General features: G+C 48.1%; 1 long non-coding RNA gene across 1 annotated transcript; it reads right to left on the minus strand.

Moving 5' to 3' along the window:
* Positions 1 to 34,445: 34,445 nt before the first annotated feature.
* Positions 34,446 to 57,927, minus strand: LOC307212046. The gene is made up of 3 exons (XR_013836765.1): positions 57,894 to 57,927; positions 56,940 to 57,175; positions 34,446 to 34,528 (listed from the first exon to the last, which is right to left on the minus strand). It is a non-coding gene; the product is annotated as an uncharacterized lncRNA (long non-coding RNA).
* Between the last annotated feature and the right edge of the window lie 14,162 nt (positions 57,928 to 72,089).

Consider the following 72,089-nt stretch of genomic DNA (forward strand, 5'->3'; position numbering starts at 1 on the left):
AGCCCTTGGTGGTATGATGGGATGGAAGCGGGGAGGGAGGGGAAGGAGAGCATCACCTGAACCAAACCTGGTGGCTTAGGTGAGTGTCACTCAGATAATGGGGAGGAGGAGCCCACCTGAGGGGCCTCACCTGTCTTGGATGAAAATGAGGCTTTGGAACTCCCTCAGACCCTCTTCCTTAAGAAGACAAGGATGAGGAGCCTGGAGTTCTGCAGATAATGTTGAGGACTAACAATGGTGACTCTGAGATTTTGTGTTTGTATGTGTGACACATTGGATAGTAGAGTCTGACCCCCAAAATCCCCCCTCCCCACACACGTTTTCACAACAGATTTTTCCAATGTTTGCATTTATAACTCACCTTAATGGCAACATAATAGGCCAGTTGAACCCAAAAAACGAGGCCTCCCACACCATTTTTGGCATCTCCCCCCCTAAGACGTTGACATCTCCAATTATCTCATTGGGTGAAATCTGCTTCTTCTTTCTCCACCTCCTCCCCGCTTTCTCTGCCCTGGTCAAGTCCTCCTTAGGAAACATCCCGTCCCTCTGTGTGCAACTGCCCAAGGAAGTGCGGCAGTTGGAGAGGAGATATGGGGAAAGAGGCACAAGGAGAAGCAGGGGGTGGGGTGGGCAAGAGGGGTGGGCCCACAATTTGAGAAATGCTCTTGTGCAAAGCCATGTTTGCAAAAACAACCGCAAAACCTGGGTGGCACCACTGACTGTCCTCAAAAAATGCATTTTCCAAAGTGCATTCAGCCTACAATAAAGATAAGGGAGGAGATACAGGTCCTTGGGGGAGAAGGCTGTCCATGGCTACCAATGGCCATGGATCACATGGGATTCCCAGGAACTGGCATTAAGAAGCATTGTGGCCTCTCCCTGCAGAGGCAGAGTATCTCCCTCATGGCCAGCAGCCCCTGGTCTGCATTTCAGGGCATCCGAGTCGGTGGTCATCCCTGCCTCCTGGGTGAGGGAGTTCCATAGTTTCACTGCAAGCTGCACGAAAAAAGCCCTTGGTTTTATCTCTCCTGGATCTCCCGACACTCAGCTTCCCGTCATGTCTCCATTGCACTCCTATTTAAATCCAACTTACTTCCCATCAGGAAACCCCTGGATCTCCTCCACATTTTCCCCACATGCAACCTGCCCCACTGATCTCGCTGCTTGGTAGTCTTAGCATTCTGGAGGGCAGAGTGTCAGCATCTGACAAAACACTCCCAGGGCAAAGGGTTTCTCTGGAGCCATTCACGTCAAGGGATGTTTTGCCCTGGAGTTCAAGGTGAGAGACGATGCTATCAGCAGCCGTTGGAGCTCCTGCCAGAGGGAACGGGAAAACCAAACAGCTGGCACATCACTCTTTTTAGATCTGTTCCCCTCCAGATGTTTTGGAATACCAGATGTGGACTTGGAGGGACTTGGAGAAACTTCATTTTTTTTAAATAAAGTTCCCCTTAGAAAATCTGCCACCCACCCACTCCCACAGGAAATGATGTTTCAGATCTAATCATTTCAATTCTAAAATGCATGCCCTGCTTCTTCCATTCCACAAAGGATTTGCTCAAAGCATCAAAGCAACATTGGTCCACACATTAAAATACAGAGCAATCTGAAAACAGCAGCTAAAAGGGGAGGGGTGGGCAATTTGGTCAATTTCAATTTTCCACAGTTTCATTTTCCCAAACTGCCTTAAAATACAGAAACATTCTCCTGAAAACTAATCAGCATTTTTTTGGCAATTTTTTCCAAATATGCAGGTATTTCCTTGGTCTACATTACTTGACTGGAGAACTGCATTGCAAAATTCAGATTACAGCAGATTTGGAAGTTTAACTTGGTATTGTCCAGAAAGTACAAATTTGGTAGGCTGTCCTACAATTTAAACTGACTACATTTCCCACCACCACTCCTGAGCAACCCCACAGAAAACTCCAGCAACAGTGTGATTTCATAGCAACAGTTTGATTTCATAGCAACTTGGGGGTGTTCCTGCATATTTCTTTTCATATTTGAAAGATCAGGGATGTCAACTGATAGCAAAGTCAGGGAAAGAAATATTTTCTTATGCAAGATTCCTGCAATTTGTTTGAACAATGAATTTGGATGCCTGGTGAAGGCCTATATTTATATGTGCCAATGGGATTTGTTGATCAATAAAATTACATCAAGCATCACCTTCTTCTTCCTTTCTTCGGGTGCTGGCCATTCCTTGCTATTATCTCCCCATCATCCTCTGGGCATAGCTGGACTTAATCTCCCATCATTCCTGTCTGCTAGGCCTTCTGGCTTGTGGGGCGGAAGGCAGCTGGGGGTCCCCATCAACATCTGGAAGGCACCACCCTGGCTACCACTTACCCTAGCCCGTTAACTCTGAGAAGGAGAGTCTCCCTCTCCACCTTACCTGGTGCTCCTGGGAGCAGGAGGGAGAAGGCAACCGAGAGACCAGGTGGAAGAGCTTCTGGGCTGCATGTCGGAGACTCCAGGGCAGAGCGGAGGTGGGGAGCTTCTCCATGTTTCTAGGTCACTGGGGGGTTGTGACACCTTCAGGGGTCTTTGGAAATCTTGCGGGGGGAGGGGAGGATGAGCACAGCCCACAGGCCTTCCCAACACAGGGTCTCCACCAGTTTCTGCAGAAGACAAGGAAGCAGAGAAATGTCCACAAAGGCAGAGAGTGAGAACAATAGTCTTGAAGTCCTTGTAGGGATGGGGACCAAAGTGAGAAGACGGGAGATCTGGGTGCAAGGCACAACTCACACCTGGGTCAAACACAGTCTTCACAAACCTGGTGCTCTCCAGATATTTGGGACTACAATTCCCATTGATGCCAGGCTGCAAGACCATGTGAGGCCAAAGGTGATAGGAGATTTTGCATTCATATGCTACTTGCCTGTATAAAGATCCAGAGTAGTTTACAAAAGAGCGTGAGAATATCTGTGGGGCAGTTTGAGGCAGCCACACCCAGGGGTTTGGCCATGGATAAATCCATGGGCATAGCTATGATTTTATCCAGAATCTTGAGATGTCTCTCCTTCCCCTTTTTGCTCTATTTTGGGGGCTGACCATGTTGGGATATGAAAGCAATGCAGGTGCAAACTGGTAGCTTGTTTACATCACATGATGTGACTAGCTGCGGGAAAGAATCTTCCCGGAAGTTCACAGGCTTCAACAGTCTTTGCTCTGTGTGTGATTTGAGACCTTCCGTTTGCGTATGTGAAGGAAGTCTTAGTCTCTTGCTTGCTGAACACTGAACTGTTCGGACATGTTTCTTGTAGTGCTGCAAAGTCAGAAATAAACAAGATGTAAAAGGCTTTCTGACTATCTTCTTTCCCTTGCTGGGATGCAAGGAGGGAAGGGGGTGTACATTTTCTACGCTGGGAAATGTCGCCTATCAAGATTTTCCCTGGTCTGTCCGGGATGCCAGCCAGAGGAAGATCACTGGTAAACAAGCCGGGAGCCTGAGAGAGTTGCCAGCCTCTCCGGAGGGGGGCTTGTTTTCCAATAGACCATTCCTCAATGTTCCCTCCCTACTTTACTTGAGGGGCAGCTTGTGTAGGGACTGTCAGGTGTTTGTGGACTGCATCTCCCATTACTCCTGGCTGGTGGCCCTTCTGGCTTGCGGGGGCAGGGGGAGCTGCAGGTCCCCCTCAACATTGGGAAGTCCCCACATTGGCTCCCAGGAACAGGAGGAAGGGGACAACAGAGAGATATTTTATATCTTATTTTGGGGAGGTATGAGAAGGATTGGTGCTTGCTATGAGATGTTGGTCTGAGCTGCGTCCTGCCCAGTGATATTTAGGAGGCAGTTGCAGGTGTTTTGCAATCTCTACAGAGATGGGCCCCAGGAGATGTCTTCAGCTTCCTTTCCCAAGAGCCTGAAGTTCAAACCCAGCAGGCAAGGTGGGGAAACTGTGGTCACAAGGCTAAGTCCCATTTCCCCACCTGGTCTTGCTTCTAGTTAACGGACAAGCGTTGCTCCATCGGATGCCCACAGGCAGCAAAGTTGGGTGAAGCAACTGCCAGATTCAGCCCAGTGAACTTGGGAATGAGCCCAGATCAGAAGGCGATATTGGGGTGTGTGGAATGGTGGGATTGGGGAGCAAAGAGATCCCTTTCCATGCAAACAGATTCAGAGATGGAGCTGGAGAAATGGGGCAAATAACACATGTGAGGATTCCTTGAAAATATTGTTACACTGCACCCAAATTGCTGAGCATGGAGAAAACCCAGGGGGTTCAATGTTGAGTTCTTTGAAGGTGAGCGGAGACTTTGGCGTCTTTAGGCGATATGGGTTTGTTTCTAACATATAGAGAGAGCCTGAGCATAAAATGGATGGGGTCACAGCATTAACACCCCCCAAATCATGCCCCTCAGTTCCTCACAGCTTTGGATCCCCTCCTCAGGAAACAGGAATCTGTGTCTCCAGCTTCCAGGCTGCTTCCAACTCCGCTCTCACTTCCAACACCACACCTGCTTGGGGGCCAGACTTGAAGGGTCTTTGGCCTCACCCAGCTGCGGGGCTCTTCTCAGGATTAGTCTTCTCATGGAAATATTTCTGCTTGGACTTGCTCACCTCCCTCTCCAAGTCAACAGGTTGTCCCCAACTTCACCAACTGAGTCCTGCATCCTCTCCTCTCCCTAGGCACCACCAAAAACTGATCTGGTGCCTGATATCCCATATTGCCCAGTACTTTCGAAAATATTTTGAGGATGCAATGGGTCTGCAGGGGAGAAGAGCTGGGATTCCCATCCACAAGTGGACATCTGTGGCCTTGGATGCCAACCCATCGGGTCCAGCACCAAACGATGCTTTTGCTCTTCCATGCCCTTGCTCATTCTCCAGATCCATCTTTCAAAGGGAAGGCAGGCTTAAGCTTCTCTTGTCCTGGACACTCTTTGAGCACTGTCTTGCTGTCCATTCATATGTGTATGTTTGTGTTGTGCTGCTTTTGTAGTATTTGTGTTGCTTCCTTAATGCTTCATTTTAATATTGCTAGCTCACACTGGTTTAAACTTCTGTGCATTGTAGTGAATATATGGGGGTAACTACAAAAAGTGGGCACCCAAAGGTGAAGGCAAGGCTTTTATATTAAAATTTGGAGATGGGGGAGAAGTATCAGTGCCAGTCGTGAGCTGTTGGTCTGGGCTGTGCCTGTAACACTTAGGAGGCAGTTACTGGTCTTTTGCAATCTCCACAGAGATGGGCCCCAGGAGATGTCTTCAGCCTCCTTTCCCAAGAGCCTGAAGTTCAAACCCAGCAGGCAAGGTGGGGAACCTGTGGTCACAGGGCTAAGTCCCATTTCCCCACCTGGTCTTGCTTCAAGTTAACGGACAAGCGTTGCTCCATCGGATGCCCACAGGCAGCCAAGTTGGGGGAAGCAACTGCCAGATGCAGCCCAGTGAACTTGGCAATGAGCCCAGATCAGAAGGCAATACCGGGGGGAGGGGTTGGGAACGGGGAGCAGCAATGTCAAAGACATCCCTTTCCATGCAAATAGATTCAGGGATGGAGCTGGAGAAAATGTGCAAATAACACATTTCAGGTTCCCCTGAAAATATTGTTACGCAGCAGCCGAATATTTGAGTGGTGAGAAAACCCAGGGGTTTCTGTGCTTGCCCAGAATTCGGTTTCCTTGGAATGACGGTCAGTGAAGGCTGTTCTGTCTTTAGGATATCTGGAAGTATTTACACATATAGACAGTATGAGCATAAAATGCAAACTTCTGGGGGTTGGGGGTGGAGGAAAGGCCCACCCATTAATCTGAAAGACCCCCTCACTGATTTGCTGCTCTTGAAACCTGGCTCATTTTTTTTGAGATGCTCATGAGGACACTCAACTAGCCAACCAGAGTTGTTGCCTTACAAAGAAACCCCTTGTCTGACCAGGTTGCAACCTTCTCTCTGAGATTCTAACCCTCCATAGGTACAGGACCCCATGAATGAGAAGGAATTCAGGACACGCTCCGATCCACAATATGAATAACCTTTCTGCCAATCCCCAGGAGTCAACACCCTTCAGGTTTCTGATGTGGAGCTGGATGCCACAACTCACTTGCAAGCAAGAGGAGAGATGCCATCAGGGTTGGGTTGTGGGCAGAGGTCCAGGGCTCCACTCAAGAGCACTTTTGGGTTGTACCTTTCAGATCTCTGATTCTATTCTGGGCTACGCATGCTGTGCCTCCTCTTTTCATGACTTGGATGTGCAAGGTGAAAGGCAGAGGTTGGATGGCTCAAAGCACACATCAGGAGGAGCTGAGGAGGTTTGACATTGAGGTCAAAAATCCATGTGGAATCCACCGTACCTCCAAGTCCTGCAGAGGCTTTCAAAACCAATGAAGATGACTGTGCGTAGATATGAGAGGGGGTGGACATCACTATCACACCCTTGTCAGACAAGTGTCTGTGGTTCAGGTGTCACCCACTTGCTTTTGGGCAATGCCCTAAACAGATATTTATACTCCACCATAAAAGGATTGCCTTGTAGAGGATATTGGGATTGATCCCTTGGTATTATGCTGAGCCCACCTACAACCCTGTTCATCCCCACTTATTGGGAGCTGGAGAAAGGTGGCAATTAGCACACACGAGGATTCCTCAAGAATATGAGGACCCTGAGACCCAGGCCCCAGAGGTCCACACCCTGCCGTTTGCTGATGTGGATCAGGGGTCCATTTCACTAGCAAGCAGGAGAGGTCCCAAAATCAGGGTAGAACTTTGCTCCTTTCCTTAGCATGTCTCTATGTTCATTGGAGAAAAGCTGGAGGGGATGGAGTTATGTGACCTCCGAGTCAAGGAGTTAAGAAATATTACACCCTTTAGAAGGCATCTGAAGGCAGTCCTGTATAGGGGTGTTTTTTTCAAAAAATGTTTGCTCTTTTATTGTGTTTTTCTATATGTTGGAAACCGCCCAGAGTGGCTGGAGAAACCCAGTCCAAAGGGTGGGTTATAAGTAAAAATCTCATGATGATGATGAAGGAACAGGACACCCCTCTTTTCACTGGAGAAATGTTGGCAGGAATGCATGCCTTGCCTAGAAGCCTGGGGGAAACCTCACATTGGGGGCCACACTGCCCCCCACCCATTGCTTTCCTCCCCCGTCTCTTCCTTCCATGCCACGCAGGACAGAGATCAACATGCTGGGCCGCCCACTCATGAGGCAAGGGGCAGTGCCCACCTCGGGTGGCAGGATCCACAGGGATTCAGATTCAGCCTCGAAGAAATGCATCTTGGTTACTCGGAGGCATCGCTGATATCCTCCCCCTTGATCCTAATGTAGGTTTCAACTCACCCCTTCTTCCCTGAGTAGGGGAATGTGGGGGCTGGAAAGCACCATTTTGTGGTTTGCCTCAGGGGCTCAAATGTCTTAGGCTGGTCCTGTCCCCAACGCTCTCCCTTCCCCCCTTCTCCTTCATCACCCCCTTCTTCTTCCTCCACGCCCCTCCAACCCTCCAAGTGTCCCCATCTTCCAGGGACAGTCCTGGACTTACAGAAGCTCACCCAGTTCATCTGGCTTGATCTCAGAATGTCCCACTTTTCCTAAGGGCCTCCCCATTTCCATCAGAGAAATGTTGGAGGGTGTGGAGTTGTGTGGAGTTGTAAGGCAGTCGTGTATAGGAATGTCTTTTAATGTTTAATGTGTTGTGATGTTTTTGTGTATATATTTGAGCCACACAGAGTGGCAGGGGCAACCCAGTCAGATGAGTGAATATTATTATTATTATTATTATTATTATTATTATTACTTCTATTGAATAGAATGTCCCTATTTTCATGGGAGAAATGTTGCAGTGTATGTCTCCTAGCTTTTCCAGCTCTGCTCAATTCCTTTTCTGAAACATCCTTCTCTGTGCAGCTGCCCAAGGAAGGAGGACAGTTGGAGGGGAGACACAGAGAAAGGGGCAGGAGGAGAGTCTGAGAGCCTGACCAAAAAAGTCCCCTCAACCCAGCAGACGTTTTCACACCATGAACCAACACAAAGGTTTCCAATGCTTGCATTTATTAAAAAGAAGAAGCTACAGCATTTTTGCAGGCAAACCAAATCCAAGCTCCAATCCCGAGCCCACTTACTAAGGAGTCAGGCCCCACTGGCCACAGTGGGCTTACTCGTGAGTAGACAGGCAGACAGGATGGCTCCCTCTTGACTCCTTCCCAGCATCGCCTTCAGCAGCATCAAGCAAAGCGGTTTCTTCCCCAGCAGAGATGGGGGTGCAGTCGAGGCAGCTGCACATCAGAGGAGAGCAGGGTGGTCTTCCTTTCACCAGAGGTCTTGCACCGGAGATTGGCAGAGTTACCCGCCCCCTGTGAGAGGAGGAAACACTGTTAAAAACTTTGCTGGTTCTGGTTCTGAAAACCCCAACCAGTGACTTCAACTGCACACAGAGGGTCTGTTTTGCAGAGGGTTGGACTAGATGACCCCTTAGGTCCCTCCCAACACTACATTTCTATTCTATGATAGTAGGAGAGACCTCTGAGCATTTCATGTATGCACTTGGGGGAATTTGAGTGGGGCGTGGCTGCCACACACACTTTTTTTCTAATGAGGTTCTTTTTCCTTCTTCTTTATGCAAACAGCAACCCCAAGAGAGGACACATTTGAGGAGATCGTTGTGTTGGTGTGAGTTGGTGTGCATTGAACTCTTTCCCTTCCAACTCTGCAATTCTGTGATTCAATAACCACCTTCACAGGGATGTTTCACACAGGTTGCCTTTGCTATTTGAGGAAGGTCAGTGACTGAGCCCCCACCCTCTCATACCACAAAGAGCTGTTCTTTCAGCCAATGGAGTCATTTCTTCCCAGGCTAAGGGGAGTTGTTGCTGAGGGGTCAGAGAGCTTTCATGGGGGCAGCAAGGGGTGAGGAAAGGGTTGTCAACTCCCAGTGTGCACACTAATATTGTTCCATCTCACAGTGTTGGAAGAGAAGTGGAGAGAAGTGGAGTGGGGGGGGGACAGAGACATGAGTCACATGCATTTGGGGTCATGAAACACCGCTGACAAATTTTTGAGGAAAACTAAGATTTGATTTAACTCACCTCTACGGCAACACACCCAGGAAAGACACCGGAATATTGGCCGTTCGGACGGACGGCACCTAGCAAATCGCAGTATCCCTCTCTGCTGTCGACATCTATGAATGCAGTTACCTTGGGCTCTGGTGAAATCTGAAGGGGGAAAAAGACAACTTTGAAGGCTGTGTTTCACAGGACTGACCTCCTACAACTTCCACAACTTATTCCACTGTGGCCCTGCTGGCTTGGACACCCGGAGGGCACCAGGTTGGGGAAATCTGGTGCAGGAAGAATGCAGGGCTGGAGCACAGAGTCAGTCCCTTCTGCTGCCTCCCTGCACCTTCAGGACAGGGTCTGAGCCAAGGTGGTAGGGAAGGCTGCATCAGAGTCACTGGTTTCCCTGGGCAGGCCACTGGCAAACTGGGGCAGAGAAGCCCCCTTGTCCAGGAAACTGGCCTGTTCTTTTACCCACCACAAAACTGAGTGTGCTGAAGCGCATTATTACAGATTTGAAAGGAAGAGCTTCCGTGGATCACATAAATGAGGTAATAAGAAGAGACTGGCTTGTGGATCTGGCCAAAGGGGGCACATCGAGTGAGGCATCCTCTTCTCCCAGGTTCTACATGAAGTCCCATTTGTGATATTCTCCATGAAGACAGAGGGGCAAGATCCCACCTCTTTGGGAGTCATAACAAGTGGCTGAGAATAAAGCTGAGAGCTGGGAAGCTGCTCAGAGAAGAAGCATCTGAGAAGAAGGCCATACCTGGAGCCAGCAGCATCAAGAAGAGGACAGCCACAGAGAGGAGGCAGAAGATCTTCATGACTGGAGGTTGGTGGGAATCCTGGAGGTACCAGAAGCCAAGTGGAAGAGCAGTTGTCTGGGGAAGGAGAGGTACCTCTACTTATAGGTGACTGGAGGACTGTTGAAATCTTGTGGGATGCCAACCTTCGTTTGCAAGTTGGATGTGGCAAGCCCTGAGGGGCATGTGCCAAGGAGCAGCCAATGACCACAGAATCATAGCTTCACAGAAGGGACACCAAGGATCATCAAGTCCATCTCCCTGCAATGCCGGCATCACAGCTATAGCATCTCTGACAGGTGCCCATCCAACCTCTGCTCAAAATCTCCCTGCAAAGTAGAATTCAGCACCTTCTGAAGGACTCCATTCCACCGTTGAACAACTCAGAAAGTGAATCTGTTGGTTTGTGTTTTGCTTTCTGCTCACAGTGGCATGGCATCTTTTGAGTTCCCTTGGGGGGGGGTGCTCTGCAGGTGGGACCAAGGCCTGGGGGCAGAGGGTGAACAAAACACTTCCCACTAGCCCAACTCTAGACACCATTGCTGCTGGGCAGGCATGGGGCACAGAGGGTTCACAGGACCGTGCTGTGCTACCTCCTCACCTGCCCACAAGCGGGTAGTCTGCCCGGCCATGGCTGCTCCTGGCAGGTGCATCGCCCCCCCCCAACACTGACTGTGTGGCCATTCAGCATGGGGTCAGGGTCCTGGCAGCAAGGCCAGGCTGGGCTCCAGTGGGCAGAGAGGCCCAGGATCAGGCAAGGTGGGGATCCTTGCATGGGGGCATCTGGCTCATGCCCCCTCAAAATCATGTGCCGAAAGGTCCACACCAAGGCCCCAGAGGTCCACACCCTGCAGTTTGCTGATCTGGATCAGGGGGCCATTTCACTAGCAAGCACGAGAGGCCCCACCATCAGGGTAGAACTTTGCTCTTTTCCTTAGCATGTCTCTTTGTTCATCGGAGAAAAGCTGGAGGGGATGCAGTTATGCGACCTCCGAGTTAAGGAGTTAAGAAATATCACACCCTTTAGAAGGCATCTGAAGGAAGTCCTGTGTCTCCAGCTTCCAGGCTGCTTCCAACTCAGCTCTCACACACCTCTTTGGCTCTGGACCACAAAATCTCAAAGACGGCCTCTCCCCGTATAAACTGACCTGGACCCTGAGATCATCATCAGAAGCACTTCTTCATGTGCCTTCTTCACAAAATGTCCACTGCGAGAAGAGGTCTTTTCCTGATTTGGCTCCCTGTTTGTGGAATGCTCTTCCCCAGAATGCTAATTCTGCTCGTTTAGCCACCAGGGAAATACATTCCTCTTCTCAAAAGCCTTCAGCTAATGAAAAAATCTATTGTCTTTTAAACTATGTTTGGGGTGTTATTGTTTACTTTGTTAATATGGTATGTATTTTGATGTTTTAGTATTTTGAACTGTGCTGCGGTCCTCTGATGAAGGGTTGTATAGAAATCTCATTGTTTAATAATAATAATAATAATAATAATAATAATAATAATAATACCACTGTTGCCCTGCCTATCAGCTGGGGGATGAGGATGGTGGAATGGCTCATGTATTTGTCTGTAGAATCCCTCTTAGTTGCAGCTCTTCCCACCTGCCTTATTCTTTTGAGATGCTGATGAGGACACTCCAGTGGCCAGGGAAGGTCCTAGTCTTACAAAGAAAGTTGTCTCACCAGCTCAGCAAACTCCTCTCTTAGATTCTAACCCTCTCTGGGTTCAGAACCCAAGAATTGGAACTGGTGCAGGGCACTCCCTGATCCCCAGCAAGATGGGCAACCTTTTTGCCTAAGCTTCCAGGTGTCAACACCTCACAGGCTGCGCATGTGGAGCAGGATGCCAACTCACTTGCAAGCAAGAGAAGAGGAGCATCATGGTTTTCTACATCTTGGAAGCTGCCCATAGTGGCTGGAGCAACCCAGTCCAATGGGTGGGTTATAAAGAATATACATCATAATGATGATGATGGAAAAGGACACCCCTCTTTTAACTGGAGAACTGTTGGGGGGTATGCATGCCTTGCCTAGAAGCCTGGGGGAAACCTCGCTGTGGGGTCCACGCTGCCTCCTGCCCATCGCCTTCCTTTGCCCCAGCTCTGCTTCCCACCCTCCCCATCTCTACCTTCCCTGCCACGCAGGACAGAGATCAACAGGTGGGTCAGCCCACTCATGAGGCAAGGGGCAGTGCCCACCGCAGTTGGCAGGATCCACAGGGGCATCAAATTCATCTTCTAAGAAATGCATCTTCAAGACTCGGAGGTGTTGATGATATCACCCCCCATGATAATGTATATTTTAACTCATTCCTTCTTTCCATTTTGTGGTTTGCCTCAGGGGCTCAAAGGTCTTGGGCCTCTTTTTTTTCTTTTTCTTCTTTTTTTTCTTCTTTTTTTTCTTTTCTTTTTTCTTTTTTTTTCTTCTCTTTTTTTTCTTCTTTTTTTCTGATAAATCTCTTGGCTTTGGGATTACTGATATACACAAATTTGGATTAGCCTATTTGGTGGCAGAAGATTTCCCATTTATTTCGATTTTAAGGATTAGCCTAATTGGTGGCAGAAGATTGTTTTTGTTTCGTTTTGGATACTTTTCTTCTTTGGGTTCTCTCTAACTCCAGCAAATTGGTAAAAAGTTGGGTCATATTTAAACAAATACCCACACTGATGGAATAGCCAAATTGGTGGCAAGAAGACGTTTATAGACAATCTGAACTGTGGAGTTTAATTGGATTGTATTTGATTTTATTGATTATATTGAGACTTGGGACTGGGCTGGATGGACTTTGAATGGATGAAAGTGGTATTTGTTTTTTCTTGAATTGAATTTTGGAAAAAAGTGTCATTCATATATTTGAGATAAGAATCGTTTTGAGGAGGGACACAGTATAATTTAAGGTTTGGATCCAACTGAATTGGGGATAGTGGGACTGTTTTATATAAAAAGGGAACGGGTAGAAAGTAAGGAGAAGGAGAAAATGTCTCACCCACAGAAGAAAGCTGGGGAAGGAGGAACACCGGGAGAAAGAAGGGGTTCAAAACCTGAGGCAGATTTCAAATCCGAAATTTTAAAAATGTTTGCAGAAATTAGACAAAGTGAAAAGAATTTGGAGGATAAATTAGAACATGTAAATACCAGAATCGAGCAGGTGGATAACAAAATAGGTAAAATGGACCAGAAGATCGATGATACAGTAAAAGAGTTGAAACTCTATAAAGAATATACATCATAATGATGATGATGGAAAAGGACACCCCTCTTTTAACTGGAGAACTGTTGGGGGGTATGCATGCCTTGCCTAGAAGCCTGGGGGAAACCTCCCTGTGGGGTCCATGCTGCCCCCCACCCATCACCTTCCTTCCCCTCAGCTCTGCTTCCCACCCTCCCCCTGTCTCTACCTTCCCTGCCATGAAGGAGAGAGATCAACAGATGGGCCAGTCCACTCATGAGGAAAGGGGCAGTGCCCACCTCAGGGGGCAGGATCCACAGCAGCATCAGATTCAGCACCCAAGAAATGCATCTTGGCGACTTGGAGGCATTGCTGATATCCACCCCCTTGATCCTAATGTAGATTTCAACTCACCCCTTCTTACCAAGGGGCAGCCAAAGACCATAGAATCATAGGTTCATCAAGTCTAACCCCATCACAGCTGTAGCATCCCTGACAGGTCCCCATCCAACCTCTGCTTAAATCTTCCTGCAAAGGAGCATCGGACACCTTTGAAGGCCTCCGTTCCACCGTTGAACAACTCAGAACGTGAATCTTTTGGCTTGTGTTTTGCTCTCTGCTCACAGTGGCATGGCATCTTTTGATTTCCCCGAGGGGGGGGGGGCGCTCTGCAGGTGGGACCAGGGCCTGGGTGCAGAGAGTGAACAAAACACTTCCCACTAGCCCAACTCTAGACTCCATCACTGCTGGGCAGGCATGGGGCACCGAGGGTTCACGGGCCGTGCTGTGCTCCCTCCTCACCTGCCCACATCAAGGGGGGAGCCTGCCTGGCCATGGCTGCTCCTGGCAGGTGCCTCCCCCAAACACTGGCTGGGCAGCCATTCAGCATGGGGCCAGGGTCCTGGCAGCAAGGCTCCGCTCCCCATTCTTTCATGCTATTTTCACCCATGTGAATACATATTACACCACTTTATGCGTTTTGGTCAACAATGCTTGATTGAACTGCCTTGCGGAATTCATGGAAGGAGAACACTTGGAAGGACAGCTCTGTTCCAAATCATGCATAGTTGCAGAAAGTACATGCAGCTGAGGTACAAAACGTTTTTTGGGGAAATAGTCCAGCCCTGATGGAGGTGTTCTCATGCAGTCCATGCCCAAGAGCCAGGTAATTTCCCAACACCACACCTGCTTGGGGGCCCAACTAGAAGAGCCTTTGGCCTCACCCAGCTGCAGGGCTCTTCTCAGGCTCAGTCCTGAGAATTTTATGGAAACATTTCCGCTTGGGCTTGCTCACCACCCTCTCCAACTCAACAGGTTGTCCCCAAATTCACCAACTGAGTTCTGCATCCTCTCATCTCCCTAGGCACCACCAAAAGCTGGAGGCTATTATCCCACATTGCCCAATACTTTGGAAAGGATTTTGAGGATACAATGGGGTGGGGTCTGCAGGGGAGAAGAGCTGGGATTCCCATCCACAAGTGGACATCTGTAACCTTGGATACAACCCCATCAGTCCAGCACCAAACTGTTCTGTTGGTCTTCCATGCTCTCCAAATCCACCTTTCCAAGAGAAAAGCAGCCTTGACCTTCTCTTTCCATGGACACTCTTTGAGCACTGCCCTGCTGTCTATTTGTGAGTGTGTGTGTGTGTGTGTGTGTGTGTTGTGCTGCTTTTATGGTATTTGTGTTGCTTTCTGGACGCTTTTTTCAATAGTTCTGGATGACACTGGTTTAAAATTCTGTGCATTGTTGTGAATATATGGGGGGAAAGACAAAAAGTGGGCACCCAAAGTGAGGACAAGGCTTTTCTATTTAATTTTTGAGAAAGGGGAGAAGTATCGGTGCCAGTCGAGAGCTGTTCTCTGGGCTGTGCCTGTAACATTTGGAAGGCAGTTGCTGGTCTTTTGCAATCTCCACAGAGATGGGCCCCAGGAGATGTCTTCAGCCTCCTTTCCCAAGAGCCTGAAGTTCAAACCCAGCAGGCAAGGTGGGGAACCTGTGGTCACAGGGCTAAGTCCCATTTCCCCACCTGGTCTTGCTTCAAGTTAACGGACAAGCGTTGCTCCATCGGATGCCCACAGGCAGCAAAGTTGAGTGAAGCAACTGCCAGATTCAGCACAGTGAACTTGGGAATTATCCCAGATCAGAAGGTGATATTGGGGGGACAGGGGGGTGGGAGTGGGGAGCAGCAATGCCACAGAGATCACTTTCCATGCAAACAGATTCAGGGATGGAGCTGGAGAAAAGGGGCAAAAAAGAACATTTCAGGTTCCTTGAAACTATTGTTACGCAGCAGCCAAATCTCTGAGTTGGGGGAAAATCCACGCATTTCTGTGCTTGCCCAGAGTTCGGTTTCCTTGGAATGAAGGTCAGAGGAGACTGTGCTGTCTTTAGGATATCTAGTGTCATTTACACATATAGACAGCCTGAGCATAAAATGCAGGGCTTCAAAGCATTAACACCCCTCAAAAAAAATCCTCCTTCTAAGTCAGAACTTTGGATTTGGTACACAGCAAGCCCATCTCTGTGCCTCTAGCTTCCAACTTGCTTCCTGCAAAACTCTCAGACTGGCTCAGGACCTCTTTACCTCCAATGCCACCTCTCCCCATGTGTACAGACCTGGATCCTGAGATCATCATCTGAGGCCCTCCTACAATCATGGGTAAATCATAAAATTGTGGAGTGAGGAGGGACCCTGAGGGTCATCCAGTTCAAGCCCCTTCAATGCAGGAAACTCAACTAAAGCATCAATGACAGGTGGCCATCCCACCCCAGCTCCAGTGAAGGAAAGGCCACAAGCTCCTCCACAAATCCATATCCAGTATCTTGAGATGTCTCTCCTTCCCCTTTTTGCTCTATTTTGGGGGCTGAGCATTCCTTGCTATTTCCTCTGCACTGTACTCAAGGGGCAGGTAGTGTAGGGACAGTCAGATATTTGTGGACTGCATCTCCCACTACTCCTGGCCCTTCTGGCTTGTGGGGCAGGGGTTTTGCTTTGCAGGAGGTCCCCTCAACATTGGGAAGTCCCCATTTTGGCTCCCAGGAACAGGAGGAAGGGGACAACAAGGAGAAATTTTAAATTTTATTTTGGAGAGGGGAGAGAAGGATTGGTGCTTGCTGTGAGATGTTGGTCTGAGCTGTGTCCTGCCCAGTGATGTTTAGAAGGCAGTTGCTGGTCTTTTGCAATCTCCACAGAGATGGGCCCCATGAGATGTCTTCAGCATCCTTTCTATTATTATTATTATATTATTCCATTATAATCCTTTCCGTCATTATTGCAGATTTGAAAGCAAGAGCTTCCGTAGGTCACATAAATGAGGTAATAAGAAGAGACTGGCTGGTGGATCCGGCCAAGGGGGCCCATTGAGTCCAGGATCCTCTTCTCACAGTGTCCAACCACAAGCCCCATTTGGGAAACTCTCCAAGAGGACAGAGGGGCAAGATCCCACCTCTTTGGGAGTACAGCAAGTGATGTTCAGAGGCAAATTAAAAAAGAAAAAGAAGACTGTGAAGGCTCTGTCTCACAGGACTGACCTTCTACACCTTCCATAACTTATTCCGCAATGGCCCTGCTGTCTAGGACATAGGGGTAAGATCCCAATTGTTTGGAAGTCACAGCAAGTGGCTGAGAATAAAGCTGAGAGTTGTGGAGATTCTCAGAGAAGAAGCATCTGAGAAGAAGGCCATACCTGGAGCCAGCAGCATCAAGAAGAGGATGGCAACAGAGAGGAGGCAGAAGATCCGCATGGCTGAAGGCTGGTGGGAATTCTGGAAGTACTAGAAGCCAAGTGGAAGAGCAATTGCCATGGGAGGGAGAGATCCCCCTGCTTATAGTTGGCTGGAAGACTGTTGAAATCTTGTGGGATGCCAACTGTCCTTTGCAAGATGGATGCTGCACGCTCTGAGGGGCATTTGCCAAGGAGCAGCCAAAGACCACAGAATCATAGGTTCATCAAGTGCAACCCCATCACAGCTATAACATCCTTGACAGGTCCCCATCCAACCTCTGCTCAAAATCTCCCTGCAAAGAAGAATCAGGTACTTTCTGAAGGGCTCCATTCCACTGTTGAACAATTCAGAAAGTGAATGTGTTGGTTTGTGTCTTACTCTCTGCTCACAGTGGCATGGCATCTTTTGATGTCCCCTTGAGGGGCGGTGCTCTGCAGGCTGGACCAGGGCTTGGGGTCAGAGGGTGATCAAAACCCTTCGTGATAGCCCAACTCTAGATGCCATCACTGCTAGGCAGGCATGGGGCACCGAGGGTTCACAGGGCCATGCTGTGCTCCCTCCTCACCTTCCCACACCAAGGGGGGAGCCTGCCTGGCCATGGCTGCTCCTGGCAGGCACACACCCCAAACCCTGGCTGGGCGGCCATTCAGCGTGGGACCAGGGTCCTGGCAGCAAGACCAGGCTGGGCTCCAATGGGCAGAGAGGCCCAGCAGCAGGCAAGCCAGGGATCCTTGCCTGGGGGCATCTGGCTCATGCCCCCTCAAAATCATGTGCCCGGGGCTACAGACCACCTGGCCCTCCCCATGATGAGCAGGAGAAAACAAGCTTTTCCCTTCCTCCTTGTGACAGCCCTTCAGATATTGGAATATGCTTCTCATATCTTTGCTCAGTCTCCCCAACTCCCTCAATTGTGTTCCTATTACTATTATGATGTGTTCCTGAGCTTCGTCTCTTCATTGCATTCCCATTTGCAATTTTAGAATGACGGTGCTCGCTCCTCTGTCAAAATGCACTACCTCCCTTTTTCTCTTTTATGATTTGTTCTGATTTGCCCTTGCCCCTCTTCTTTTCACCTGGGTCAGAGTTTCTTTCTGGATTAAAAGCAGATATCAAGGGGGCGTGGGTGTGTTTGCACGCTTATCTGGTGGATGAAGAAGGGGAGCCCACCTCAGTTTTCCTGATGAAAAGAAAGATAAGGCAGGAGAAACCAATCTTTGGGGCAGAAGGCTGTTCATGGCTACCAGCCAAGATGGCTACTTTCTCCCTCCCCTGCAGGAGACAGGAGGCCTCTGAACATCATTGGCCCAGAATCACAAGTGGGGAGAGTGGTGTTCACTCAGGTCGTCCTTGCAGGCTACCAAGGGCCCTGGTTCACATGGGATTCCCAGGAACTGGCATTAAGAAGCATTGTGTCCATTCACTGCAGAGGCAGAGCATCTCCCTCATGCCCAGCAGCCCCTGGTCTGCATTTCAGGGCATCCGAGTCGGTGGTCATCCCTGCCTCCTGGGTGAGGGAGTTCCAAAGTTTCACTACAAGCTGCATGAAAAAAGCCCTTGGGTTTATCCCTCCCGAATCTCTGGACACTCAGCTTCCCATCATGTCTCCATTGCACTCCTATATGAACCCACTTTACCTCCCATTGGGAAACCCCTGCATCTCTTCCACCTTTTACCCACACACAACCTGCCCCACTGATCCAGCTGCTTGGTAGCCTAGGCATTCTGGAGGGCAGTGTGTCAGCATCCGGCAAATTACTCCATGCGTTCTCCATGATTCCACATCAGTTTGCTTAGAAAAACAAACTAATCAGCATTTTGGGGTGAATTCTTTCCCAATACACAGGCATTTTTATGTAATCGTACCTAATATACCCTTTTTTTTTGCAAGGCAGTCCCCCCCCCCTTTTTGCATGCTATTTTCACCCATGTTGGTACATATTACACCACTTTATGTGTTTTGGTGGATGATACGGAAGGGGGGTGGCATGTCTTCTTCACCTTCTTCTTCGCTACAATATATCAATTTATTTCCAATTGTCAATGTCAAAAGGGACTAAAATCTATAAAATTCATAGAAAATCAACGTGCCAGTTTGCTCAATTTCTCTAGGACGCCATCACACCTCCCCTGTCCAGCATAATCCCTCAAGCAAGGTGTTAAGACCCTAATCCTGTCAAATCGCTCTGATCAGCCTTTCCTCCAGGCAATGTCAGGTAGCAGACTATGCATATTTGGGACCATTGTTTTCTCATCCCCAGGAAGTGTTTATCTGCGCATATCTCCAGCTCTGCATATTCCCCCCTCCCTCCTCCATATGTTAATCTGTGTAACCCAACCTCCCTTTAATATATTCATGATGTAATCTGTGTAACCAAACCTCTCTTAAATGTATTCATGACGTGTTTTGCACTGTATTCTGGGACATGGAGGGAGTTTCAAAAACTCATGTCACCCCTTTCTCACTGTTCAATCTCGCCTTGAACCTGTTGCGCAATAAACTTGGATCTTCTGCAGTTTGCTCCTGTCTCCGGCTGAGCTCATTTTCCTCCGCAGGGACCCACGGACTTAGTCCGATGAGCTGGGTGGCAGAGCAGCCTCGCACCCAGATTTTTGCCGTAACAGATGGCGCCCGAACGTGGGGCATGCGGTTCTCCCGCGTTGCTGACCGGGGGCCCTGAAATCTTCAGCCGGCACCAGGCCATTTTGCCTGGGAAGATCCTTTGGACCCCCGGCCATCTTCCGGGCGGTAATCGAAAGCCCCAGGAGTTCAGCCGGGGAGCAAAGAGGGATCCAGCCGGCTTATTCATCGATCCCGGGATCATCATAGAAGACGCGTGAGTATAAGGAAAAGAAAATCCAGTGCACTGGTGGGAAAGGGGTGGAAATCTCCTGGCAACTGAATTCTCTGCCCTCCTCTCTATCACTCCTTCTTGCCTGTCTCTTGGTCCAATTGGTGAGAGAGACCGTGGACTGCTGCTCGACCCAAAAGGGGGGTTCTGAGCTCTATCTCTTTCTCCTCTCAAACCCTCCAGCCAGCTGCACCAATTGGGGGTCCGAAAATAAGACGGAGAGACCCGGCTTGAAAAGATAGCCGACTCCCCGCAACGGACTCTCTCAGTTGACAGCAAGGGTCTGGAATTCTTTTTCCGAACTTCCCGAGCGCCCTTACGGAGGGGGCAGGAAGGGGTCTGGCTTTCTGTATCAATCCCAGCCGCACTGGTCGGTGCCACGTAACACGTGTAGCGTGCGTGAGCCCGCTTCCAAAAGCAAGGGGGATTTTCAGTTCAAAATTCTATCCAGGGATCACCCGATCTGGCACCGCACGGCACGGGCGTTCAGTAGGGCCCCTTTTCCTGAGATTACGACGATAGGTAGGAGGTTGCCAGGAGGGATAGCCCATGAGGAATTGGGCAGGATCGGCAGAGTGGAAAAGGACCCCAGGTTATTGACTAAGGAAATAGGAAGGAAATATAAGGAACCGGATAGCTAGAGCTCTTTAAAAACCCACTAAGGAAGTCGCCAAGCGACGAAAGACCCCTCTTTACTATAGCCCCCTGTACAAGTTACCCAAATCCTAATCAACCCCTCTCCTTCTCCCTTCTCTATCCCCCCAAAAAAAGAAAACAACAACAAAAGCAACAACAACAACGCATGCTTATATAAAGGGGTACCCAGTCAACTAAGCATTGTGAGCCCTGCCAGTTTGGTTAACTGGTGGTGTTTGAAGAGGCAAGGAGGCTCTTAAAACCATGTGGGACCTTCCTACTAATTTCACTTAATGAAGCTAAAGGAAGCAGCCCAACTCCTTGCAATAACCAACTAAAGGATGAGAGTATATATGTTTACATGTTGTCTGTTATGTGTGTTGTGTGTTAATACATATATGAGAATATGTATGTTTACATGTTGTCTGTTATGTGTGTTGTCTGTTCCTTCTGTCTCTGACAGACTGCCTTTCTTAAGCGCGCATAGTTTAAACTGCAAGCTTGCTTCAAAATTTAAATCTAAGGAAGCCATGCTGGACCTTATCAGTCCTAAATAAGACAAAATGAGAATGAAGGGTGCAAATGTTTACCCCACCTCTTGCTTTATTTGAGTGGTTATATCAACTGAAATAACCCTATGCTTATAAAATATTCTCTCCCAGATTCTCTTCCTATCTTATCTTAGGAAACTGTTCTTCCATTAGAGGGTCCTGTATAAAGCTGGATACTTTTATTTTCCTCTTCCTTAGTACATGATAGGAGCATTGAGTGTGCTCTCTTCCCCAGTAGTGCCTGTGTACATAAGTATGTGTGTGTCTCTTTGGTAGTACAAATCTTGCTGTGAAATCTTGCTGTGAACCCCATATTTTGGAGGGTTGGACTAGATGACCCTAGGGTCCCTTTCAACTCTCCCAGTTTGTGGCTGTGTGGAAGGACATGTGTCTGCAAGCATTGCAGGGTAGTTCTTAATTCTGGTGTGGTGATGGAGTTGAAATTCAGCCTAGCTTTGCTCTTTAGCTTTAAAAGGTGAGAGGTGAAGCTGTGATGTTTTGAAGCACAACTGGTAATATCAAGCATTTGAGTGATTACAGTGTTTATCATTTTGTCTACTATTTAAAAATCAGACTTCAAAGTCAATTCAAAGTTTAAACACATACAAATACATATGGGCCTTGACCAATCCTGTAAATAAAGGGGCAGGAAAAATTTTGTCTGCAAATGGGAAGGCCGGAATAACTTAGAATGTTAAAAAAAAAAAAATCCTATGAATTCTGCCTCTCTGGCCATTTTTCCCATATATAAGGGCGTGGCATTGTTCCGCGAATGGCCAGAGGGATATTAGCCCTTTCCTGTACATAAAGGAAGCAGTCGCTTTGCTTGGGCTGAAATTGCTAGCTTTTGTTGGTGAATACTTCAATTGCTGAGTTTCTCTTTTTTGTTTTAAATCTAACCCTCTTTTAAAATGTACTCCTTACCCTTCCCTTATTCAAATTCTAATTTTGCCAAAAGATGCAACATTTCAATAGTATAAAAGGTTTGCTGAGACATGAACTCCACACATGCACAGAGACTAGATAAAAAAAAAAAAAAAAGATAGGAAAAGAAGAGAGAGAGAGGAAGGGGGGGGAACTGTAGGGGGGGGGAGAGGAGGTTTATGTAAAACTTGGAACCATTGAGAGAAATCACCCTTAATGTGTCCCAAGTTTGAAATCTTAACATGCCAAACTCTTTTCACAGGTAAATATCAAAGCATTCCACCCCTCAATGGGATTTAAGTCACAGACTTTGTTTATGTGCAATTTTAGGAACAGCATTTCCTGACAGGCTTCTCACATGAAATAATTTTCCCTTTTAACAGGATATGTGAACCCCGATAACAAAGTGTTTGTCCCTTTTTCCTCCCAGGATATGTGAACCCCGATAACAAAGTGTTTGTCCCTTTTTCCTCCCACAACAACTTTCTTTCTGTTCTGTGAAATCCCTGCTGTAGTAGTGACTTCCATCTCTTTGTGGCTTTGACACTTTTAAAGTTACAAATAATCTGTTTCCATTTATTTAATCCGTTTTTCCATGGTCTATGAAATTAATCGAAGCATAACCAAACATTGTTTGTGGAATGGTATTTGTTTACCTTTTGCCTGAGCATTTCTTATTAATTCTGTCATTTGGCTAGTTCAAGGTACTTGCACAACTTTAAATTGCCATTAAGTCATTTTCCAGTATTTTACTATTAACATTCTAGCCGATGTTGTCACATCAAGAAACACTCTTTTATTTCATTGTTACTTCAGATTTCTTAAAATTCTGTGTGTTAGCATTTATTTATTTTGGTTCCTCATAGGTCATTGTGTGTGTACATGCAGCTGAGGTGCAAAACGTTTTTTGGTGAAATAGTCCAGCCCTGATGGAGGTGTTCTCATGCAGTCCATGCCCAAGAGCCAGGTAATCTCCCAACACCACACCTGCTTGGGAGCCCAACTAGAAGAGCCTTTGGCCTCACCCATTTGCAGGGCTCTTCTCAGGCTCAGTCCTGCAGATCCATATGGAAACATTTCCGCTTGGGCTTGCTCACCACCCTCTCCAACTCAACAGGTTGTCCCCAACTTCACCAACTGAGTTCTGCATCCTCTCATCTCCCTAGGCACCAGCCACAGCTAATCTAGAGGTTTGTTACCCACATTGCCCAGTACCTTGGAATAGATTTTGGGGATGCAATGGGTCTGTAGGGGGGAAGAGCAGGGATTACCATGCACACACGAATGTCTGTGGCATTGGATCCAAGCCCATCAGTGCTGCACCAAACTATTCTGTTGCCCTTCCATGCTCTTGAATATTCTCCAGATCCATTTTTCCAAGGGAAAGGCAGGCATAACCTTCTCTTTTTATGGACACTCTTTGAGCACTGTCCTGTTTGCTTGCTTGCTTGCTTGCTTGCTTGCTTGTTTGTTTGAGTGTGTGTTTGTGTGTTGTGCTACTTTTATGGTATTTGTGTTGCTTGCTTGATGCCTCATTTTAATATTGCTGGGTTACACTGGTTTGAGCTTCTGTGCATTCTTGTGAATATATGGGGGGAACTAGTAGGTCAGGGCAATTCTTTTATATTTGAATTTGGAGATGGGGGAGAAGTATCAGTGCCAGTTGTGAGCTGTTGGTCTGGGCTGTGCCTATAACACTTACAAGGCAGTTGCTGGTCTTTTTGCAATCTCCACAGAGATGGGCCCCATGAGATGTCTTCAGCCTCCTTTCCCAAGAGCCCGAAGTTCAAACCCAGCAGGCAAGGTGGGGAACCTGTGGTCACAGGGCTAAGTCCCATTTCCCCACCTGGTCTTGCTTCAAGTTAACGGACAAGCGTTGCTCCATCGGATGCCCACAGGCAGCAAAGTTGGGTGAAGCAACTGCCAGATGCAGCCCAGGGAAATTTGGAATTAGCCCAGATCAGAAGGTGATATTGGGGGGACAGGGGGTGGGATTGAGGAGCAGCAATGCCAAAGACATCCCTTGCAATGCAAACAGATTCAGGGATGGAGCTGGAGAAAAGGGGCAAATAACACATGTGAGGAAATTGCTGAGCATGGAGAAAACCCAGGGGTTTCAGTGTTTGCCTGGAGTTTGGTTTCCTTGAAGGTGAGTGGAGATATAGATATTTTTTTTGAACATATAGAGAGGGCCTGAGTATAAAATGGATGGGGTCACAGCATTAACACCCCCCAAATCATCCTTCTCAGTTCCTCACAGCTTTGGATCCCATCCTCAGGAAACAGGAATCTGTGTCTCCAGCTTCCAGGCTGCTTCCACCTCGGCTCTCAAACTCCACATGGGCTCAGGACAAAAATATCTCAAAGGAGGCCTCTCCCCATATGAACTGACCTGGACCCGGAGATCATCATCAGAAGCCCTGCTTCGTGTGCCTCCTTTGCGAGAGACCTGGAAGGCCACACTATGAGATGAGGTCTTTTCTGTGGTGGCTCCCTGTTTGTGGATTGTTCTTCCCCGGGAAGTTAACTCTGCTCCTTTACGTGCCAGGGAAATACATTCCTCTTCTTCCAGCCTTGGACTAATGGAAAAATGGTGTTTTACACTATGTGTGGGTGTTATTGTTTGTTTTCTTAATATGGTATGTATTTTGATGTTTTTGTATTTTAAACTGTGCTGTGGTTTATTCTTTTGAGATGCTGATGAGGACACTCCAGTGGCCAGCGAAGGTCCTAGTCCTACGTTGTCTGACTAGCTCAGCAAACTCCTCTTTGAGATTCTAACCCTCCCTGGAATCAGGACCCCAAGAATTGGAAGAGATGAAGGGCATTCTCTGATCCACAGCAAGATGAGCAAGCTTTTTGCCTGAGCCTCCAGGTGTCAACACCTCACAGGCTGCGGATGTGGAGCAGGATGCCAACTGACTTGCAAGCAAGAGGAGAGGAGAGGGGAGCTGGCATCAGGGTTGGATTGGGGGCAGAGGTCCAGGACGTCACTTAGCAAAAAGAGGAGGAGTAACCCCAGATCCAGCAGGGCTGGCTGAACCACATTTTGAGGGGCTCACTTGCCTTTTCCCCTCTGCTTGCTTCTTATCTGAAGCACCAATTGCTTCTGTGTGCAGACTTTAAAATATTTTCCAGCTGTGGACATTTCCTGGCTCAGGAGCTAACAGAGGCATTTATTGCTAGTTGCCGTAGTGCAATTCCCACTTCCCTTTGGTCAGCATCCTAAACTCCACCGTGAGTAACCCAGAAAAAGCATTGGCTTGCGGGGGATATTGGAATTGAGCCCTTGGTGGTATGATGGGATGGAAGCGGGCAGGGAGGGGAAGGAGAGCATCACCTGAACCAAACCTGGTGGCTTAGGTGAGTGTCACTCAGATAATGGGGAGGAGGAGCCCACCTGAGGGGCCTCACCTGTCTTGGATGAAAATGAGGCTTTGGAACTCCATCAGACCCCCTTCCTTAAGAAGACAAGGATGAGGAGCCTGGAGTTCTGCAGATAATGTTGAGGACTAACAATGGTGACTCTGAGTTTGTGTGTTTGTATGTGTGACACATTGGATAGTAGAGTCTGACCCCCAAAATCCCCCCTCCCCACACACGTTTTCACAACAGATTTTTCCAATGTTTGCATTTATAACTCACCTTAATGGCAACATAATAGGCCAGTTGAACCCAAAAAACGAGGCCTCCCACACCATTTTTGGCATCTCCCCCCCTAAGACGTTGACATCTCCAATTATCTCATTGGGTGAAATCTGCTTCTTCTTTCTCCACCTCCTCCCCGCTTTCTCTGCCCTGGTCAAGTCCTCCTTAGGAAACATCCCGTCCCTCTGTGTGCAACTGCCCAAGGAAGTGCGGCAGTTGGAGAGGAGATATGGGGAAAGAGGCACAAGGAGAAGCAGGGGGTGGGGTGGGCAAGAGGGGTGGGCCCACAATTTGAGAAATGCTCTTGTGCAAAGCCATGTTTGCAAAAACAACCGCAAAACCAGGATGGCACCATTGACTGTCCTCAAAAAATGCATTTTCCAAAGTGCATTCAGCCTACAATAAAGATAAGGGAGGAGATACAGGTCCTTGGGGCAGAAGGCTGTCCATGGCTACCAGCCAAGACGGCTACTTTCTCCTTTCCCTGCTGGAGACAGGAGGCCTCTGAACATCATTGGCCCAGAATCACAAGTGGGGAGAGTGGTGTTCACTCAGGTCCTCCTTGTAAGCTGCCAATGGCCATGGATCACATGGGATTCCCAGGAACTGGCATTAAGAAGTGTTGTGGCCTCTTACTGCAGAGGCAGAGCATCTCCCTCATGCCCAGCAGCCCCTGGTCTGCATTTCAGGCCTCCTAGTCAGTGGTCATCCCTGCTCCCTGGGCGAGGGAGTTCCATAGTTTCACTATAAGCAGCACGAAAAAAGTCCTTGGTTTTATCTCTCCCGAATCTCCCGACACTCAGCTTCTGGTCATGTCTCCATTGCACTCCTATTTAAATCCACCTTATCTCCCATTAGGAAACCCCTGCATCTCTTCCACCTTTTCCCCACACGCAACCTGCCCCACTGTTCTCGCTTCTTGGTAGTCTTGGCATTCTGGAGGGCAGAGTGTCAGCATCCGACAAAATACTCCCAGGGCAAAGGGTATCTCTGGAGCCCTTCATGTCACGGGATGTTTTGCCCTGGAGTTCAAGGTGAGCTGCAGCAATTCCATTCTCGTCCGGGATTCCCTGCTGACGATCTTTGATGGAAAAGGCCATCAGACGGGAGCTGAAGTCAAGGTGAGCTTGAGGATCTGAGCGGTGGTGGCTCCCCTTTGTTGCACGTTCTTAGAGGAAGAGATGATGCTGTCAACTGCCATTGGAGCTCCTGTCAGAGGGAAATGGGAAACCAAAACAGCTGGTGCATCACTCTTTTTCAGACCTGTTCCAGATGTTTTGGAATACCACCACAGCATGTGAACTTGGAGAGACTTGGAGAAGCTTCATTTTTTTAAATAAATTTCCCCTTAGAAAATCTGCAAAGCCCACTCCCACAGGAAATGATGTTTCAGATCTAATCATTTCAATTCTAAAATGCATGCCCTGCTTCTTCCATTCCACAGAGGGTTTGCTCAAATCATCAAAGCAACATTGCCCCACACATTAAAATACAGAGCAATCTGAAAACAGCAGCTAAAAGGGGAGAGAGGAGGGCAATTCGGTCAATTTCAATTTTCCACAGTTTGATTTTCCCAAACTGCCTTAAAATACAGAAACATTCTCCTGAAAACTAATCAGCATTTTTTTGCAAATTTTTCCAAATATGCAGGTACTTCCTTCGTCTACATTACTTGACTGAAGAACTGCATTGCAAAATTCAAATTTGAGCAAATTTGGAAGTTCAACTTGGTTCCGGCTTGTGTTTTGTCCAGAAAGTGCAAAATTCATAGGCTGTCCTGCAACTTGAACTGACTCCATTCCCCACGTCCCACTCCTGAGCAACCCCACCGAGAACTCCAGCAACAGACAAGAAAGAGCAACAGTTTGATTTCATAGCAACTTGAGGGTGTTCCTGCATATTTCTTTTCATATTTGAGAGATCAGGGATGTCAACTGATAGCAAAGGCAGGGAAAGAAATATTTTCTTATGCAAGATTCCTGCACTTTGTTTGAACAATGAATTTGGATGCCTGGTGAAGGCCTATATTTATATGTGCCAAAGGGATTTGTTGATCAATAAAATTACATCAAGCATCACCTTCTTCTTCCTTTCTTTGGGTGCTGGCCATTCCTTGCTATTATCTCCCCATCATCCTCTGGGCATAGCTGGACTTAATCTCCCATCATTCCTGGCTGCTAGCCCTTCTGGCTTGTGGGGCGGAAGGGAGCTGGGGGTCCCCATCAACATCTGGAAGGCATCACCCTGGCTACCACTTACCCTAGCCCGTTAACTCTGAGAAGGAGAGTCTCCCTCTCCACCTTACCTGGTGCTCCTGGGAGCAGGAGGGAGAAGGCAACCGAGAGACCAGGTGGAAGAGCTTCTGGGCTGCATGTCGGAGACTCCAGGGTGGAGTGGAGGTGGGGAGCTTCTCCGTGTTTCTAGGTCACTGGGGGGTTGTGACACCTTCAGGGGTCTTTGGGAATCTTGCAGGGGGAGGGGAGGATGAGCACAGCCCACAGGCCTTCCCAACACAGGGAGGGTCTCCACCAGTTTCTGCAGAAGACAGGAAGCAGAGATAATAATAATAATAATAATAATAATAATAATAATAATAATTTATTATTTATACCCCGCCCATCTGGCTGGGCCTCCCCAGCCACTCTGGGAGGCTTCCATAAAAACCAAAAATACAGTAAAATATCATACGTTAAAAACTTCCCTAAACAGGGCTGCCTTAAGATGTCTTCTGAATGTCAGGTAGTTGTTGATCGCTTTGACATCTGATGGGAGGGCGTTCCACAGGGCGGGCGCCACTACCGAGAAGGCCCTCTGCCTGGTTCCCTGTAGCTTTGCTTCTCGCAATGAGGGAACCGCCAGAAGGCCCTCGGCGCTGGACCTCAGCGTCTGGGCAGAATGATGGGGGTGGAGACTCTCCTTGAGGTATACTGGACCGAGGCCGTTTCAGAGAAATATTGTGGCCTATTTCAGAGTAATAGCCACAATAACAGAGAGCGAGAACAATAGTCTTGAAGTCCTTGTAGGGATGGGGACCAAAGTGAGAAGACGGGAGATATGGATGCAAGGCACAACTCACACCTGGGTCAAACACAGTCTTCACAAACCTGGTGCTCTCCAGATGTTTGGGACTACAATTCCCATTGGTGCCAGGCTGCAAGAGCATGTGAGGGCAAAGGTGATAGGAGATTTTGCATTCATATGCTACTTGCCTGTATAAAAATCCAGAGTAGTTTACAAAAGAGCGTGAGAATATCTGTGGGGCAGTTTGAGGCAGCCACACCCAGGGGTTTGGCCATGGATAAATCCACGGGCATAGCTATGATTTTATCCAGAATCTTGAGATGTCTCTCCTTCCCCTTTTTGCTCTATTTTGGGGGCTGACCATGTTGGGATATGAAAGCAACGCAGCTGCAAACTGGTAGCTTGTTTACATCACATGATGTGACTAGCTGTGGGAAAGAATCTTCCCAGAAGTTCACAGGCTTCAACAGTCTTTGCTCTGTGTGTGATTTGAGACCTTCCGTTTGCGTATGTGAAGGAAGTCTTAGTCTCTTGCTTGTTGAACACTGAACTGTTCAGACATGTTTCCTGTAGTGCTGCAAAGTCAGAAATAAACAAGATGTAAAAGGCTTTCTGACTATCTTCTTTCCCTTGCTGGGATGCAAGGAGGGAAGGGGGTGTACATTTTCCACGCTGGGAAATGTCGGCTATCAAGATTTTCCCTGGTCTGTCCGGGATGCCAGCCAGAGGAAGATCACCGGTAAACAAGCCGGGAGCCTGGGAGAGTTGCCAGCCTCTCCGGAGGGGGGCTTGTTTTCCAATAGACCATTCCTCAATGTTCCCTCCCTACTTTACTTGAGGGGCAGCTAGTGTAGGGACTGTCACCTGGACCTCACCTGGAGTACTGTGTCCAGTTCTGGGCACCACAGTTCAAGAAGGACACTGAGAAACTGGAACGTGTCCAGAAGAGGGCAACCAAAATGGTCAAAGGCCTGGAAACGATGCCTTATGAGGAACGGCTAAGGGAGCTGGGCATGTTTAGCCTGGAGAAGAGGAGGTTAAGGGGTGATATGATAGCCATGTTCAAATATATAAAAGGATGTCACATAGAGGAGGGAGAAAGGTTGCTTTCTGCTGCTCCAGAGAAGCGGACACGGAGCAATGGATCCAAACTACAAGAAAGAAGATTCCACCTAAACATTAGGAAGAACTTCCTGACAGTAAGAGCTGTTGGACAGTGGAATTTGCTGCCAAGGAGTGTGGTGGAGTCTCCTTCTTTGGAGGTCTTTAAGCAGAGGCTTGACAACCATATGTCAGGAGTGCTCTGATGGTGTTTCCTGCTTGGCAGGGGGTTGGACTCGATGGCCCTTGTGGTCTCTTCCAACTCTATGATTCTATGATTCTATCATTCTATCATTCTATGATTCTGTTCGGACATGTTTCCTGTAGTGCTGCAAAGTCAGAAATAAACAAGATGTAAAAGGCTTTCTGACTATCTTCTTTCCCTTGCTGGGATGCAAGGAGGGAAGGGGGTGTGCATTTTCTACGCTGGGAAATGTCGCCTATCAAGATTTTCCCTGGTCTGTCCGGGATGCCAGCCAGAGGAAGATCACCGGTAAACAAGCCGGGAGCCTGGGAGAGTTGCCAGCCTCTCCAGAGGGGGGCTTGTTTTCCAATAGACCATTCCTCAATGTTCCCTCCCTACTTTACTCAAGGGGCAGCTAGTGTAGGGACTGTCAGATGTTTGTGGACTGCATCTCCCATTACTCCTGGCCGGTGGCCCTTCTGGCTTGCGGGGGCAGGGGGAGCTGCAGGTCCCCCTCAACATTGGGAAGTCCCCACATTGGCTCCCAGGAACAGGAGGAAGGGGACAACAGAGAGATATTTTATATCTTATTTTGGGGAGGTGAGAGAAGGATTGGTGCTTGCTGTGAGATGTTGGTCTGAGCTGTGTCCTGCCCAGTGATATTTAGGAGGCAGTTGCAGGTGTTTGGCAATCTCCACAGAGATGGGCCCCATGAGATGTCTTCAGCATCCTTTCCCAAGAGCCTGAAGTTCAAACCCAGCAGGCAAGGTGGGGAAACTGTGGTCACAAGGCTAAGTCCCATTTCCCCACCTGGTCTTGCTTCTAGTTAACGGACAAGCGTTGCTCCATCGGATGCCCACAGGCAGCAAAGTTGGGTGAAGCAACTGCCAGATTCAGCCCAGTGAACTTGGGAATGAGCCCAGATCAGAAGGCGATATTGGGGTGTGTGGAATGGTGGGATTGGGGAGCAAAGAGATCCCTTTCCATGCAAACAGATTCAGGGATGGAGCTGGAGAAATGGGGCAAATAACACATGTGAGGATTCCTTGAAAATATTGTTACACTGCACCCAAATTGCTGAGCATGGAGAAAACCCAGGGGGTTCAGTGTTGAGTTCTTTGAAGGTGAGCGGAGACTTTGGAGTCTTTAGGAGATATGGGTTTGTTTCTAACATATAGAGAGAGCCTGAGCATAAAATGGATGGGGTCACAGCATTAACACCCCCCAAATCATGCCCCTCAGTTCCTCACAGCTTTGGATCCCCTCCTCAGGAAACAGGAATCTGTGTCTCCAGCTTCCAGGCTGCTTCCAACTCCGCTCTCACTTCCAACACCACACCTGCTTGGGGGCCAGACTAGAAGGGTCTTTGGCCTCACCCAGCTGCAGGGCTCTTCTCAGGATTAGTCTTCTCATGGAAATATTTCTGCTTGGACTTGCTCACCTCCCTCTCCAAGTCAACAGGTTGTCCCCAACTTCACCAACTGAGTCCTGCATCCTCTCCTCTCCCTAGGCACCACCAAAAACTGATCTGGTGCCTGATATCCCATATTGCCCAGTACTTTCGAAAATATTTTGAGGATGCAATGGGTCTGCAGGGGAGAAGAGCTGGGATTCCCATCCACAAGTGGACATCTGTGGCCTTGGATGCCAACCCATCGGGTCCAGCACCAAACGATGCTTTTGCTCTTCCATGCCCTTGCTCATTCTCCAGATCCATCTTTCAAAGGGAAGGCAGGCTTAAGCTTCTCTTGTCCTGGACACTCTTTGAGCACTGTCTTGCTGTCCATTCATATGTGTATGTTTGTGTTGTGCTGCTTTTGTAGTATTTGTGTTGCTTCCTTAATGCTTCATTTTAATATTGCTAGCTCACACTGGTTTAAACTTCTGTGCATTGTAATGAATATATGGGGGTAACTACAAAAAGTGGGCACCCAAAGGTGAAGGCAAGGCTTTTATATTAAAATTTGGAGATGGGGGAGAAGTATCAGTGCCAGTCGTGAGCTGTTGGTCTGGGCTGTGCATGTAACACTTAGGAGGCAGTTACTGGTCTTTTGCAATCTCCACAGAGATGGGTCCCGTGAGATGTCTTCAGCCTCCTTTCCCAAGAGCCTGAAGTTCAAACCCAGCAGGCAAGGTGGGGAACCTGTGGTCACAGGGCTAAGTCCCATTTCCCCACCTGGTCTTGCTTCAAGTTAACGGACAAGCGTTGCTCCATCGGATGCCCACAGGCAGCAAAGTTGGGGGAAGCAACTGCCAGATGCAGCCCAGTGAACTTGGGAATGAGCCCAGATCAGAAGGCGATACCGGGGGGAGGGGTTGGGAACGGGGAGCAGCAATGTCAAAGACATCCCTTTCCATGCAAATAGATTCAGGGATGGAGCTGGAGAAAATGTGCAAATAACACATTTCAGGTTCCCCTGAAAATATTGTTACGCAGCAGCCAAATATTTGAGTGGTGAGAAAACCCAGGGGTTTCTGTGCTTGCCCAGAATTCGGTTTCCTTGGAATGAAGGTCAGTGAAGGCTGTTCTGTCTTTAGGATATCTGGAAGTATTTACACATATAGACAGTATGAGCATAAAATGCAAACTTCTGGGGGTTGGGGGTGGAGGAAAGGCCCACCCATTAATCTGAAAGACCCCCTCACTGATTTGCTGCTCTTGAAACTTGGCTCATTTTTTTGAGATGCTCATGAGGACACTCAACTAGCCAACCAGAGTTGTTGCCTTACAAAGAAACCCCTTGTCTGACCAGGTTGCAACCTTCTCTCTTAGATTCTAACCCTCCATAGGTACAGGACCCCATGAATGAGAAGGAATTCAGGACACTCTCCGATCCACAATATGAATAAGCTTTCTGCCAATCCCCAGGGGTCAACACCCTTCAGGGTGCAAGAGGAGAGATGCCATCAGGGTTGGGTTGTGGGCAGAGGTCCAGGGCTCCACTCAAGAGCACTTTTGGGTTGTACCTTTCAGATCTCTGATTCTATTCTGGGCTACGCATGCTGTGCCTCCTCTTTTCATGACTTGGATGTGCAAGGTGAAAGGCAGAGGTTGGATGGCTCAAAGCACACATCAGGAGGAGCTGAGGAGGTTTGACATTGAGGTCAAAAATCCATGTGGAATCCACCGTACCTCCAAGTCCTGTAGAGGCTTTCAAAACCAATGAAGATGACTGTGCGTAGATGTGAGAGGGGGTGGACATCACTATCACACCCTTGTCAGACAAGTGTCTGTGGTTCAGGTGTCACCCACTTGCTTTTGGGCAATGCCCTAAACAGATATTTATACTCCACCATAAAAGGATTGCCTTGTAGAGGATATTGGGATTGATCCCTTGGTATTATGCTGAGCCCACCTACAACCCTGTTCATCCCCACTTATTGGGAGCTGGAGAAAGGTGGCAATTAGCACACACGAGGATTCCTCAAGAATATGAGGACCCTGAGACCCAGGCCCCAGAGGTCCACACCCTGCCGTTTGCTGATGTGGATCAGGGGTCCATTTCACTAGCAAGCAGGAGAGGTCCCAAAATCAGGGTAGAACTTTGCTCCTTTCCTTAGCACGTCTCTATGTTCATTGGAGAAAAGCTGGAGGGGATGGAGTTATGCGACCTCCGAGTCAAGGAGTTAAGAAATATTACACCCTTTAGAAGGCACCTGAAGGCAGTCCTGTATAGGGGTGTTTTTTTCAAAAAATGTTTGCTCTTTTATTGTGTTTTTCTATATGTTGGAAGCCGCCCAGAGTGGCTGGAGCAACCCAGTCCAAAGGGTGGGTTATAAGTAAAAACCTCATGATGATGATGAAGGAACAGGACATCCCTCTTTTCACTGGAGAAATGTTGGCAGGAATGCATGCCTTGCCTAGAAGCCTGGGGGAAACCTCACATTGTGGGCCACACTGCCCCCCACCCATTGCTTTCCTCCCCCGTCTCTTCCTTCCGTGCCACGCAGGACAGAGATCAACATGCTGGGCCGCCCACTCATGAGGCAAGGGGCAGTGCCCACCTCGGGTGGCAGGATCCACAGGGATTCAGATTCAGCCTCGAAGAAATGCATCTTGGTTACTCGGAGGCATCGCTGATATCCTCCCCCTTGATCCTAATGTAGGTTTCAACTCACCCCTTCTTCCCTGAGTAGGGGAATGTGGGGGCTGGAAAGCACCATTTTGTGGTTTGCCTCAGGGGCTCAAATGTCTTAGGCTGGTCCTGTCCCCAACGCTCTCCATTCCCCCTTTTCCTTCATCACCCCCTTCTTCTTCCTCCACTACCCTCCAACCCTCCAAGTTTCCCCATCTTCCAGGGACAGTCCTGCACTTACAGAAGCTCACCCAGTTCATCTGGCTTGATCTCAGAATGTCCCACTTTTCCTAAGGGCCTCCCCATTTCCATCAGAGAAATGTTGGAGGGTGTGGAGTTGTGTGGAGTTGTGTGGAGTCGGAAGGCAGTCGTGTATAGGAATGTCTTTTAATGTTTAATGTGTTGTGATGTTTTTGTATATATATTTGAGCCACACAGAGTGGCAGGGGCAACCCAGTCAGATGAGTGAATATTATTATTATTATTATTATTATTATTATTATTATTATTACTACTTCTATTGAATAGAATGTCCCTATTTTCATTGGAGAAATGTTGCAGTGTATGTCTCCTAGCTTTTCCAGCTCTGCTCAATTCCTTTTCTGAAACATCCTTCTCTGTGCAGCTGCCCAAGGAAGGAGGACAGTTGGAGGGGAGACACAGAGAAAGGGGCAGGAGGAGAGTCTGAGAGCCTGACCAAAAAAGTCCCCTCAACCCAGCAGACGTTTTCACACCATGAACCAACACAAAGGTTTCCAATGCTTGCATTTATTAAAAAGAAGAAGCTACAGCATTTTTGCAGGCAAACCAAATCCAAGCTCCAATCCCGAGCCCACTTACTAAGGAGTCAGGCCCCACTGGCCACAGTGGGCTTACTCGTGAGTAGACAGGCAGACAGGATGGCTGCCTCTTGACTCCTTCCCAGCATCGTCTTCAGCAGCATCAAGCAAAGCGGTTTCTTCCCCAGCAGAGATGGGGGTGCAGTCGAGGCAGCTGCACATCAGAGGAGAGCAGGGTGGTCTTCCTTTCACCAGATGTCTAGCACCGGAGATTGGCAGAGTTACCCGCCCCCTGTGAGAGGAGGAAACACTGTTAAAAACTTTGCTGGTTCTGGTTCTGAAAACCCCAACCAGTGACTTCAACTGCACACAGAGGGTCTGTTTTGCAGAGGGTTGGACTAGATGACCCCTTAGGTCCCTCCCAACACTACATTTCTATTCTATGATAGTAGGAGAGACCTCTGAGCATTTCATGTATGCACTTGGGGGAATTTGAGTGGGGCGTGGCTGCCACACACACTTTTTTTCTAATGAGGTTCTTTTTCCTTCTTCTTTATGCAAACAGCAACCCCAAGAGAGGACACATTTGAGGAGATTGTTGTGTTGGTGTGAATTGGTGTGCATTGAACTCTTTCCCTTCCAACTCTGCAATTCTGTGATTCAATAACCACCTTCACAGGGATGTTTCACACAGGTTGCCTTTGCTATTTGAGGAAGGTCAGTGACTGAGCCCCCACCCTCTCATACCACGAAGAGCTGTTCTTTCAGCCAATGGAGTCATTTCTTCCCAGGCTAAGGGGAGTTGTTGCTGAGGGGTCAGAGAGCTTTCATGGGGGCAGCAAGGGGTGAGGAAAGGGTTGTCAACCCCCAGTGTGCACACTAATATTGTTCCATCTCACAGTGTTGGAAGAGAAGTGGAGAGAAGTGGAGTGGGGGGGGGGGACAGAGACATGAGTCACATGCACTTGGGGTCATGAAACACCGCTGACAAATTTTTGAGGAAAACTAAGATTTGATTTAACTCACCTCTACGGCAACACACCCAGGGAATACACCGGAATATTGGCCGTTCGGGCGGACGGCACCTAACAAATCGCAGTATCCCTCTCTGCTGTCGACATCTCAAGCTGCAATTACCTTGGGCTCTGGTGAAATCTGGAGGAAGAAAAAGAAGACTGTGAAGGTTCTGTCTCTCTGGACTGACCTTCCACACCTTCCACAACTTCTTCCACAATGGCCCTGCTGGCTTGGACACCCGGAGGGACCAGGTTGGGGAAAGCTGGTGCAGAAAGAATGCAGGGCTGGAGCAGAGAGTCAGTCCCTTCTGCTGCCTCCCTGCACCTTCAGGACAGGGTCTGAGCCAAGGTGGTAGGGAAGGCTGCATCAGAGTCACTGGTTTCCCTGGGCAGGCCACTGGCAAACTGGGGCAGAGAAGCCCCCTTGTCCAGGAAACTGGCCTGTTCTTTTACCCACCACAAAACTGAGTGTGCTGAAGCGCATTATTACAGATTTGAAAGGAAGAGCCTCCGTGGATCACATAAATGAGGTAATAAGAAGAGACTGGCTTGTGGATCTGGCCAAAGGGGGCACATCGAGTGAGGCATCCTCTTCTCCCAGGTTCTACATGAAGTCCCATTTGTGATATTCTCCATGAAGACAGAGGGGCAAGATCCCACCTCTTTGGGAGTCATAACAAGTGGCTGAGAATAAAGCTGAGAGCTGGGAAGCTGCTCAGAGAAGAAGCATCTGAGAAGAAGGCCATACCTGGAGCCAGCAGCATCAAGAAGAGGACAGCCACAGAGAGGAGGCAGAAGATCTTCATGACTGGAGGTTGGTGAGAATCCTGGAGGTACCAGACGCCAAGTGGAAGAGCAGTTGACAGTGGAAGGAGAGGTCCCTCTACTTATAGGTGACTGGAGGACTGTTGAAATCTTGTGGGATGCCAACCGTCGTTTGCAAGATGGATGTGGCAAGCCCTGAGGGGCATGTGCCAAGGAGCAGCCAAAGACCACAGAATCATAGCTTCACAGAAGGGACACCAAGGATCATCAAGTCCATCTCCCTGCAATGCCGGCATCACAGCTATAGCATCTCTGACAGGTGCCCATCCAACCTCTGCTCAAAATCTCCCTGCAAAGGGGAATTCAGCACCTTCTGAAGGGCTCCATTCCACCGTTGAACAACTCAGAAAGTGAATCTGTTGGTTTGTGTTTTGCTTTCTGCTCACAGTGGCATGGCATCTTTTGAGTTCCCTTGGGGGGGGGGTGCTCTGCAGGTGGGACCAAGGCCTGGGGGCAGAGGGTGAACAAAACACTTCCCACTAGCCCAACTCTAGACACCATCACTGCTGGGCAGGCATGGGGCACAGCGGGTTCACAGGGCCGTGCTGTGCTACCTCCTCACCGGCCCACATGCGGGTAGCCTGCCCGGCCATGGCTGCTCCTGGCAGGTGCATCGTCCCCCCCAAACACTGACTGTGTGGCCATTCAGCATGGGGTCAGGGTCCTGGCAGCAAGGCCAGGGTGGGCTCCAGTGGGCAGAGAGGCCCAGGATCAGACAAGGTGGGGATCCTTGCATGGGGGCATCTGGCTCATGCCCCCTCAAAATCATGTGCCGAAGAGGTCCACACCAAGGCCCCAGAGGTCCACACCCTGCAGTTTGCTGATCTGGATCAGGGGGCCATTTCACTAGCAAGCACAAGAGGCCCCACCATCAGGGTAGAACTTTGCTCTTTTCCTTAGCATGTCTCTTTGTTCATCGGAGAAAAGCTGGAGGGGATGCAGTTATGCGACCTCCGAGTTAAGGAGTTAAGAAATATCACACCCTTTAGAAGGCATCTGAAGGAAGTCCTGTGTCTCCAGCTTCCAGGTTGCTTCCAACTCAGCTCTCACACACCTCTTTGGCTCTGGACCACAAAATCTCAAGGACGGCCTCTCCCCATATGAACTGACCTGGACCCTGAGATCATCATCAGAAGCACTTCTTCATGTGCCTCCTTAGCAAAATGTCCACTGCGAGAAGAGGTCTTTTCCTGATTTGGCTCCCTGTTTGTGGAATGCTCTTCCCCAGAATGCTAATTCTGCTCGTTTAGCCACCAGGGAAATACATTCCTCTTCTCAAAAGCCTTCAGCTAATGAAAAAATCTATTGTCTTTTAAACTATGTTTGGGGTGTTATTGTTTACTTTGTTAATATGGTATGTATTTTGATGTTTTAGTATTTTGAACTGTGCTGCGGTCCTCTGATGAAGGGTTGTATAGAAATCTCATTGTTTAATAATAATAATAATAATAATAATAATAATAATAATAATACCACTGTTGCCCTGCCTATCAGCTGGGGGATGAGGATGGTGGAATGGCTCACCTATTAGCCTGTAGCATCCCTCTTAGTTGCAGCTCTTCCCACCTGCCTTATTCTTTTGAGATGCTGATGAGAACACTCCAGTGGCCAGGGAAGGTCCTAGTCTTACAAAGAAAGTTGTCTCACCAGCTCAGCAAACTCCTCTCTTAGATTCTAACCCTCTGTGGGTTCAGAACCCCAAGAATTGGAACCCCAAGAATTGGAAGGGGTGCAGGGCACTCCCTGATCCCCAGCAAGATGAGCAACCTTTTTGCCTAAGCTTCCAGGTGTCAACACCTCACAGGCTGCGCATGTGGAGCAGGATGCCAACTCACTTGCAAGCAAGAGAAGAGGAGCATCATGGTTTTCTACATCTTGGAAGCTGCCCATAGTGGCTGGAGCAACCCAGTCCAATGGGTGGGTTATAAAGAATATACATCATAATGATGATGATGGAAAAGGACACCCCTCTTTTAACTGGAGAACTGTTGGGGGGTATGCATGCTTTGCCTAGAAGCCTGGGGGAAACCTCGCTGTGGGGTCCACGCTGCCTCCTGCCCATCGCCTTCCTTTGCCCCAGCTCTGCTTCCCACCCTCCCCATCTCTACCTTCCCTGCCACGCAGGACAGAGATCAACAGGTGGGTCAGCCCACTCATGAGGCAAGGGGCAGTGCCCACCGCAGTTGGCAGGATCCACAGGGGCATCAAATTCATCTTCTAAGAAATGCATCTTCAAGACTCGGAGGTGTTGATGATATCACCCCCCCATGATAATGTATATTTTAACTCATTCCTTCTTTCCATTTTGTGGTTTGCCTCAGGGGCTCAAAGGTCTTGGGCCGGTCCTGTCCCCAACGCTCTCCATTCCCCCTTCTCCTTCATCACCCCCTTCTTCTTCCACGCCACTCCAACACTCCAAGTGTCCCCATCTTCCAGGGACAGTCCTGGACTTACAGAAGCTCTCCCAGTTGATTTGACTTGATCTCAGAATGTTCCACTTTTCCTAAAGACGTCCCCATTTAAATCAGAGAAATGTTGGAGGGTGTGGAGTTATGTGATCCCTGAGCCATCTAAAGGATGTCCTGTATAGGGAAGCTTTTTATGTTTGCTGTTTTATTATGTTTTTCTATATGTTGGAAGCTGCCCAGAGAGACTGGAGCAACCCAGTATAAATAATATAATGATGAGGATGATGATGATGATGATGATGATGATGATGATGGAATAGGACATCCCTCTTTTCACTGGAAAAAAGTTGGAAGGCATGCATGCCTTGCCTAGAAGCCTGGGAGAAACCTCCCTGTGGGGTCCATGCTGCCCCCCACCCATCACCTTCCTTCCCCTCAGCTCTGCTTCCCACCCTCCCCCTGTCTCTACCTTCCCTGCCATGAAGGAGAGAGATCAACAGATGGGCCAGTCCACTCATGAGGAAAGGGGCAGTGCCCACCTCAGGGGGCAGGATCCATAGCAGCATCAGATTCAGCACCCAAGAAATGCATCTTGGCGACTTGGAGGCATTTCTGATATCCACCCCCTTGATCCTAATGTAGATTTCAACTCACCCCTTCTTACCAAGGAGCAGCCAAAGACCATAGAATCATAGGTTCATCAAGTCTAACCCCATCACAGCTGTAGCATCCCTGACAGGTCCCCATCCAACCTCTGCTTAAATCTTCCTGCAAAGGAGCATCCGACACCTTTGAAGGCCTCCGTTCCACCGTTGAACAACTCAGAACGTGAATCTTTTGTTGTGTTTGCAGCGTCCCGTGCACAGCGGAATGATGAGGAATACGTGCACATACTCTATATTGCTTTATTTACATTTCAAAGCTGGTAGATTACAGAAAAACATCATGCCTCTGCCAGAGCAGAGAAAGCATCCTCTCTCCTCTGAAGCACAGAGAGAATCACACTGAGAACAGTGAAAAACAGGAAACCAGTGTACGTCACATCCAGTCTCCCTTTCCTGTGAGAAACTCCAACAGTACTCTGACTGGAATGTAAACATTGTCTTGTGACAAGCCTTTCGCTGCACAGTGAAGAGAGCAGAAACCAACATCTTTTGGCTTGTGTTTTGCTTTCTGCTCACAGTGGCATGGCATCTTTTGATTTCCCCGAGGGGGGGGGGCGCTCTGCAGGTGGGACCAGGGCCTGGGTGCAGAGAGTGAACAAAACACTTCCCACTAGCCCAACTCTAGACTCCATCACTGCTGGGCAGGCATGGGGCACCGAGGGTTCACGGGCCGTGCTGTGCTCCCTCCTCACCTGCCCACATCAAGGGGGGAGCCTGCCTGGCCATGGCTGCTCCTGGCAGGTGCCTCCCCCAAACACTGGCTGGGCAGCCATTCAGCATGGGGCCAGGGTCCTGGCAGCAAGGCTCCGCTCCCCATTCTTTCATGCTATTTTCACCCATGTGGATACATATTACACCACTTTATGCGTTTTGGTCAACAATGCTTGATTGAACTCCCTTGTGGAATTCATGGAAGGAGAACACTTGGAAGGACAGCTCTGTTCCAAATCATGCATAGTTGCAGAAAGTACATGCAGCTGAGGTACAAAACGTTTTTTGGGGAAATAGTCCAGCCCTGATGGAGGTGTTCTCATGCAGTCCATGCCCAAGAGCCAGGTAATCTCCCAACACCACACCTGCTTGGGGGCCCAACTAGAAGAGCCTTTGGCCTCACCCATTTGCAGGGCTCTTCTCAGGCTCAGTCCTGCAGATCCATATGGAAACATTTCCGCTTGGGCTTGCTCACCACCCTCTCCAACTCAACAGGTTGTCCCCAACTTCACCAACTGAGTTCTGCATCCTCTCATCTCCCTAGGCACCAGCCACAGCTAATCTAGAGGTTTGTAACCCACATTGCCCAGTACTTTGGAAAGGATTTTGAGGATACAATGGGGTGGGGTCTGCAGGGGAGAAGAGCTGGGATTCCCATCCACAAGTGGACATCTGTGACCTTGGATACAACCCCATCGGTCCAGCACCAAACTGTTCTGTTGCTCTTCCATGCTCTCCAAATCCAACTTTCCAAGAGAAAAGCAGCCTTGACCTTCTCTTTCCATGGACACTCTTTGAGCACTGCCCTGCTGTCTATTTGTGTGTGTGTGTGTGTGTGTGTGTGTGTTGTGCTGCTTTTATGGTATTTGTGTTGCTTTCTGGACGCTTTTTTCAATAGTTCTGGATGACACTGGTTTAAAATTCTGTGCATTGTTGTGAATATATGGGGGGAAAGACAAAAAGTGGGCACCCAAAGTGAGGACAAGGCTTTTCTATTTAATTTTGGAGAAAGGGGAGAAGTATCGGTGCCAGTCGTGAGCTGTTCTCTGGGCTGTGCCTGTAACATTTGGAAGGCAGTTGCTGGTCTTTTGCAATCTCCACAGAGATGGGCCCCAGGAGATGTCTTCAGCATCCTTTCCCAAGAGCCTGAAGTTCAAACCCAGCAGGCAAGGTGGGGAACCTGTGGTCACAGGGCTAAGTCCCATTTCCCCACCTGGTCTTGCTTCAAGTTAACGGACAAGCGTTGCTCCATCGGATGCCCACAGGCAGCCAAGTTGGGTGAAGCAACTGCCAGATTCAGCACAGTGAACTTGGGAATTATCCCAGATCAGAAGGTGATATTGGGGGGACAGGGGGGTGGGAGTGGGGAGCAGCAATGTCAAAGACATCCCTTTCCATGCAAACAGATTCAGGGATGGAGCTGGAGAAAAGGGGCAAAAAAGAACATTTCAGGTTCCTTGAAACTATTGTTACGCAGCAGCCAAATCTCTGAGTTGGGGAAAAAGCCACGCACTTCTGTGCTTGCCCAGAGTTCGGTTTCCTTGGAATGAAGGTCAGAGGAGACTGCGCTGTCTTTAGGATATCTGGTGTCATTTACACATATAGACAGCCTGAGCATAAAATGCAGGGCTTCAAAGCATTAACACCCCTCAAAAAAAATCCTCCTTCTAAGTCAGAACTTTGGATTTGGTACACAGCAAGCCCATCTCTGTGCCTCTAGCTTCCAACTTGCTTCCTGCAAAACTCTCAGACTGGCTCAGGACCTCTTTACCTCCAATGCCACCTCTCCCCATGTGTACAGACCTGGATCCTGAGATCATCATCTGAGGCCCTCCTACAATCATGGGTAAATCATAAAATTGTGGAGTGAGGAGGGACCCTGAGGGTCATCCAGTTCAAGCCCCTTCAATGCAGGAAACTCAACTAAAGCATCAATGACAGATAGCCATCCCACCCCAGCTCCAGTGAAGGAAAGGCCACAAGCTCCTCCACAAATCCATATCCAGAATCTTGAGATGTCTCTCCTTCCCCTTTTTGCTCTATTTTGGGGGCTGAGCATTCCTTGCTATTTCCTCTGCACTGTACTCAAGGGGCAGGTAGTGTAGGGACAGTCAGATATTTGTGGACTGCATCTCCCACTACTCCTGGCCCTTCTGGCTTGTGGGGCAGGGGTTTTGCTTTGCAGGAGGTCCCGTCAACATTGGGAAGTCCCCATTTTGGCTCCCAGGAACAGGAGGAAGGGGACAACAAGGAGAAATTTTAAATTTTATTTTGGAGAGGGGAGAGAAGGATTGGTGCTTGCTGTGAGATGTTGGTCTGAGCTGTGTCCTGCCCAGTGATGTTTAGAAGGCAGTTGCTGGTCTTTTGCAATCTCCACAGAGATGGGCCCCATGAGATGTCTTCAGCATCCTTTCTATTATTATTATTATATTATTCCATTATAATCCTTTCCGTCATTATTGCAGATTTGAAAGCAAGAGCTTCCGTAGGTCACATAAATGAGGTAATAAGAAGAGACTGGCTGGTGGATCCGGCCAAGGGGTCCCATTGAGTCCAGGATCCTCTTCTCACAGTGTCCAACCACAAGCCCCATTTGGGAAACTCTCCAAGAGGACAGAGGGGCAAGATCCCACCTCTTTGGGAGTACAGCAAGTGATGTTCAGAGGCAAATTAAAAAAGAAAAAGAAGACTGTGAAGGCTCTGTCTCACAGGACTGACCTTCTACACCTTCCATAACTTATTCTGCAATGGCCCTGCTGTCTAGGACATAGGGGTAAGATCCCAGTTCTTTGGAAGTCACAGCAAGTGGCTGAGAATAAAGCTGAGAGTTGTGGAGATTCTCAGAGAAGAAGCATCTGAGAAGAAGGCCATACCTGGAGCCAGCAGCATCAAGAAGAGGATGGCAACAGAGAGGAGGCAGAAGATCTGCATGGCTGAAGGCTGGTGGGAATTCTGGAAGTACCAGAAGCCAAGTGGAAGAGCAATTGCCATGGGAAGGAGAGATCCCCCTGCTTATAGTTGGCTGGAAGACTGTTGAAATCTTGTGGGATGCCAACTGTCCTTTGCAAGATGGATGCTGCACGCTCTGAGGGGCATTTGCCAAGGAGCAGCCAAAGACCACAGAATCATAGGTTCATCAAGTCCAACCCCATCACAGCTATAACATCCTTGACAGGTCCCCATCCAACCTCTGCTCAAAATCTCCCTGCAAAGAAGAATCAGGCACTTTCTGAAGGGCTCCATTCCACTGTTGAACAATTCAGAAAGTGAATGTGTTGGTTTGTGTCTTGCTCTCTGCTCACAGTGGCATGGCATCTTTTGATGTCCCCTTGAGGGGCGGTGCTCTGCAGGCTGGACCAGGGCTTGGGGTCAGAGGGTGATCAAAACCCTTCGTGATAGCCCAACTCTAGATGCCATCACTGCTAGGCAGGCATGGGGCACCGAGGGTTCACAGGGCCGTGCTGTGCTCCCTCCTCACCTGCCCACACCAAGGGGGGAGCCTGCCTGGCCATGGCTGCTCCTGGCAGGCACACACCCCAAACCCTGGCTGGGCGGTCATTCAGCGTGGGACCAGGGTCCTGGCAGCAAGACCAGGCTGGGCTCCAATGGGCAGAGAGGCCCAGCAGCAGGCAAGGCAGGGATCCTTGCCTGGGGGCATCTGTCTCATGCACCCTCAAAATCATGTGCCCGGGGCTACAGACCACCTGGCCCTCCCCATGATGAGCAGGAGAAAACAAGCTTTTCCCTTCCTCCTTGTGACAGCCCTTCAGATATTGGAATATGCTTCTCATATCTTTGCTCAGTCTCCCCGACTCCCTCAATTGTGTTCCTATTAATATTATGATGTGTTCCTGAGCTTCGTCTCTTCATTGCATTCCCATTTGCAATTTTAGAATGACGGTGCTCGCTCCTCTGTCAAAATGCACTACCTCCCTTTTTCTCTTTTATGATTTGTTCTGATTTCCCCTTGCCCCTCTTCTTTTCACCTGGGTCAGAGTTTCTTTCTGGATTAAAAGCAGATATAAAGGGGGCGTGGGTGTGTTTGCGTGCTTATCTGGTGGATGAAGAAGGGGAGCCCACCTCAGTTTTCCTGATGAAAAGAAAGATAAGGCAGGAGAAACCAATCTTTGCGGCAGAAGGCTGTTCATGGCTACCAGCCAAGATGGCTACTTTCTCCCTCCCCTGCAGGAGACAGGAGGCATCTGAACATCATTGGCCCAGAATCACAAGTGGGGAGAGTGGTGTTCACTCAGGTCGTCCTTGCAGGCTACCAAGGGCCCTGGTTCACATGGGATTCCCAGGAACTGGCATTAAGAAGCATTGTGTCCATTCACTGCAGAGGCAGAGCATCTCCCTCATGGCTAGCAGCCCCTGGTCTGCATTTCAGGGCATCCGAGTCGGTGGTCATCCCTGCCTCCTGGGTGAGGGAGTTCCAAAGTTTCACTACAAGCTGCATGAAAAAAGCCCTTGGGTTTATCCCTCCCGAATCTCTGGACACTCAGCTTCCCATCATGTCTCCATTGCACTCCTATATGAACCCACTTTACCTCCCATTGGGAAACCCCTGCATCTCTTCCACCTTTTACCCACACACAACCTGCCCCACTGATCCAGCTGCTTGGTAGCCTAGGCATTCTGGAGGGCAGTGTGTCAGCATCCGGCAAATTACTCCATGCGTTCTCCATGATTCCACATCAGTTTGCTTAGAAAAACAAACTCATCAGCATTTTGGGGTGAATTCTTTCCCAATACACAGGCATTTTTATGTAATCGTACCTAATATACCCTTTTTTTTTTGCAAGGCAGTCCCCCCCCCCTTTTGCATGCTATTTTCACCCATGTTGGTACATATTACACCACTTTATGTGTTTTGGTGGACATTACTTGATTGAACTGCCTTGTGGAATTCATGGAAGGAGAACACATGGAAGGACAGCTCTGTTCCAAATCATGCATAGTTGCAGAAAGTACATGCAGCTGAGGTGCAAAACGTTTTTGGGTGAAATAGTCCGGCCCTGATGGAGGTGTTCTCATGCAGTCCATGCCCAAGAGCCAGGTAATCTCCCAACACCACACCTGCTTGGGGGACCAGTTAGAAGGGTCTTTGGCCTCACCCATTTGCAGGGCTCTTCTCAGGCTCAGTCCTGAGAATTTTATGGAAACATTTCCGCTTGGGCTTGCTCACCACCCTCTCCAACTCAACAGGTTGTCCCCAACTTCGCCATCTGAGTTCTGCATCCTCTCATCTCCCTAGGCACCAGCCACAGCTAATCTAGAGGTTTGTAACCCACATTGCCCAGTACCTTGGAATAGATTTTGGGGATGCAATGGGTCTGTAGGGGGGAAGAGCAGGGATTACCATGCACACACGAATGTCTGTGGCATTGGATCCAAGCCCATCAGTGCTGCACCAAACTATTCTGTTGCCCTTCCATGCTCTTGAATATTCTCCAGATCCATTTTTCCAAGGGAAAGGCAGGCATAACCTTCTCTTTTTATGGACACTCTTTGAGCACTGTCCTGTTTGCTTGCTTGCTTGCTTGCTTGTTTGAGTGTGTGTTTGTGTGTTGTGCTTGTTTTATGGTAATTGTGTTGCTTGCTTGATGCCTCATTTTAATATTGCTGGGTTACACTGGTTTGAGCTTCTGTGCATTCTTGTGAATATATGGGGGGAACTAGTAGGTCAGGGCAATTCTTTTATATTTGAATTTGGAGATGGGGGAGAAGTATCAGTGCCAGTTGTGAGCTGTTGGTCTGGGCTGTGCCTGTAACACTTAGGAGGCAGTTACTTGTCTTTTGCAATCTCCACAGAGATGGGGCCCCATGAGATGTCTTCAGCCTCCTTTCCCAAGAGCCTGAAGTTCAAACCCAGCAGGCAAGGTGGGGAACCTGTGGTCACAGGGCTAAGTCCCATTTCCCCACCTGGTCTTGCTTCAAGTTAACGGACAAGTGTTGCTCCATCGGATGCCCACAGGCAGCAAAGTTTGCTAAAGCAACTGCCAGATTCAGCCCAGTGAACTTGGGGATGAGCCCAGACCAGAAGGTAATATTGGGGTGTGTGAAATGTTGGGAATGGGGAGCAGTAATGCCATAGACATCCCTCTCCATGCAAACAGATTCAGGGATGGAGCTGGAGAAAAGGGGCAAATAACACATGTGAGGAAATTGCTGAGCATGGAGAAAACCCAGGGGTTTCAGTGTTTGCCTGGAGTTTGGTTTCCTTGAAGGTGAGTGGAGATATAGATTATTTTTTTGAACATATAGAGAGGGCCTGAGTATAAAATGGATGGGGTCACAGCATTAACACCCCCCAAATCATCGTTCTCAGTTCCTCACAGCTTTGGATCCCCTCCTCAGGAAACAGGAATCTGTGTCTCCAGCTTCCAGGCTGCTTCCACCTCGGCTCTCAAACTCCACATGGGCTCAGGACAAAAATATCTCAAAGGAGGCCTCTCCCCATATGAACTGACCTGGACCCTGAGATCATCATCAGAAGCCCTGCTTCGTGTGCCTCCTTTGCAAGAGACCTGGAAGGCCACACTATGAGATGAGGTCTTTTCTGTGGTGGCTCCCTGTTTGTGGATTGCTCTTCCCCGGGAAGTTAACTCTGCTCCTTTACGTGCCAGGGAAATACATTCCTCTTCTTCCAGCCTTGGACTAATGGAAAAATGGTGTTTTACACTATGTGTGGGTGTTATTGTTTGTTTTCTTAATATGGTATGTATTTTGATGTTTTTGTATTTTAAACTGTGCTGTGGTTTATTCTTTTGAGATGCTGATGAGGACACTCCAGTGGCCAGCGAAGGTCCTAGTCCTACGTTGTCTGACTAGCTCAGCAAACTCCTCTTTGAGATTCTAACCTTCCCTGGAATCAGGACCCCAAGAATTGGAAGAGATGAAGGGCATTCTCTGATCCACAGCAAGATGAGCAAGCTTTTTGCCTGAGCCTCCAGGTGTCAACACCTCACAGGCTGCGGATGTGGAGCAGGATGCCAACTGACTTGCAAGCAAGAGGAGAGGAGAGGGGAGCTGGCATCAGGGTTGGATTGGGGGCAGAGGTCCAGGACGTCACTTAGCAAAAAGAGGAGGAGGAACCCCAGATCCAGCAGGGCTGGCTCAACCACATTTTGAGGGGCTCACTTGCCTTTTCCCCTCTGCTTGCTTCTTATCTGAAGCACCAATTGCTTCTGTGTGCAGACTTTAAAATATTTTCCAGCTGTGGACATTTCCTGGCTCAGGAGCTAACAGAGGCATTCATTGCTAGTTGCCATAGTGCAATTCCCACTTCCCTTTGGTCAGCATCCTAAACTCCACCGTGAGTAACCCAGAAAAAGCATTGGCTTGCGGGGGATATTGGAATTGAGCCCTTGGTGGTATGATGGGATGGAAGCGGGGAGGGAGGGGAAGGAGAGCATCACTGGAACCAAACCTGGTGGCTTAGGTGAGTGTCACTCAGATGATGGGGAGGAGGAGCCCACCTGAGGGGCCTCACCTGTCTTGGATGAAAATGAGGCTTTGGAACTCCATCAGACCCCCTTCCTTAAGAAGACAAGGATGAGGAGCCTGGAGTTCTGCAGATAATGTTGAGGACTAACAATGGTGACTCTGAGTTTGTGTGTTTGTATGTGTGACACATCGGATAGTAGAGTCTGACCCCCAAAATCCCCCCTCCCCACACACGTTTTCACAACAGATTTTTCCAATGTTTGCATTTATAACTCACCTTAACGCAACATAATAGGCCAATTGAACGCCCAAAACAAGGCCTCCCACACCATTTTTGGCATCTCCCCCCCTAAGACGTTGACATCTCCAATTATCTCATTGGGCTCTGGTGAAATCTGCTTCTTCTTTCTCCACCTCCTCCCCGCTTTCTCTGCCCTGGTCAAGTCCTCCTTAGGAAACATCCCGTCCCTCTGTGTGCAACTGCCCAAGGAAGCGCGGCAGTTGGAGAGGAGATATGGGGAAAGAGGCACAAGGAGAAGCAGGGGGTGGGGTGGGCAAGAGGGGTGGGCCCACAATTTGAGAAATGCTCTTGTGCAAAGCCATGTTTGCAAAAACAACCGCAAAACCTGGATGGCACCACTGACTGTCCTCGAAGAATGCATTTTCCAAAGTGCATTCAGCCTACAATAAAGATAAGGGAGGAGATACAGGTCCTTGGGGGAGAAGGCTGTCCATGGCTACCAATGGCCATGGATCACATGGGATTCCCAGGAACTGGCATTAAGAAGCATTGTGGCCTCTCCCTGCAGAGGCAGAGTATCTCCCTCATGGCCAGCAGCCCCTGGTCTGCATTTCAGGGCATCCGAGTCGGTGGTCATCCCTGCCTCCTGGGTGAGGGAGTTCCATAGTTTCACTGCAAGCTGCACGAAAAAAGCCCTTGGTTTTATCTCTCCTGAATCTCCCGACACTCAGCTTCCCGTCATGTCTCCATTGCACTCCTATTTAAATCCAACTTACTTCCCATCAGGAAACCCCTGGATCTCCTCCACATTTTCCCCACATGCAACCTGCCCCACTGATCTCGCTGCTTGGTAGTCTTAGCATTCTGGAGGGCAGAGTGTCAGCATCTGACAAAACACTCCCAGGGCAAAGGGTTTCTCTGGAGCCATTCACGTCAAGGGATGTTTTGCCCTGGAGTTCAAGGTGAGCTGCAGCAATTCCATTCTCGTTCTGGGTTCCCTGCTGGCGATCTTGATGGAAAAGGCCATCAGACGGGAGCTGAAGTCAAGGTGAGCTTGAGGATCTGAATGGTGGTGGCTCCCCTTTGTTGCAAGTTCTTAGAGGGAGAGACGATGCTATCAGCAGCCATTGGAGCTCCTGCCAGAGGGAACGGGGAAACCAAACAGCTGGCACATCACTCTTTTTAGACCTGTTCCCCTCCAGATGTTTTGGAATACCAGATGTGGACTTGGAGGGACTTGGAGAAACTTCATTTTTTTTAAATAAAGTTCCCCTTAGAAAATCTGCCACCCACCCACTCCCACAGGAAATGATGTTTCAGATCTAATCATTTCAATTCTAAAATGCATGCCCTGCTTCTTCCATTCCACAAAGGATTTGCTCAGAGCATCAAAGCAACATTAGTCCACACATTAAAATACAGAGCAATCTGAAAACAGCAGCTAAAAGGGGAGGGGTGGGCAATTTGGTCAATTTCAATTTTCCACAGTTTCATTTTCCCAAACTGCCTTAAAATACAGAAACATTCTCCTGAAAACTAATCAGCATTTTTTTGGCAATTTTTTCCAAATATGCAGGTATTTCCTTGGTCTACATTACTTGACTGGAGAACTGCATTGCAAAATTCAGATTACAGCAGATTTGGAAGTTTAACTTGGTATTGTCCAGAAAGTACAAATTTGGTAGGCTGTCCTACAATTTAAACTGACTACATTTCCCACCACCACTCCTGAGCAACCCCACAGAAAACTCCAGCAACAGTGTGATTTCATAGCAACAGTTTGATTTCATAGCAACTTGGGGTGTTCCTGCATATTTCTTTTCATATTTGAAAGATCAGGGATGTCAACTGATAGCAAAGTCAGGGAAAGAAATATTTTCTTATGCAAGATTCCTGCACTTTGTTTGAACAATGAATTTGGATGCCTGGTGAAGACCAATATTTATATGTGCCAATGGGATTTGTTGATCAATAAAATTACATCAAGCATCACCTTCTTCTTCCTTTCTTTGGGTGCTGGCCATTCCTTGCTATTATCTCCCCATCATCCTCTGGGCATAGCTGGACTTAATCTCCCATCATTCCTGGCTGCTAGGCCTTCTGGCTTGTGGGGCAGAAGGCAGCTGGGGGTCCCCATCAACATCTGGAAGGCACCACATTACCCACTGCTGCCCTAGCCCTCTAGTTCTGAGAAGGAGGGTCTCCCTCTCCACCTTACCTGGTGCTCCTGGGAGCAGGAGGAGGAAGGCAGCCAAGAGACCAGGTGGAAGAGCTTCTGGGCTGCATGTCGGAGACTCCAGGGTAGAGCGGAGGTGGGGAGCTTCTCCATGTTTCTAGGTCACTGGGGGGTTGTGACACCTTCAGGGGTCTTTGGAAATCTTGCGGGGGGAGGGGAGGATGAGCGCAGCCCACAGGCCTTCCCAACACAGGGTCTCCACCAGTTTCTGCAGAAGACAAGGAAGCAAAGAAATGTCCACAAAGGCAGAGAGTGAGAACAATAGTCTTGAAGTCCTTGTAGGGATGGGGACCAAAGTGAGAAGACGGGAGATCTGGGTGCAAGGCACAACTCACACCTGGGTCAAACACAGTCTTCACAAACCTGGTGCTCTCCAGATATTTGGGACTACAATTCCCATTGATGCCAGGCTGCAAGAGCATGTGAGGCCAAAGGTGATAGGAGATTTTGCATTCATATGCTACTTGCCTGTATAAAGATCCAGAGTAGTTTACAAAAGAGCGTGAGAATATCTGTGGGGCAGTTTGAGGCAGCCACACCCAGGGGTTTGGCCATGGATAAATCCATGGGCATAGCTATGATTTTATCCAGAATCTTGAGATGTCTCTCCTTCCCCTTTTTGCTCTATTTTGGGGGCTGACCATGTTGGGATATGAAAGCAACGCAGCTGCAAACTGGTAGCTTGTTTACATCACATGATGTGACTAGCTGTGGGAAAGAATCTTCCCGGAAGTTCACAGGCTTCAACAGTCTTTGCTCTGTGTGTGATTTGAGACCTTCCGTTTGCGTATGTGAAGGAAGTCTTAGTCTCTTGCTTGTTGAACACTGAACTGTTCAGACATGTTTCCTGTAGTGCTGCAAAGTCAGAAATAAACAAGATGTAAAAGGCTTTCTGACTATCTTCTTTCCCTTGCTGGGATGCAAGGAGGGAAGGGGGTGTACATTTTCTACGCTGGGAAATGTCGCCTATCAAGATTTTCCCTGGTCTGTCCGGGATGCCAGCCAGAGGAAGATCACTGGTAAACAAGCCGGGAGCCTGGGAGAGTTGCCAGCCTCTCCGGAGGGGGGCTTGTTTTCCAATAGACCATTCCTCAATGTTCCCTCCCTACTTTACTTGAGGGGCAGCTTGTGTAGGGACTGTCAGGTGTTTGTGGACTGCATCTCCCATTACTCCTGGCTGGTGGCCCTTCTGGCTTGCGGGGGCAGGGGGAGCTGCAGGTCCCCCTCAACATTGGGAAGTCCCCACATTGGCTCCCAGGAACAGGAGGAAGGGGACAACAGAGAGATATTTTATATCTTATTTTGGGGAGGTATGAGAAGGATTGGTGCTTGCTATGAGATGTTGGTCTGAGCTGCGTCCTGCCCAGTGATATTTAGGAGGCAGTTGCAGGTGTTTTGCAATCTCTACAGAGATGGGCCCCAGGAGATGTCTTCAGCATCCTTTCCCAAGAGCCTGAAGTTCAAACCCAGCAGGCAAGGTGGGGAAACTGTGGTCACAGGGCTAAGTCCCATTTCCCCACCTGGTCTTGCTTCTAGTTAACGGACAAGCGTTGCTCCATCGGATGCCCACAGGCAGCAAAGTTGGGTGAAGCAACTGCCAGATTCAGCCCAGTGAACTTGGGAATGAGCCCAGATCAGAAGGCGATATTGGGGTGTGTGGAATGGTGGGATTGGGGAGCAAAGAGATCCCTTTCCATGCAAACAGATTCAAAGATGGAGCTGGAGAAATGGGGCAAATAACACATGTGAGGATTCCTTGAAAATATTGTTACACTGCACCCAAATTGCTGAGCATGGAGAAAACCCAGGGGGTTCAGTGTTGAGTTCTTTGAAGTTGAGCGGAGACTTTGGAGTCTTTAGGAGATATGGGTTTGTTTCTAACATATAGAGAGAGCCTGAGCATAAAATGGATGGGGTCACAGCATTAACACCCCCCAAATCTAGTTAACGGACAAGCTCTGAGAGGCATGTGCCAAGGATGAGCCAAATACCACAGAATCATATGTTCACAGAAGGGACACCAAAGATCATGAAGTCCAACCCACTGCAGTGCAGGCATCACAGCTATAGCATCCCTGAAAGGTCCCCATCCAACCTCTGCTCAAAATCTCCCTGCAAAGGAGAATCAGGCACCTTCTGAAGGGCTCCATTCCACTGTTGAACAACTCAGATAGTGAATCTGTTGGTTTGTGTCTTGCTTTCTGCTCAGAGCGGCATGGCAGCTTTTGATGTCCCTTTGAAGGTGGGTGCTCTGCAGGAAGGACCAGGGCCTGGTTGCAGAGGGTGAACAAAACCCTTCCCTCTAGCCCAACTCTAGACGCCATCACTGCTGGGCAGGCATGGGGCACCGAGGGTTCACAGGGCCGACTGTGCTCCCTCCATACCTGCCCACACCAAGGGGGAGGGGGAGCCTGCCTGGCCATGGCTGCTCCTGGCAGGTGCAACCCCCCCCCCCCCCCGCAAACACTGGCTGGGCGGCCATTCAGCGTGGGGTCAGGGTCCCGGGAGCAAGGCCAGGCTGGGCTCCAGTGGGCAGAGGTGCCCAGCAGTAGGCAAGGCAGGGATCCTTGTGTGGGGGCATCTGGATCATGCCCCCTCAGAATCATGTGTTCGGGGATACAGACTACAGTACTCCAGATCCATTTCTTGTGCCAGCATTTCCACTTGGGCAGTTGTGAGCTGTTGGTCTGGGCAGTGCTGTAACATCTGGAAGGCAGTTGCTGGTCTTTTGCAATCTCCACAGAGATGGGCCCCAGGAGATGTCTTCAGCCTCCTTTCCCAAGAGCCTGAAGTTCAAACCCAGCAGGCAAGGTGGGGAAACTGTGGTCACAAGGCTAAGTCCCATTTCCCCACCTGGTCTTGCTTCTAGTTAACGGACAAGCGTTGCTCCATCGGATGCCCACAGGCAGCAAAGTTGGGTGAAGCAACTGCCAGATTCAGCCCAGTGAACTTGGGAATGAGCCCAGATCAGAAGGCGATATTGGAGTGTGTGGAATGGTGGGATTGGGGAGCAAAGAGATCCCTTTCCATGCAAACAGATTCAGGGATGGAGCTGGAGAAATGGGGCAAATAACACATGTGAGGATTCCTTGAAAATATTGTTACACTGCACCCAAATTGCTGAGCATGGAGCATTGAAGGTGAGCGGAGACTTTGGAGTCTTTAGGAGATATGGGTTTGTTTCTGACATATAGAGAGAGCCTGAGCATAAAATGGATGGGGTCACAGCATTAACACCCTCCAAATCATACTCCTCAGTTCCTCACAGCTTTGGATCCCCTCCTCAGGAAACAGGAATCTGTGTCTCCAGCTTCCAGGCTGCTTCCAACTCCGCTCTCACTTCCAACACCACACCTGCTTGGGGGCCAGACTAGAAGGGTCTTTGGCCTCACCCAGCTGCAGGGCTCTTCTCAGGATTAGTCTTCTCATGGAAATATTTCTGCTTGGACTTGCTCACCTCCCTCTCCAAGTCAACAGGTTGTCCCCAACTTCACCAACTGAGTCCTGCATCCTCTCCTCTCCCTAGGCACCACCAAAAACTGATCTGGTGCCTGATATCCCATATTGCCCAGTACTTTCGAAAATATTTTGAGGATGCAATGGGTCTGCAGGGGAGAAGAGCTGGGATTCCCATCCACAAGTGGACATCTGTGGCCTTGGATGCCAACCCATCGGGTCCAGCACCAAACGATGCTTTTGCTCTTCCATGCCCTTGCTCATTCTCCAGATCCATCTTTCAAAGGGAAGGCAGGCTTAAGCTTCTCTTGTCCTGGACACTCTTTGAGTACTGTCTTGCTGTCCATTCATATGTGTATGTTTGTGTTGTGCTGCTTTTGTAGTATTTGTGTTGCTTCCTTAATGCTTCATTTTAATATTGCTAGCTCACACTGGTTTAAACTTCTGTGCATTGTAATGAATATATGGGGGTAACTACAAAAAGTGGGCACCCAAAGGTGAAGGCAAGGCTTTTATATTAAAATTTGGAGATGGGGGAGAAGTATCAGTGCCAGTCGTGAGCTGTTGGTCTGGGCTGTGCCTGTAACACTTAGGAGGCGGTTACTGGTCTTTTGCAATCTCCACAGAGATGGGCCCCATGCGATGTCTTCAGCATCCTTTCCCAAGAGACTGAAGTTCAAACGCAGCAGGCAAGGTGGGGAACCTGTGGTCACAGGGCTAAGTCCCATTTCCCCACCTGGTCTTGCTTCAAGTTAACGGACAAGCGTTGCTCCATCGGATGCCCACAGGCAGCAAAGTTGGGGGAAGCAACTGCCAGATGCAGCCCAGTGAACTTGGGAATGAGCCCAGATCAGAAGGCGATACCGGGGGGAGGGGTTGGGAACGGGGAGCAGCAATGTCAAAGACATCCCTTTCCATGCAAATAGATTCAGGGATGGAGCTGGAGAAAATGTGCAAATAACACATTTCAGGTTCCCCTGAAAATATTGTTACGCAGCAGCCAAATATTTGAGTGGTGAGAAAACCCAGGGGTTTCTGTGCTTGCCCAGAATTCGGTTTCCTTGGAATGAAGGTCAGTGAAGGCTGTTCTGTCTTTAGGATATCTGGAAGTATTTACACATATAGACAGTATGAGCATAAAATGCAAACTTCTGGGGGTTGGGGGTGGAGGAAAGGCCCACCCATTAATCTGAAAGACCCCCTCACTGATTTGCTGCTCTTGAAACCTGGCTCATTTTTTTGAGATGCTCATGAGGACACTCAACTAGCCAACCAGAGTTGTTGCCTTACAAAGAAACCCCTTGTCTGACCAGGTTGCAACCTTCTCTCTTAGATTCTAACCCTCCATAGGTACAGGACCCCATGAATGAGAAGGAATTCAGGACACTCTCCGATCCACAATATGAATAAGCTTTCTGCCAATCCCCAGGGGTCAACACCCTTCAGGGTGCAAGAGGAGAGATGCCATCAGGGTTGGGTTGTGGGCAGAGGTCCAGGGCTCCACTCAAGAGCACTTTTGGGTTGTACCTTTCAGATCTCTGATTCTATTCTGGGCTACGCATGCTGTGCCTCCTCTTTTCATGACTTGGATGTGCAAGGTGAAAGGCAGAGGTTGGATGGCTCAAAGCACACATCAGGAGGAGCTGAGGAGGTTTGACATTGAGGTCAAAAATCCATGTGGAATCCACCGTACCTCCAAGTCCTGCAGAGGCTTTCAAAACCAATGAAGATGACTGTGCGTAGATATGAGAGGGGGTGGACATCACTATCACACCCTTGTCAGACAAGTGTCTGTGGTTCAGGTGTCACCCACTTGCTTTTGGGCAATGCCCTAAACAGATATTTATACTCCACCATAAAAGGATTGCCTTGTAGAGGATATTGGGATTGATCCCTTGGTATTATGCTGAGCCCACCTACAACCCTGTTCATCCCCACTTATTGGGAGCTGGAGAAAGGTGGCAATTAGCACACACGAGGATTCCTCAAGAATATGAGGACCCTGAGACCCAGGCCCCAGAGGTCCACACCCTGCCGTTTGCTGATGTGGATCAGGGGTCCATTTCACTAGCAAGCAGGAGAGGTCCCAAAATCAGGGTAGAACTTTGCTCCTTTCCTTAGCATGTCTCTATGTTCATTGGAGAAAAGCTGGAGGGGATGGAGTTATGCGACCTCCGAGTCAAGGAGTTAAGAAATATTACACCCTTTAGAAGGCATCTGAAGGCAGTCCTGTATAGGGGTGTTTTTTTCAAAAAATGTTTGCTCTTTTATTGTGTTTTTCTATATGTTGGAAACCGCCCAGAGTGGCTGGAGAAACCCAGTCCAAAGGGTGGGTTATAAGTAAAAATCTCATGATGATGATGAAGGAACAGGACATCCCTCCTTTCACTGGAGAAATGTTGGCAGGAATGCATGCCTTGCCTAGAAGCCTGGGGGAAACCTCACATTGTGGGCCACACTGCCCCCCACCCATTGCTTTCCTCCCCCGTCTCTTCCTTCCATGCCACGCAGGACAGAGATCAACATGCTGGGCCGCCCACTCATGAGGCAAGGGGCAGTGCCCACCTCGGGTGGCAGGATCCACAGGGATTCAGATTCAGCCTCGAAGAAATGCATCTTGGTTACTCGGAGGCATCGCTGATATCCTCCCCCTTGATCCTAATGTAGGTTTCAACTCACCCCTTCTTCCCTGAGTAGGGGAATGTGGGGGCTGGAAAGCACCATTTTGTGGTTTGCCTCAGGGGCTCAAATGTCTTAGGCTGGTCCTGTCCCCAACGCTCTCCCTTCCCCCCTTCTCCTTCATCACCCCCTTCTTCTTCCTCCACGCCCCTCCAACCCTCCAAGTGTCCCCATCTTCCAGGGACAGTCCTGGACTTACAGAAGCTCACCCAGTTCATCTGGCTTGATCTCAGAATGTCCCACTTTTCCTAAGGGCCTCCCCATTTCCATCAGAGAAATGTTGGAGGGTGTGGAGTTGTGTGGAGTCGGAAGGCAGTCGTGTATAGGAATGTCTTTTAATGTTTAATGTGTTGTGATGTTTTTGTATATATATTTGAGCCACACAGAGTGGCAGGGGCAACCCAGTCAGATGAGTGAATATTATTATTATTATTATTATTATTATTATTATTATTATTACTACTTCTATTGAATAGAATGTCCCTATTTTCATTGGAGAAATGTTGCAGTGTATGTCTCCTAGCTTTTCCAGCTCTGCTCAATTCCTTTTCTGAAACATCCTTCTCTGTGCAGCTGCCCAAGGAAGGAGGACAGTTGGAGGGGAGACACAGAGAAAGGGGCAGGAGGAGAGTCTGAGAGCCTGACCAAAAAAGTCCCCTCAACCCAGCAGACGTTTTCACACCATGAACCAACACAAAGGTTTCCAATGCTTGCATTTATTAAAAAGAAAAAGCTAAAGCATTTTTGCAGGCAAACCAAATCCTAGCTCTAATCCCGAGCCCACTTACTAAGGAGTCAGGCCCCACTGGCCACAGAGGGGCTTCCTCATGAGTAGACAGGCAGACAGGACGGCTCCCTCTTGACTCCTTCCCAGCATCTCCTTCAGCAGCATCAAGCAAAGCGGTTTCTTCCCCAGCAGAGATGGGGGTGCAGTCGAGGCAGCTGCACATCAGAGGAGAGCAGGGTGGTCTTCCTTTCACCAGAGGTCTTGCACCGGAGATCGGCAGAGTTACCCGCCCCCTGTGAGAGGAGGAAACACTGTTAAAACGGGTGTTGGTGGTGGTTCTGAAAACCCCAACCAGTGGCTCCAACTGTTGTCAGAGTTCCATTTGCACACAGAGGGTCTGTTTTGCAGAGGGTTGGACTAGATGACCCCTTGGTCCCTCCCAATGCTACATTTCTATTCTATGATAGTAGGAGAGACCTCTGAGCATTTCATGTATGCACTTGGGGGAATTTGAGCAGGGCTTGACTGCCACACTCACTTTTTTTCTAATGTGGTTCCTTTTTCTTCTTTATACAAACAGGAACCCCAGAAGAGGACACATTTGAGGAGATCATTGTGTTGGTGTGCACTGAACTCTTTCCCCTCCAACTCTATAATTCTGTGATTCAATAACCACCTTCACAGGGATGTTTCACACAGGTTGCCTTTGCTATTTGAGGAGGGTCAGCGACTGAGCCCCCATCCTCTCACACCAGGAAGAGCTGTTCTTTGAGCCAAGGGAGGCTATGGGGAGTTGTGGCTGAGGGGTCAGAGCGCTTTCATGGGGGCAGCAAGGGGAGAGGACAGGGTTATCACCCCCAGTGTGCACACTAATATTGTTCCAACTCACAGTGGATGTAAAGATTAAGAGAGAGATGGAATGGGGGGGCAGAGAGATGAGTCACATGCATTTGGGGTCATGAAACACAACTGACTAATTTTTGAGGAAAACTAAAATTTGATTTAACTCACCTCTACGGCAACACCATAGGCGAAGGCACGAAAATAATCGCCTATTAGCCGGGCATCTGGCTAGCAGTATCTCTCGCTGCTGTTGACATCTCTGAATGCAATCTCTGAATGCAATTGGCAGTTGGCCTCTGGTGAAATCTGGAGGAAGAAAAAGAAGACACTGAAGGCTCTGTCTCACAGGACTGACCACCTACACCTTCCACAACTTCTTCCACCATGGCCCTGCTGGCTTGGACACCCGGAGGGCACCAGGCTGGGGAAATCTGGTGCAGGAAGAATGCAGGGCTGGAGCAGAGAGACAGTCTCTTCTGCTGCCTCCCTGCACCTTCAGGACAGTGTCTGAGTGTCTGACGCAGGAAAGCTGCGTCAGAGTCACTGGCTTCCCTGGGTGGCCACTGGCAAACTGGGAGAGAGAAGCCCCCTTGCCCAGGAAACTGACCCGTTCTTTTACCCACCACAAATCTGAGTGTGCTGAAGCGCATTATTGCAGATTTGAAACAAGAGTGTCTGTGGATCATATAAATGAGGTAATAAGAAGAGCTTGACTGGTGGATCTGGTTAAAGGGGGCGAATCAAGTCCAGCATCCTCTTCTCCCAGGGTCCACCTGAAGCCCCATTTGGGATATTCTCCAGGAAGACAGAGGGGCAAGATCCCACCTCTTTGGGAGTCACAGCAAGTGGCTGAGAATTAAGCTGAGAGCTGTGGAGCTGCTCAGAGAAGAAGCATCTGAGAAGAAGGCCATACCTGGAGCCAGCAGCATCAAGAAGAGGACGGCCACAGAGAGGAGGCAAAAGATCTTCATGGCTGGAGGTTGGTGGGAATCATGGAGGTACCAGAAGCCAAGTGGAAGAGCAATTGCCAGGGGAAGGAAAGCTGCCTCTACTTATAGGTGGCTGGAGGATTGATGAAAGTTGGTGGGATGCCAACCGTTGTTTGCAGAATGAATGTGGCAAGCCCTGAGGTTCATCTGCATCCTCTCCTCTCCCTGAGCACCACCCAAAGCTAATCTGGAGGCTATTATCCCACATTGCCCAATACTTTGGAAAGGATTTTGAGGATGCAATGGGGTGGGGTCTGCAGGGGAGAAGAGCTGGGATTCCCATCCACAAGTGGAAGTCTGTGGCCTTGGACACAACCCCATCAGTCCAGTACCAAACTGTTCTGTTGCTCTTCCATGCTCTCCAGTTCCATCTTTCCAAGGGAAAGGCAGCCTTAAGCTTCTCTTTCCATGGACAGTCTCTGAGCACTGCCCTGCTGTCTATTTGTGAGTGTGTGTGTTTGTGTGTGTTGTGCTGCTTTTATGGTATTTGTGTAGCTTTCTAGGTGGTTTGGTTCAACAGTTCTGGCTGACACTGGTTTAAAATTCTGTGCAGTGTTGTGAATATATAGGGGAAACTACAAAAAGTGGGCACCCAAAGTGAGGACAAGGCTTTTATATTTAATTTTGGAGATGGGGGAGAAGTATCAGTGCCAGTCGTGAGCTGTTCTCTGGGCTGTGCCTGTAACATTTAGCAGGCAGTTGCTGGTCTTTTGCAATCTCCACAGAGATGGGCCCCATGAGATGTCTTCAGCATCCTATCTCAAGAGCCTGAAGTTCAAACCCAGCAGGCAAGGTGGGGAAACTGTGGCCACATGGCTAAGTCCCATTTCTCACCTGGTCTTGCTTCAAGTTAACGAACAAGCGTTGCTCCATCGGATGCCCACAGGCAGCAAAGTTTGCTAAAGCAACTGCCAGATTCAGCACATTGAAATTTGGAATGAGCCCAGATCAGAAGGTGATATGGGGGGGGGGGTGATGTTGGGAATGGGGAGCAGCAATGCCAAAGACATCCCTTTCCATGCAAACCGATCCAGGGATGGAGCTGTAGAAAGGGGCAAAAAAACACATTTCAGGTTCCTTGAAACTATTTTACACAGCACCCAACTCTCTGAGCAGTGAGAAAACCCAGGGGTTTCCATGCTTGCCCAGAATTTGCTTTCCTTGGAATGAAGGTCAGCGGAGGCTGTGCTGCCTTTAGGATATCTGGAGGTATTTACACATATAGACAGCCTGAGCATAAAATGCAGGGCTTCAAAGAATTAACACCCCCACTCAAAGAAATCCTCCTTCTCAATCACAGCTTTGGATTTGGTACACAGCAAGCCCATCTCTGTGTCTCTAACTTCCAACCTGCTTCCAGCAAAACTCTCAAACTGGCTCAGGACCTCTTTACCTCCAATGCCACCTCTCCCCATATGTACCAACTTGGATCTTGAGATCATCATCTGAGGCCCTTTTTGATGCACTTTCTTAAACAGATGTCCCAAGATGGGGGTGGAGGGAAGGTCCACCCATTAGTCTGAAGGACACCTTCACTCAGTTGTGGCTCCTGCAACCTGACTCGTTCTTTTGAGATGCTCACAAAGACACTCTTGTGGCCGGCCAGAGTCATCGTCTTACACATAAACTTGTCTGTGGTTCAGGTGTCACCCACTTCCTTTTGGACAATGCCCTAAGCAGATATATATACTCCACTGTGGGCCATCCAGTAAAAAGATTGGCTTGTAGAGGATATTGGAATTGGGCCCATGGTGGTATGATGGGATGGAAATGGGGGGGAGAGCATCACCTGAAACAAACCTGGTGGCATGTGAATGTCACTTAGATGATGGGGAGGAAGAGCTCACCTGAGGAGTCTCAACTCTCTTGGGGGATAATTGCAGATAAAGTCGTTCAGATTCGGAAGGAGGTAGACACCACCGTGGGAGCAGGGCCGGGGCGGGAGAGTGCTAGAGCCCTGTCTGGTCGAGTTGCATGGAATCAATTCCAATCTGTTACCTCCAAGGATGTGGACAGACTGCTTGGGCACATGAAACCAACCACCTGTCTCCTTGAATCTTGCCCATCCTGGCTAATAAAAGCGAGCCGGGAAGGGTTGGGCGATGGGTTCTGCGGGGTGGTGAATGCTTCCCTCTGTGAGAGAGCCTTCCCAGACCTGATGAAAGAGGCAGTCATTAAACCGCTTCTTAAAAAAACATCTTTAGACCCGGCCAGTATGGCCAACTATCGCCCAGTCTCAAATCTTCCATTCTTGGGCAAGTCTACGGGATATCTAACAATCTGGGATAGCAGCGGGAAGCAGTGGGAAACAGCGCTGGAATAAGGGAATTTCCCACAAAAAAGGGAAGGTTGACAGCTATGGCAGAAGGTCACAGTCAAACCAACTCTAAAGAGCTGAACTAAGGTCTGAGCCAACCCCCTCCCCCATGAAATCCCAACTCTGATAGCATTAGGCTCTTTGTTCTCGCCTCCCCCAATGGAAATAAAGACACATGACACAGATATTTAAGGTTAATGGGCTAAATATGGCCACAACTTTATTTTTTTTATATATAATATTTATTAAATTTTTAGTTTAACAATAAAATACATAGATAATAACACAGTCTTTTCCAGTATCCACATTTCATATTCATCTTTGGACTTCCTCACGACCCTTGTTCCTGCTTTCTAAACTCATGAATTTTACCAGCAAATTATTAACTTAGTTTAATTCATATAATATAATTTCAATATTTAATATCTCAAATTTTGGGATTTAACTTACTCTTATTGAAGCTTAATCATAAAATATTATTTATCCACAATTTATCTTTTCATCTTCCAATTAACTTTAAATTTATATTCTTTATAACTAGTTTGTTGGAGCCATATTTTTACTAATCTTACATCTTTCTTAACATTCATACAATTTGCAATATTTTTGTAGATAGTCCTTGAATTTCTTCCAGTCTTCCTCCACCAGTTCTTCTCCCAGGTCTCGGATTCTGCCAGTCATCTCGGCCAAAATATGGCCACAACTTTATTGGTTACAGGTGATGAGCGGTATTGAACCTTGTGATCATCCCTGGACAGGTGAGGCCCCTCAGGTGAGTTCTTCCACCCCATCATCTGGGTGACACTCACAAAACTCTCAAGATTTGATGCAACTAATGCTCTGCTCCCCCTCCTTTCTTACTTCCATTCCATCATACCTCTGTTCCTCAAGGACCCCCTCACCCCATGTGAACCTACCGAGACCCTGAAATCATCATCTGAGGCCATTCTGTGTTCCTCCTCCCCAAGATGTCCAGAGGGTGGCAACACAAGAATGGGCATTTTCTGTGATTGGATGATGTCCCCAGGGTGCTTTGGGGGAGATATGGATTTGTTTTTGTTTTATTATGATGCATTTTGTGTTTTTTATCTTGTATTTTTATGTTGTGAACTGCCCCGTAATCTACAAATGAAGGATGGTATACAAATCAGAATCAGAATAACCCAATCATACCACCATGCACTAAAATACAAAATTTAATGTAAGCCAATACCTTTACTTGACTGATCACAGGTCACCAAAAAATAAGCAAGCTTTTGAATTCCGCAGAATGCTTCTTTGGTCTGGATAATAAGCAAATGAGGCAGTGGCTTGGGGTGTGTGTGAAAATCTGGTCTAGGTTTAAAAGGAAGAAGAATGGTCAGATTACTTGATACAGATGTTGCTTGGATTACAACTCTGGACCCCACCCCTGACCATTGGCCACTGGTGGGAGTTGCATCTGGAAGGTCAAAGCTTCCCAGACATGACTTGATAATGGAGTTTACAAGTTTCATGCTGTGAGGAGCACAACAGCCCATTCCCCATGTTTGAAAGGATCACCTACAGCTGTTCCCTAGATACAGCTCTGGCCATCAATGAAACGTTGTCAGGTTCCTGGTGGTCAAAGGTATGAAAGAGAAACACTGTCATATTTATGAATGGCAAACATGGAGGTTTTTTTGCACCCAGTGGAGTAGAAATGTCAGTTTGGGTCCCTGCCCCAAAGGAAGGGGGTGGCGCCCTGGGACACAGGCCCACGTCTGACATCGGAAGCTGTCTTCCACCCGTTGGTCCATCAAGCTGAGTGATCTCAGTAGGGTTCCCAGCAGGGGTCTCTCCCAGCCCTGCCTGTTTTAAAGGGAGGAATGAAGAGGGTGCTGCTGTCTCAGATGCTCCTTGGAGGTTGGGGCAGCTCTTGGTTAGGAAAATAAACAGAAGAAAGGTAGATGAGATTGCAAAGCCCCAACCAGCCTCCCAAAGTGCATAGCCCAGAACTGCAGAATTGTAGCATGTTAAGGGACCCCAAAGTGTCATCTACTCTAACCCCGGGCAAGGTTCGAATCACAACTAAACAATCCTTGATGAATGGCCATCCAACCTCTGCTTAAAAGCTCCCAAGGAAGGAGATTCCACCACCTTCTGAGGCAGACCATTCCTCTGTTGAACAACTCTTACCCTCCCTCAGAAAGTCCTTCTTGAGTCTGAATCTTGCTTTGTCTTACCCTCCAAATCAGGAGGACAAAAGTCTCTTCCTCTCCTTTTCCAGGCTAAACATACCCAGCTCCCTCAACTGTTCTGGAACCCATTTTCTTCAGCCCTGGGCACAATGAACATTTCCACATAACTCACCTCAACGGCAACAAAGTTTGTCTCTCGAACACCATCCAATTCCTCTTTCCTTGATGCCGCAGCTGAAATACTTGCATCGCCCTCCCCTACGGACACATTGCGGTTCGAAATTTTGGGCTTTGGTGAAATCTGGAAGTGGAAAAAACCCTTTGAAGCTTGCTTTGCCCCCTCCTCCTAAGGCCTGGCCTCCTGCACTTTCCACACCTTCCCCAAAGCCCCACTGCCTGGGATATCTGGGGGGCACCAGGTTGGGGACAGCTGGTGCAGGAGGAATGCAGGGAAAGGGTCTGGGCTGGAAACAGAGATCATTCCTCTCCCACCTGCAGCTTTAAGCAGATGGTCTAAGCCAGGCATGTCAAACTCCCAAGCGACTGTGATCCACTCCAAGTATTAAAAAAAATGGTGTGATCTACCCATTATCATTGGCAAGAGTTGTTGGGCTTATTTTAGGGGGCAGTGACCAAATCTGTTGAGCTTTTTATTTAAAAAGTTTTTGGAGGGGAGGCAATTTCTTTAGTCTCATGAACGACCAGTGGCACCCCCGCAATCGACAGATAGATCGCGATCGGCCTGTTGGACATGTCTGGTTTCAGCCAAGGCGGAAGGGAAGGCTATGTCAGAGCCACTGGCTTGCCTGGGAGCCACAGAAGAGAGAAGCCCCCTTGCCCAGGAAACTGGCTCACTCTCTGCCCCACTGCAAAGATGAACAATTTTAAAGCAGCCGCTTCTTTGGACTAGATTCCATGTTTTAGGATTAGCATGGCAAGAAGATCATAAGAAGAGACTGGCTGCTGGATCAGACCAAAGAGACCCCATCTACTCCCTCTTCTTGCAGGGGCCAGCCAGATGCCCCATTCGGGAAGCTCTCCAGGAGGCCAGAGGGGCAAGAGAACCCAACGCTCATCCCTTATGGATTCCCTGCAAGTAAACATTAGGAGGGAGGCGGGTGGCGCTGTGGGAAAAACCTCAGCGCCTAGGACTTGCCGATCGTCAGGTCGGCAGTTCGAATCCCCGCGGCGGGGTGCGCTCCCGTTGCTCGGTCCCAGCGCCTGCCAACCTAGCAGTTCGAAAGCACCCCCGGGTGCAAGTAGATAAATAGGGACCGCAGTAAACGGCGTTTCCGTGTGCTGCGCTGGCTCGCCGGATGTAGCTTGTCACGCTGGCCACGTGACCCGGAAGTGTCTTCGGACAGCGTGGGCCCCCGGCCTCTTAAACGAGATGAGCACACAGCCCTAGTGTCGGCCATGACTGGCCCGTACGGGCAGGGGTACCTTTACCTTTACCTTTAAACATTCGGAGGCAGGTTTAAAATGAGGAAAGCTGAGAGATGTGAAGTTCGGAGAAGAAACGTCTGAGAAGAAGGCCATACCTGGAGCCGCCAGCAGCAGGAGGTGGAAGGCGACAGAGAGGAGGCAGAAGATCTTCATGGCTGGAGGTTGGTGGGAATCCTGGAGATACCAGAAGCCAAGTGGAGGAGCAATTGACTGGGGACGGACAGCTCCCTCTACTTATAGGTGCCTGGAGGGCTGTTGAAACCTTGCGGGATGCTAACCGTTGTTTGCAGGATGGATGCTGCAATCTCTGAGGGTCATGTGCCAAGGACCAGCCAAAGACCAAGGCTGTGTTGCTATGATGATGTTGATGTGTTCCTGCCCCCTGCAGTTTTAAAACTGAAATATACTCGGAGTCGAGTGTGGATTTCATGCTCTTTATTCAGCTCATAGTGCTGAGGAGGAATGGAAGTTCCCCTGAAATGTCTGCTTTATATACATTATTTAGACAATGGGCCCCACGTGATTGGCTAATTATGGGATTCTCCTGTAGGCCAATCAGGTTGCAGATTCACTTCCACCCAGAGTTGGATTGGGTGGCTCCTGTGGAACAATCAGACTGCTGCATTCTGGATCCTGTTGTTCTAGGACCAATCAGACTGCTGCATTTTGGGTCCTATTCAACAAAAATGATGACATTTGCTCTCTCGGCTGCCTCCTCTCTCTTTTTCTAGTCACTGGTGGTGCCAACTCTGATATGTTAATTCATTTGGGCTCCATCCCAGCTCCCTCCCCAACTGATCTCCCTTCACCCATATCAGACCAACCCCCTCCCTCCCCGCCTCACCCACTCCTTCCACTCACAGCTTGCCCCCGAGCCCTTCCCCCTCCTCTCATGGTTCACCCCAACCTTCCCCCCTCTTTCCAGGGAGGTGGGTGCTTCACCCAGTGGCTTTCTCAAACGCTCTGTGAGGTTCCTCTCCCCTCTTCCCCTTGCCAATGAAAGTGGATCTCAAAAAGTTTTCCTCCCTCTCTCAGAGCGCCAGAACTTGGCGACAACCGATGAAGCTGAATTGCAGGACAGAGACAGGGATGTCCTACTTCCCACGGTTCATCCATGGAACTCCCAACCAACTTGGGTGGCTTTAAAAGAGGATGAGAGAGAGGGTGATGGATGGCTGATAGTCAGAGGCAGCAGTGCTTCTGAATCCCAGTTTTGCCAAAGACAGGAGGGCTCTTGTGCTTGGATCCTGCTCTCGACTTTCCTATCACGTGCATCTGGCTGCTCACTTTGGGAACAGGATCCTGGGTGAGATGGGATCTCTACAAAAAAACCCGGAGCGGAATCCCTATGATGAGACCAAACTTTGACCAGAGTGGAAATGGAGGTGGTCTTCGAATGGTGTGTTTGTGTGTGTGTTGTGTTGTGTTGTGTGTACACCATCCCACTGTCATGGACTGACCACTTCCTGTTGAAGTTTGTGCTTGTAGGGGCAACCCTTTTCTGCAGAGGTGGGAGACCAGTCTGGATAGTTTGGCTTGGTGAAGACTTGACGTTTTCATCCCCCCAAAAAAGTTTTTGATTTGAGTTTCCAAGGAAATGAGGCTGTATTTTAATGTTTTTATGTTGTATTTTAATCTTGTTTTTAAGCTGTATTTCAATCAATTGTTTTTATATTTGGGGTTAGCCACCCTGAGCCCGGTCTTGGCTGGGGTATAAATAAAATTTATTATTATTCCACCACCACCACCCCGTCACTTGACAGAGTTCGGCTTGGTTAGCCTGGAAAAAAGGAGACTGAGAGGAGATATGAGAGCCATCTTCAAATATCTGAAGGGCTGTCCCTATATATGGGAGATGGAATTACAAACAATCCACTTTCTTAAGTTTCTGAAGGCTGCTTTTGCAGATACCAGCTGACACCAATCCCAGAATGCTCAGCACCCAGGGACAGAGGAAGATGGGCAGTTAGCAGCTCTCTGATCTATAAAGGGATCTGTCCATGATACAATGGGCAAAAGATATGGGACACAATGGTAAGCATTGAATGGTAAGCATTGAAAAAAGGAGACTGAGAGGAGATATGAGAGCCATCTTCAAATATCTGAAGAGCTGTCACATGGAGGAGGGATCAAGCTTGCTTTCTCCTGCTCTGGGGGGCAGGACTCGAACCCGTGGCTTCAAGTTACGAGGAAGGAGCTTCTGACTAAACGTCAGGAAAATCTTTCTGACAGTAAGAGATGTTGGATTGTGGAGCTGTCTCCCTTGGGCAGTTGTGGACTCTCCTTCCTTGGCGGTTTTTAAGCAGAGGTTGGATGGCCGCCTGTCATGGATGCTTCAGTTGACATTCCTACATTTCTGGGGGTTGGACTAGATGACCCTGGGGATCCCTTCCAACTCTACAATGCAATGATTCTCTGATCCAGCAGACTCTTCTTATGTACTTATGTGTATGTACGAACACAGCTGGAGGTAATGGTCCTGTTACACAGTGCATCTCTCAGACTCTTGGGAAATGAATAACCCTGTTGCTTGTTATTATAGAAAAATTGGGGGCTGTCTTTTACAGCCCAGCTCTCCATCAACAGACTCTGTGTCCCCTTTGGCCATTATCGGTCAGAGAGGAATGGACAGAGGCACGAGGCAGCAGCAAGCAAGCAAGCAAGCAAGCAAGGTGTTCAATTTTCTTCTCCCACTGCAAGAAGGTGAGGATCCAGAAAAAAGGTGTGTAGGAGCTTCCAAAGACTTTAGAAATTGCCCAGCCCCTTAGCCAGAGACCACCCAAAAGCATCATGCAAGCATCACTGAAAGAAGCAGTCTACACAAAATATTCCCTTAAAACAGAATTTGAAGGTTTTTCCAAGATACCAGTACTTCCTTCTGCAGAGAAATATTTGGGGTCATTAAGACTCAACATAGCTGAACTATTTAAAATTTTAAAAGATGATGCTGTTAAGGTGCTACACTCAATATGCCAGCAAGTTTGGAAAACTCAGCAGTGGCCAGAAGATTGGAGAAGATCAGTCTACATCCCAATCCCAAAGAAGGGCAGTGCCAAAGAATGCTCCAACTATCGCACAATTGCACTCATTTCTCACGCTAGCAAGGTTATGCTTAAAATTCTACAAGGAAGGCTCAAGCAGTATGTGGACCGAGAACTCCCAGAAGTGCAAGCTGGATTTAGAAGAGGCAGAGGAACCAGAGACCAAATTGCAAACATGCGCTGGATTATGGAGAAAGCTAGAGAGTTCCAGAAAGACATTTACTTCTGCTTCATTGACTATGCAAAAGCCTTTGACTGTGTCGACCATGGCAAACTATGGCAAGTTCTTAAAGAAATGGGAGACTTCCGGTCGGCGCCAGCGCTTAATGGCGGTCCGAGCCTCGAGCTCCGAGGCAGGACTGCTTCGTTAGTTCGGGTCTTACCCGCTACGGCAAGCGGGGGACCATTAAAATCACAGGCGCGGAGCCTGTGAACAAAGGAGATTAGGTGGGCACCTTTCGCGCCCCCCGGCACTGTGAGGGAGCCTTTTTAAAGGCTTCTGAGCGGCATCGGGGTAAGCGCGGTGCTGAGAGTCGTCACCCAGCTAGCGGAGTGAAGCCGCGTCGCCATGAGCGGAGAGCGCCGATTCCTTCCTGCAATTGGAATTTGACCACAGCACCCGTGAGTAAGATCGAAAAAGTAATGGGACATTAAATAAGAAATTCGGCTGAAAACGGGAAAGGCATAAATTAAGGAAGTCTGCCTCCCCGGAACCGCAGAAGAGATAAAGCAACGAAAATCAAGCTGCATTTAAAGGGAACCTTTCTATTTTTTTAAGCTGTCAAACTGACATCGGACTTAAAACTTCCCCCCAGATTGGCAGGAGAAGGGGGGAAGGGATTGGAACGTTGTTAACCTGCTGGAAAATTATTGGAAAATTAAGATCTTCCATTGCCAAATCCCCCTGGGTCGGGCTGCCCAAATAAGACACCGGGACGTGGACTGCCAAACTTTGCGAAGTGGGGGTTTGTTTGTAACAAAGTTACCGGACCTTAGATCTACCCTGTTGCATTTTGGCCACATAGAAGATAGAGACGTTACAGTTTGGATATTGGGAACTTTTGGCTACTGTTATACTTCCTTGCTTCTTTGTTTTTCTTTATCTTTGCCATTTGGATACAATTGAATGCTCCCTCTAGAGGGTTTCATGTGAAACTGTTGCACTTGGAAAAGTAACAGTGGGATTTTCCACTTGGGAAATCAACTCTGTGAAAACGACCTTGAGGATATGAGTGCCCCTACAGAAGAGATAGTAACAAGGCAGAAAGCAAAACAATCTCAGAAGAAAAGGGGCTCTATATCAGGAACTGTTCCAGCTGCACAGGAAAAAACACCAGCTTCTATGGATCCTATGACTCAGGCACTACTTAAAATAAATCAATCCCTGGAAGCATTGACAAAGCTATCGACAGAGAATTCTAAAAAATTAACAGAGTTGACAACAAGATTGGATGTGAATACAGCTAGTGTTAAATCTAACACAGATTCTATAAATAGATTAATTCAGGAAAATTCAGAAACACGAAAGATTGCAGAAAGTGCAAAAACAACGGCTGAAGAGACAAGGGAAAAGTTTGGGCCTATTATTAAAAAAGTGAATGAGCATGATGCAGCCCTCTCCTTACTGGAACTTCAACGTAAAGAGAAGAACCTAAAACTTAGATTGGTGCCTGAAGGGGAAGGGGACAACCTTGTGAAATTTCTTACAGAGAACATTATAACTTTTTGGCAGGAGGAATGGGAGGAAGAGGATGAATTTGAGATAACATCAGCCTTTCGATTGGGTAGAAAGCAGGATAAAAAACCAAGGGATTGTCTAATTACACTGAGATCAAAAGAAGAAAGAGATAAAATATTGAATCTGCATTATCAAAAGGCATTGGTGATCCAAAATTGTCAGATACAGATTTTTAAGGACATTCCCAAATACATTTTAGAGGTGAGAACATATTACAAAAGCCTAGCAGATCTGCTGAAGAAAAACACCATACCATTCAGATGGGAGTTTCCACAAGGATTGTCCTTTAACTTTAAAGGAAGGAAGATTAAAATAAAAACAATTCAGGACAAAGAACAATTTCTGGAGAGATACCTGGAGGATTTGCAGAAAGGAACTGTGGAGGAGAGGGAACCACCTGATATAGCAAATTTGTCATTTGGACTTTTACCACCACCATCGGAGGAAGAGCAGAAGCTTGGAGCAGTTGGAGGAACAGCTACTTAAATACAAAATGTCTCTGCAACTCCTTAGTTGGAACTGTAACGGTTTGAACCTTCCTCGGAAAAGACGACAGGTTTTTCACATTTTGAAGAAAGAACAATTAGATATAATATGTTTGCAAGAAACCCATATTGCCAGGATACATAGGAAATTACTGATAAATAAGAGACTTGGTCAAGAATTTATCTCATCAGACAAAGTAAAGAAAAGAGGTGTGGTGATCTATGCAAAGGAAAAATTGGCTCCAAAATTGATATTTAAAGATGAACAAGGAAGATACCTGGCAATTGAAATACAAATTCAAGGAGAAAAGATTCTAATTGTTGGAGTTTATGCCCCAAATGAGGGGAAGGCCGAATTCTTTAGGAAGTTGCATGAGACATTAGTTGACTTTTTAGATTATAAAATCCTAATGATGGGAGATATGAATGGAGTTGTCTCAACAAACATGGATAAAGCACAGAGACAAGAGATTTCAAAAGAAGGGAGACTACCAAAGATCTTTTTCGAAATGACTGAAACAATGGACTTGATTGATATTTGGAGAACAAAGAATCCTCTAGAGAGAGAGGGAACTTTCTTCTCTGAAGCAAAAATGACATGGACAAGAATAGACCAAATTTGGATTTCTAGCAGTCTGGCGCCAAGAACAAAAAAAGTAGAAATATGTCCAAAAACGTGCTCCGACCATAATGCGGTGAAGATGGAGATGAAACTAACAACAACTGGATCCTTTAGATGGAGAATGAATGACACCCTATTTAAGGATGAAGAGATCCACAAGAAGGCCCTTAAAACATTAAAAGATTACTTTGAGATCAACAGGAAAACAGATGTGGAAAAAAGAATAATCTGGGACGCAAGCAAAGCCGTGATGCGAGGTTTCCTAATTCAACAAAATTCTATAAAGAGGAAGCAACGAAATGAGAAGAAGGAAAAATTTTTAGAAAAAATAAAAGAAGGAGAGAAGAAGTTGAGGTCTAAACCAAAGTCCCATGAGATCTTGAGAGAAATCAAGTTTTATCAGATGCAGTACATGGAGCTCATGAACCAACAAATAGAATGGAAGATAAAGCAAATGAGACAAAGAACTTTTGAATCAGCGGATAAATGTGGGAAACTTCTGTCATGGCAATTGAAAAAAAGGCAGAAAATGAATACTGTAACAAGTCTAGAAATGGATGGAAAAATTATCCACAAACCCAATGAGATAAACAATTGTTTTCAAAGTTTTTTTAAGAAATTGTATGCACAAGGGCCAATCAACGAACAAGAAATAGAAGAATTCATCAGGAAATACGGTCTACCAAAAATTCCAGAACAAAGTAAAAGGATCTTAAATGAGGAAATAACAGAACAAGAAATAGAGGGTGCCATTCAAAATATGAAATTGGGAAAATCACCAGGACCAGACGGCCTGACGGCCAAATATTACAAAATGCTGAAAGAATGGCTGATACAACCATTGAAGGAAGTTTGCAATGAAATTTTGAAGGGGAAAAAGGCACCTGAATCGTGGAAAGAGGCTTTCATCTCACTTATACCGAAAACAGAGACTGAGAAGAACCAGGTCAAAAACTACCGCCCTATATCTTTACTCAATGTGGATTACAAAATTTTTGCAGACATTTTGGCAAAAAGATTGAAAAGAGTGTTAGCAGAAGAGATTCATAAGGACCAAACAGGCTTTCTCCCAGGTAGACATATGTCAGACAATGTGAGGAACATTATAGACATTTTGGAGTTGCTGGACGTTGACATTAACAGGAAAGCAGTTTTGATTTTTGTGGACGCGGAGAAAGCCTTTGACAACATTTGTTGGACTTTTATGAAAAAGAATCTCCAAGGGATGGGGGTAGGCCAAGGTTTTGAAAACGGTATAGGTGCAATATATTCTCAACAAAAGGCCAAATTAATTGTAAATAACGTGGTAACAGAAGAAATACCTATAGAAAAAGGTACACGACAGGGTTGCCCAATATCCCCTCTGCTTTTTATATCAGTCCTGGAGGTTTTGTTAAACATGATCAGAAAGGACCAGTTGGTCAAAGGAGTTCAGGTCGGAGTTAGACATTATAAATTAAGAGCATTTGCAGATGATCTAGTATTGACTTTGCAACAGCCAGACACTAGTACTAAAAGAGTATTAGAACTAATTGAAATATTTGGTCGAGTAGCAGGTTTTAAATTG

The sequence above is a fragment of the Podarcis cretensis genome, assembly GCF_951804945.1.
Source record: "Podarcis cretensis genome assembly, chromosome: 3".
NCBI classification, from domain to species: Eukaryota; Metazoa; Chordata; class Lepidosauria; order Squamata; family Lacertidae; genus Podarcis; species Podarcis cretensis.